Raw genomic sequence first — 72,089 nt, forward strand, 5'->3', positions numbered from 1 at the left:
TAGAGAGGGAATGGTGGAAGTAAAAGGTAAGCATCTCTGTACGCTCAAGAGGAAACTGGACCAGCATCTATCTAGGATGCTTGGGAATCGCAACTTCTGCATCTGATGACTCTTGAAGTCCCTTCCTAACTTACTATTCTATCTTGTAGCTAGAGTAAGGCTATACTCAAGATCCAGTTCAGAAAGGGTCAGCTCTTGCCTTTATAACTTGCTCTGATCACTATAACATTCTGGAGCAGATCCCCTCAGATCCCAATCTTGCCAGGTCCTCATGCAGGGGAAACTCCCACTGGTTTAACATATCGGTAGGACTAGACCCTGCTACTGACCAATGAAGGGGAGGAACACAGAGAGGTTTCGATGATACAGTGCCATGGGACAAACGCTTAGGCAGACATAATTCAAACGGGCTAGCAACGAAGCTGGAGAGGAAGGAGGACCAGCAAGTTTGTGAGAGGTCAGTGGTGGCAGGCAATTACAAATGTCTGAAGAAGAGGACACTGCTGAGAAAGCAATTTAGCTTCTCTGCCATAGAAGCTCGAGGAGAGATCCATCCTCAATGTGCTGGGTAGAAGGTCACGAGAGGTGTTGTGGACAGTTGGCTGGTGTGGACAAATGAAAAAGGAGATGAAAACCCAGCCAGTTTTGCTGTTCCATAGGAATTAAGACCAAGTTAAAAAAAAAAACTTTCATAATCACTATGCTTGCCCTGCAGTTTTGGCACTCAGGCCGAGGAAGCCTACGGCAAATCTACTTGTACTTATTGTGTAATGAGCAAGCGAAGACAATCAAGGAAAGGTGCCTCAGTACCACCCTAATGATTTATTCTTAATGCTTCACTTACAGGCTACAATGCCTGTCTAGGTGCCAAATAAAAAGAACAACAAATGCACTCGCGCCTTTGCTGCAAACATAATTAATCTGTCTGCTTTTCTTGCAGCAGACATCTAATTAAACGAGGCAAGAGCACAGTGACAGAGAGCACTTTTAAAATATGTATTGTGGAAACTTATAAGCAATGCCGTGAAGTTCATCACACTGCTGCAGACAGCTGTAACATTGTGTGCAGCAGCATCAGGCTGTTTTCTTGCTGCCTATTTGCCAAATCCTTGGACTACCCACTGCTCACCCAAAGCCCCCAGTCATTCTGAATGCCCGCTAAGGAAATTAGAGAACCCCAGGTATTCTTGATTGCATCCCACAACTCAGGTATCCTACCCCTACCAGCCCACACCCACTGGCACTACTGGTGAGGTCAAAAGTGAATGTCAATCCACTTTTTCCAGCCAAGAGGCTGGAAATTAAGCGGCCATCACCTTTCCTTCCCCTTTTGATGACCCTTCTGTCTTTTCCTTTCTTATTCTTCCTTTTACAACCTGTTTTCAATTCTATCAGTCATGCTAGGCAGCAACAACATTTCATCAACAACCAACCAACCAAGCGGCTAAAACACAGGCGTGGCACAAGCCAAAATGCCCAGAGGTTCAGACTCAGAATTTCAGGATTTCACCCTAAAAATGAAGTCCCCACACCATCTAAAACTAGGGGCAGTCAATCCATAGTACTGACGCAGTTTAAACGTGGCTCTTGAAAGAGCAGTAGTGAAATTAAGGTAGACAATAATAAATGAATGTGTAAAAAGAAACTATTTTTGGGTTTCCTGAGTTTTTGCTTAGTATTTATTCTAGGAAGTCATTAAATAGCAAATTATTGGAGCTGAGGCACTACATGCTGATCACTCACACTGAAGCATGTATAACTTGAAAGTTTTGTTTCTTATAGCTCTTGGTAGGTCAAGATTTGGATCTGCAGCCACAAGGCCTAGGGAGTTTGATTGTCCCTGCTGTATACACAGTCAAGGATGATCTACCTGTGCCCCTGCCCCCAAGTACTTATCCCTCATCTGTTCCTTTTGCTCTGGAACTCACCACAAAAGGCTCCAGACTTAATCTATTACATTTTCACAGATCTGATCACATAGTTAAAAGATGAAGGAAAACATACTTTGAGGCCATTTGTCCACTAGGGGTTTAAATAGCTAAAGCAGTTGAGTTTACCATCATCTACTGAGTATATTTTCACCATTTTTTCCATCACATTCACTGAAAAAGATGACAATATGGGAAACTCAGGAAAAGTTTTGAAAGGAAAGAAGCTTCCTGGGATACTGTATATATTTCATTAGCACTGCCTTAAAAAAAAGGATTTCTGCAAAAAAAGTAATGGAAGTTTTCTTTGAGCTTTTATCAAAAAAATGTGCAATTTTGGCCCAGCAATTCTGATATATTAAAACACTAGCTTCTAAGCATCCAATATACTGCCATAATTATTTAAAAAAACATAGACATCAAAATGGAAATGAGCTTGCAACATAGTATGGGGGTATAGAAAGCCAATGGATTGTATACTGAGGAATATCAATGAATAGGCATTTAATTAATCTCTTCTGTAGATCTCATGGTTTCATTGAAATTAATGAAAATTTTGCCATGGACTTGAATGGAGCCAGCATTTTACACCCCTCCTTTCCCAAGCTTGGGTTACACCAGAATGATCTACAGGTTTTTGAGAATTCAGAAATGAGCAGCAAAAATGATGCAAGGTGTCGATTTATGGGACAGATTAAAAGAACAATGGCTATACATCTTGCCTGAGAAGCAGTTAACTGGAAGTTAGACTACTTGCCTATAAGGACTGAAGAATGCAATGACAAAAAAAGGAGAAAAACTTTTTAGGGTGATCCAAAGGGTAATAACCAGCAAAAAGAGCAAAAAATCTCAGAAAATAAATATTTAAAAGCAGTATCAGGGAACTGTTCTGAACAGTGACATCTGTCAGACTGTAACAGCCTCTCCAGGGATACAGAGCAAACTTTTTTAGCTGAGTTATTTTAAAATGGACTGGATGATGCGCTAGAGAATATAGAGCACACTGCTGTATTGGGCCTGGACAAAATGACCTCACCAGGGTTTATTTTTCTTCCAACTGAAGGAAGCATTTTGATCAAAGAATATTGATCCCAGGTCACAGGGAGCCGCTCCAATGACTGCAGTAGGCTATGAATCAGGTCCATTCTGGGTAATATGTTTCAGAGCTGAGCTGTTCCCAACATAGAACAAAGTACCAGTGCAGCAAGGAATAAACTCACAGACAGAGAACATAAGTAATCACGTGGGCTTTCCCAGGACTGTTACTGGGATTCCCATGATTACTCACCAACCTGGGACTTTGCTAGACCAGGGCCTCTGTGTTTTAATCAAGGTCTAAGTAGGTGATATGTATGTAAGATTTCCTTGCTATAGCTTGTAGGCCTCTTATGCAGAATACCCAGCTGCTTCTATGTCCCAGTTCCGTGAACCTGTGTGAATTATGACTAATGAGCACTAATGTGACCAGTTGGGGACCAGTATGGTGGGACCACTATGTCAAGGAGGTAAGCTGTTCAGGTGGATGACAATTGGATACTGAACTTCACATAGGTCCTTGGACACTGAATTCATATAGTCAATTAAAAACTGAACATAGCGAACCTTATGGGAATTACTACGTTGATAAAAAGGGGGCGGGGTTTGGGTGATTATGGTCCAGCCAAAGCTCCTGATCTGGAAGAGATAATTATACTGCTATAACTGACCAGGGAATGGAGGGTCCATTATGTGGATGAATGAAAATAGCAAAAGCAAGTTGGTAGTCTGACTTGTCTGAGAGAATAAATTCAAGCCTGCCTTTTCTTTAAGCAATTTTTTCTTGCATTGTAACATAGGACTGTGTTTTAGATTTCATTCTCTCCTTATGAAAGGAATGGAGGAGGGAAGGAATGAAAGGAAAGGGAAGGATGAGACTTTCACACCGATGACAGTGCGAGGATACCTGGTGAGGAAGTAAGGCAGAATTTAAGTACCCAGGCTCATTGTTTTTATTCCTGCCACAGCTGCCCTCCAACCCGGGAGGTGCCCAAACTCCATTTTGTGCACTGTTTTTTATTTTATTTCCTAAGCACTTGACAATTCTGCTTCTGCACACAGGAAGAAGTGCCCCAGCTCTGACAGGTGTCAAGCTACTCAGCCCTATCTCATACCTAAGCCTCATCAGGATTCAGAAATGAGGTGTTTTTTCTGTTCAGGTTCCCTGAGGAGTTCAGTCTAGTCAGTATTCTCTGCCCCCTTGTTTCGGTCTGGTACCGCATGCATGCAACAGGCCAGATAAAAAGCTAAAGCATGCACGTTTCACTTGCTTTATGGACAATTATGCAGCTAAGTTGTGCTGTTTGTGTTCTTTGGCTTAGATGGGTTTGCAAGTGCAAAGACCTGCATGTGAGGATTTAAAATTTGTCCATTAATTATTAAATAGGCAAGCAGAGTGGAATGTTTCTGTCAGATATTGGAAACTATAAAGCAAGCCGTAAGGGATGCCAATGAAAGCCAAGCTGTTATCAGGAAGAAAAAAAAAGGAGAAAAAAAAAAGCCTCCGTTTATTCCTCTGAGACACAATTAAAACCTTAAAGCAAAGTTTCTGAAGAGGCCCACGTTCTTCCTTCTGTTTCATGTACCAAACTGAAAACGAGAGATGAATTTGCAACATACAGGAATCCTTTCATCCCATCTTAGCTATTTGGTTCAAAGTTTAAGAATAATGAACCCTTGGGCTCCAGTCTCCTTTTCTCACCAGAGCAAGCCAAAAACATTTCCATAGACATGATGGGAGTGAGTGCAGTGAAAAACTAGTTTTGGGGAGGAAAAGTCATTTCTTAGGGGTATCTACATCTACAAATTTGGGCTCATCAAGGTTAAGAGGTTGCCGAGGCAGCTGGGGTTTAGGTGGGCACGGGACGGGTTGCTGCCACCTGCCTGGAGGGAATGCCCCTTCTTTCAAAAAAGAGGCAATTCATTTTTGCTGTCAGCTTGGACTTGGCCATTTTCCCCCCTGAATGCAGACACGCAGTGGAACAAAGCTGTGCGAGATAACTTGTGACATTTAAGAATACGCAGATCCTTCAGGTTAGGATATGAAATAAGATATCTGAAAATAAAAAAGCCAGCTTTATAGGGCAGATTCCTTCCTTTCTTCTATCTCTAAATTTAAAAGAAAAGAAAAAAACCAAACTGTAGGACCAAAGCTTGTCAAGATTTGGACAACCCATGAAAAAAAATGGAAAGCGCCTTTCTTCATCTGAAAGGGTTTCTTTTTGTCAAGGGAAATGCACTTTTATTTAATCTGTTTAACCAGATCAACACTCACTGTAGCTAAAGCAATGAAAACACCAAACCTAGGAGCTTAAAGCTGAAAGACTTAAGACAATCTTCCTTTCTCTTTGATAAGACTGATGCATCCTATCTTGGCTTAAAATAATCATCATTATGTTTCTAAACAGTCTAGAACTGGAAAGTTTAAAATTCCCTGGATGGAGATGAAGTTTCCTGTTCATTGTTGGAGCTAATCTTTTTTTGTTAAGGCAAGTTAATGTGATATTGATTCTGTGGGGGGAGAAATAAGCTGTCATATTATGATAGAGGCAAAAGGTGAAAGGTTAGGCTGGAGGGATTAATTCTTTTATTCAATCTCCTAATATTCTTCACAGTTTTCTAACTGCCAAACACCTGAGGCTTTTTCCATAACAGGAAATGTTTCACATTTGACTCCTTTGATCTCCAAGACATGTTCTTTCTGAACACACATGTAACTGGACAGTAATGTTATGCCTTGCCTTGAAGTGTTGCTGTTTAAGTAGTAGCTTTGATTGTATCAGCCAATACTTTGCTTTTGAATAACCTCACTCATACATTATAAATCAAGAATTTGAAAAGCAGAGAAAGACCACTGTGTGCATAATCTTTAACTGTTCAGCTGCTAAAGAGCTTTCCACAGAGAGTTATAAATCCTGTCCCCTTGCTTGTTGTTTGCAAAAAGAAGTTGCCATCACGCTTGGTTTCAGATGAATGCGTCATGGTCAAAACGCACAGCAGATGAATGGCTTTCCATGCATTTCGGAAGAGTCTGTACTTTACCCTCCACCAGCTTTGCACCCTCCTAACAAAAATTAACCTGTTTATTCCAAAGCAGTGCACTTCTCTAATCGGAGCTCACCTTGACAGCCGGTCTGATGAGAGCTCAGACAAGCATTAGATCAAACCACATGTTGTGTGTTGGTTGTTACAGGCAGCAGTGTTTCTCTCAAAGCCCTTCCTAGGGGAGGCAGAAGAAATGAGTTTGTTCGTTCTCTAGTTTTCCGGGTGTTGCACACACAGACAGAAGAGTCTATTATGCAGATTACATGACACCATTTGCACCGGATGCTTCCCTTTTTACCTTTCAAAGCAAAAGGCCTGATATGTCAATCTCCAAACCTGCAGGAGAAAGATGAGTTTTCAGTTTGGGTGCGACTCATCAACAATCTGGAGAAGACGAACACCTTTCTCATGGATTTTCTTAACAGGCTTGAATGACATAAACTGAAAGACAGTATTGCTAACTGTACGCGGGGTTAAGTCAAGACAATTCTGGAACCCCTGAGAGTTGTTAAAGTAAAGGCACGATAGGATCTGATGTGGGATCCCAACGATCATGCTTCCTGCCGAGCCACACGTGCATGGCAAGAGGCATGATCACGGGAACCTATATCAGAACCCATTGTACCATATTGCCAGTACAGAGGGAGCTGTGAAAGGCTTGAAAAGCTCCCATGTGCTCCAGAAGCTGAGCAGTGGTTGTATGTTCAACCAAAGGTGTGACAGGAACCAGCCACACAGTAGTTATTTCACATATTTTGTGTATCCCGGGTACGCCGAGGGTGTGCCCTCCCAGCCAAATGGAGAGGAAGTGGTGACAGGCTAGGGTGCTGAGGGAGGGACATCACTGCCCTACATGCGGATCCCTCCATTTCCCTCTAGAGACAACCCCATGACTATACACTTAACTGTATACAGTTATATTATTGCAAATATAATTAAAACATTTATGTGCCAAAAATAATTGAATACCTGCTGTACAAAATAACTTTCATAATCTCCAACTCAAGAAATGAGTTACCCGACCCAATGAACCCAATAATATTCACCCCAGTAGGTAAAACCCAGTACTTAAAAATATGTACACAATTGACTCAAAGATTTCCTCAAGCTCTCAAGCCCACCAGCATCATGGTTAACAACACTAAAACAATAAGAACAATATTATTTCTAAAATATGAAGCACAACAGAAACTCAGAACCGCAACAACATAGAAGTCTAATTATGAATTCGTTCCCTGAGCCTGGAGAACAGGGGTCCCCTCACTCACTCCCAACAGAGTCTCGGGACCCACCCACTGGGAGGGGTCTTCCACCCAGCTCTAGTGAGGCCACTTTTAACACCTCCCCTCCTTTTTAGGGCCCCAGTGCTCCAATAACTCACCGCCCTTCTGATGGTCTGGCTTGTCCCAGCATAATGCTCCCTGCTGGGGTCTCTTCTCCCATGCCGCCTCTGGACTCCCCTTTTGTGGCCTGGTGCCCCAGCCTGGGCATGCAAGCCTTGCAGTGTCACCTGCTTCAGTCCTCACGGCCCTCTGCAGATTTGCTTGTGCCGCTCTATGCCCCGCTTTGAGCACCAAGGGCTAGCTGCTTCACCCTGTGGGGTTGCTGGGCTCCCAACCGCCCACCTCACACTGGGGTGGCCTTCCCCATTTTCCATGCCCTGCTCAGCAACAGGGCTCTTTCAGCTCACCAGGGCTCTATGCGGGACTCCAGCCTTCTGGCCTCACACTGGGTGGCTAACTCGAGTGGCCTTTCACTCCTCACTGCTCCTGGATCTTGCCCAGGTCCTGTGCACAGTGGTTGCCAGCCACTTGCTGGGGTCTGCAGGCTTGCGTCACCTTGCTGCGCTCCTAGGGTGTTGACTCCGTGTGTCGGACCATGCACTGTAACAAGCCCAAGGGTCTCACACCCTCCCAGGGATGCTCTGTGCAGTGGGTCCCTGTTCTGTGGCGAGTCCCGAGGATCTCACACCCACCCAGGAGATCTTCAGGAGCTCAGGGTTATTCCCTGCTGGGGCAGCTTATCCCCAGCTTTTCTTGCCAGGTATGCTGCTCCTTTTATAGACTTCAGGGGCTCCACCCCACCAGGTTCTCCAGACCAGGCAGGGCACAGTCTCAGACCAGGTCTGGACTACTCCTTACCCCCTCCCTTCAGGGAAAGGGCATGGCCTTGCTTACCCTGGCTTGCTTATGATTCATGGATGGGCTCCACCAACTGGAATGGCAGACTATCAAGCTCAGGACTCATCTGGAGCTCAAAAGGTAAGTTTGCTACATTTGTATAATAGCTTTGTGGCTTATTCCTCATTTTATCACACCATTCATTGACTAAATGCGTGATCATATCACAACTTAAGAGACGATTAACCAGTTAATCACATCTTAAGTGCAATGTCTGTCAGGAGTTTAGATAAACATCCTATGTCCCTACAATTCTATACCTACATCATAGTTGGACCACTCCTTGGGAGGGCAATGGGTTTCAGAGTGATCCATGAGGCAGCTCACTTCTTTTGGGCCAAGTAAAGACATCACACTTTTCCTGGTATAAGTGATCAGAAACCTGTCTATACCCATAACAGAGCAGAAGTTCGGCACATAGACTGATTTAAAAATGGTGGAGCCCAATCTAAGATCCTCCTCCACCAAGGGCAAATGAGCAAAAGTGTGTTCCATTTGCTACTAATCTAAACTATGGGGCTTACAGAAAACTGCATAATTTAGACTGATTCTGCCTCAGGCTTTTTGAATATCTGTACCTAGCCTTGGAGTTACTGTTTCAGGCCCACCCTCCTCAGGTCCCATCATAATCTGTCCCTGTATCAACACAAACACAGTAAATTCTGGGCCCCTAACCTTTCTTTCTGGTAGGCGATAGCTTTGTAAGATTATTGCCTTTTCATTTTCTAAAGAGAATAAGGACGAAATTCCCCATGGCTGTTAGTATAATATCCTCATTTTGGTAGCTCAGGGAATTAATTTATTAAGGAAAATAGCATTATGGAAAAAAAATCCTTTTTACTAAATTGTTCATAAGGTTCTGCTGTTCTTTGCATTTTATCAGCAAGATGTAAGGTTGTACCTTTCTGACCTCATGCCTTTGAGGTAAGGAGGGGGGCACACAGGCATTTTTAATATGTACAGACATGGATGATGATGAGGATGAAACTGGTGTCAAATAAACAGAGGGAGAAAGAGACAGAGCGAGCTAGGCCCTGCTGAGGTAAGCCACTGGAAAGATACTTCTTCAGTACTGCACTCAATTCTGAATTTCCATCATCTAGATTCACTAGATTTACTATAACTTGTGCTATGCAGGTTGTAATAGGGGCTCAAGCCAAAGCCCTGTTACTAGATAGACCCAGGCCCTGGACAGCTGAAGGAACCAGGAACACAGCAGTGAAGATTTAGCACACCAGGGATAGATTAATTAGGATGCTACCATGCTCAAAAGGCAGGACAGGAGGAAGATGACCCTGTCCTCAGGGCACCAAAGGAGAAGAAGGAGCTGCCGGGAGGGGCAGCGCAGAGAGAGAAGAACCCCAGAGATTAAGTGCCGGCTCAGAAGAGACGGGGTGAGTTGGGGAATGCTTACCTGGCAGGGAGTGGATGGCGGGGACCGTCAGGACCTACAGGGGCCAGGGGAGCACCCCAGGGAAGCCCTGAGATTACACAAGCCCCAGAGGGTAAGCAGCAGTGAAGAGATGGAGATTGGGGCAGAGCATGGTTCTCCCTGCTTCTTGAGTTACTAGACAATTAAAGGAGTGGCATCCTCCCTGAAAGGGGATGGAGAGGTTATGCCCATGCCTGTTTGCCCAAAACCTTAGGGACCTGGCAGAGCGGTGGCTCCAGCCCAAGACACAGTCCACAGAAGAAGCGGTGGACCTCACAGTCCTACAGCAGTTCTTGACTGACCTCAGGGGCAACACCTAGGGCTGGGTGAGGCAGCACCAGCTGAAAACTATGGAGGAGGCCCAGCATCTGGTGGAGGATTACATTGCCATGGAGGCAGATGGGGAAGGCCCCAGGAAGGAGCACCCCGGAGGGACCGGAATATGCCCAGGTGGGCCCAACAAAGGAAGGAAAGGAGAGGCACCCAGAGTTATGAACTGTGAGTCCTGGGGCTGGGATGTCAGGGAGATAATGTGCTACTGATGTGGAAAAAAGGGGCATGTATCCAGATTCTGCCCACACAAACTCCAAACTGAGACAATGCTAGACAGTCCACACAATGAAAAAATGGACTGTAGCTTCAGCAAAGGCCAGCTGAAACTTCAGCCAGGGCCAGCATAAAGGCCCAGGGCAACAGAACAAGCCCATGGTTGAAGTCAAGGTAGGTGACACAATCTTCCCCGCAGTTGTTGACATGAGCTGTTCTCAGTCCATGATTTAGGTGGATCTTGTCCCCACACAACTGGGGAGCCCCGAGACCCCAGTGAGCATGGTCTCATGCATGGGACCTTGTATACCTATGAGCGCTGGTGGCTCCAGTTATCAGTGATGGGCCACACAGAGGAAATCATAGTGGGACTAGCGGAGGTTCTCCCCTGCCCCATGCTCCTGGGGGTTGACTGGACAAACCTAAAGGAAGCAGTCACACGGGTTCTAAGGAGGAATGGGAGGGAGTGGCAGAATGACCCAGAAGCAGCGTGCTTTGTGGCCCCCAAAGATGAGGACAGAGGTGACCTTGACATGGAGCAGATCATTGGAGATGGATACTTCTGGGAGGAACAAAAACAGGACCCACTTTTTCACAACATCTGGCAGACCCAGATAGCCAAGCAGGAAGGTGAGGTGATGGATGCTGAGAAAGTAGTCAGACCCCTCATTTCAAGGTAAGAACAGGTATCCTGTACAGTGTGGAGGATAAGGAAGATGGGCATGAGAGACAGCAAGTTCTAGTCCCATGGAAGTATTGGGGCAACCTGCTATGTGTGGCCCATACCTTCCCGACAGGGGGACACTTGGGGAGGCACAAGACAGAAGTCCAGTTGAAGCAGCAGGTCTCCTAGCCTGGCCTCTCTAAACTGCTGGAAAGATATTGCGCTGAATGCCCTGAGTGCCAGAAGACCAGGGGGACAAGACCCGCCAAGCGCCCGCTGGTGCATTTGCCAGCCACGGGGTGATCTTTTGATAGGACTGCATTGGATGTAGCAGGACCATCTTCCAAGGCGGTTCCCCAATGCTTAGTCACCATGCCCACGATAGCTAGCGCCCTCATGAAGTGAATCTCATGGGTCAGAATACCCCAGGAGATCCTCACCAATGAAGGTAAGAACTTGATGTCCAAGATCCTGCAGGGGATATGTAGCAGCTTGAAAATCAAGCGGCTCAGAATGTCTGTCTACCATCCTCAGATGGATGGCCTGGTGGAGTGCTTCAAGAAAACGTTGAAGGGGATGATAAGGGCCTGCATACAGGGCAACCCCAGAGGATGGGATGCAATGATACCCCCTCTCCTCTTCTCAATCAGAGAGGTACCTCAGGCCTACACAGGCTATGCCCCATTCAACCTGGTCTCTGGCCACAGCCCGTGAGGGCTCCTGGACCTGATATGGGAAGTGGGAATAGAGGATGTGGCCTGGCCCCAAGCCGTGGTAGATTTCCATGAAAGACTGAGAAAAGCCCAGGCCATAGGGAAAGAGAAACTGGGATGAAGCCAAGGAAGACAGAAACAGCATTCCATATCACAGAACAAGAGTTGCGGGAAGGGGACAGGCTGTTAGTACTACTATCTGACAGCCCACACAACCTGTTACCTGGGTGGCAGGAACCATTCTAGGTGATGAGGTATATGGGGCCCATCAACTACGAAGTGCTCCAGACAAACCCATTAAGAGAAAGTAAATTTATCATATCAACCTGTTAAGAAAGTGGCACCAGAGGGAGGGAGGGATGATGCAAGCCCCGGTTGAGCTAGGGGAAATAGATGGGCACAGAGAGTTCCAAGGGACAGGAGGACCCCTGGCCAGACCTGAGGTTGATAACCAGCTTGACCCTGAGCAGCAAGAGACACTAGGATAATGGAGTTCCAGTATTTTTCCGTGAGGCCCCAGGAGATGCCTGGGGAGTGGAACACCGTATCCAGACTCCACCTGAACACATTGTGTGTGACCACTGGAGGAGACTACCCAATACCTGTGGCCTGCAGTCAGACAAGAGATTGACCTAATGAAGACCATGGGCATCATCGAGGAGTCCAGAAGCCCCTGGAGGAGTCAAGTGGTAGTGGTCCCGAAGACTGATGGATCCATAAGGCTGTTCATTGATTACCGTAAAGTGAACAAAATTGTGATATTCAACGTCTTCCCGATGCCCCAGGTGGACAACTTGCTGGAGAAGGTCGGTCAAGACAAGTACATCTCGATCCTGGATTTGACCAAGGGCTATTGGCAGATCCTGATGGCTCCAGCTGATAAAAAGAAAATGGTCTTTGGAATACTGTGGGGTCCATTTCAATTCAAGCAGATGGCATTCGGGCCACATGGGGCGGCCACCTTGTTCCAATGCTTGATGGATTGATTGCTAGCAGCTCATCAGGAATATGCTGCCGCATACATCGATGACATCATCATTTTCTCCAGGGACTGGGACACACATTGTGGACACCTGTGAAAAATACTGGAGAAACTCTGGCAAGCCAAATTGACAGTGAACCTGTGGAAATGCACATTAGGTAAGAGGGAGACCCAATACCTAGGGTTCGTGGTGGGGCAAGACAGGATAAGGCCCTGGCAGACAAAGTGGCAGTGGTCAAACGGCACCCCCTGGCCCAGACATTGAAGTAGCTATGGTCCTTCCTGGGCTTCACCAATTACCATAGATGCTTCTTTAGAGACTTCTCAGAGAAAACCGCACCCCTGACGGAACTGACCAAGGGTCACCGGAACCTGATCAAGTGGAACCCCAGGGCCATCCAGGCCTGGAACAGGTGAAGGTGGCCTTATGCCAGCACCCAGTCCTATACACACCAGACTTTGAGAAAACTTTTTCTACAGACAGACACTTTGGGCATCGCCTTGGGAGTGATCCTCTTCCAAGAGGAAGGAGGGGAAGAAAGGCCGATAGCCTTGATCAAAAAGCTTACACCAGCAGAAACCTGATATTTCACAGTTAAAAGGGAGTGTCTAGCCATCCGGTGGCGGGTGGAAGTCTTTTGTTTTTATTTGATAGGGTGAGAGTTTGTACTAATCACAGACCATGCATCCCTCCACTGGCTATGGATGGCCAAATTAGATAATACCAGACTGATGAGGTGGTCCCTTGCTTTGTAATCCTTCTATTTTACAGTGAGATATCAAGTGGGGAAGAAGAGCGGGAATGTCAACTTCCTGTCTTGTGCCGAAGACATGCCAGATGCTGGTGGGAGGGTAATGGAGACAACCCGCCTGGGCAAAGGTCGAGAAGATGGGATGAGCTTGAGTTTCTTAAACAAGGCGGGGAGGTGTGTAACAGGGGCTCTGGCTGAAGCCCCATTACTGGACAGACCTGGGACGCAGACAGCTGGAGGAACTGGGACCACAGCACTGAAGGTTTAGCACACTAGGGATTGATTAGGGTAATTAGGATGCTGCCATGCTCAAAAGGCAGGATGGGAGGACAGGGACCCCACCCTCAGGGCACCGGAGGAAAAGAAGGAGCCGCGGGGAGTGGCAGCGCAGTGAGGGAAGAACCCCAGCGATCAAGCACCGGATCAGAGGAGATGGGGTGAGCTGGGGAACACTTACCCAGTGGGGAGTGGACGGTGGGGACCCACAGGAGTCAGGGGATCACTCCAGGGAAGTCTTGAGATCATGTAAGCCCCAGAGGGTAAGCGGCAGTGAAGAGATGGCAATCAGGGCAGAGCAGTGTCCTCCCTGCTTCTTGAGTTAATTAGACAATTAAGGGAATGGTGTCCTCCCTGCTTCTTAGTTGATTAGATAATTGGAAATGGCAATTAGCAACTGTAGCCAAATTCAATAAAGCTTTGCACCTTGTTAATCAACTCCTGGGTGGCATCTAACCATATTCCATATTTTCCCATCTTCAAAGTCATGGCAGGCGAGACCCTGAGGGGAGAAAGCAAACTCGGCAAACACAAGCCCACAAAGGCAATAAGATTACATCATACTGGTTCCTTCATGTGTACATTGCATGTAAATTAAACCAACTATTTTAATAAAGACAATAACATATTCAGAAATACGTAAATGTGAACATTATTTTTTTCTCTCCCCCATTTAAAATATTTGCTCTCCACAGCAGCTGCAGGGGACAGAGAGAAGAGAATGGAAAGGAGCCAAGAGGAACATCTCAGCATTTGAATTTCTTACTGTAGACAGGTATGTAGAGTGGCTGCACTCCTCAGAGCACAACTGTCCTCTGCCAACACCCCAGGAAGTAAAAACATAATGATACCCTTACTACAGGGATCCTTTTTCTTGGCAGAAGGATTGTTAAAGCAAAGCAGGGCAGGAACAACTTTCGAAGAAGGGGGGCGGGGAGCAGAAAGAGCAGGGTTGCTTTTGGGTATTGTACACATCTGCAGAGAATTCACAAGTAAGTTATCACAGACAATGACCAAAGAGAAATATGAGCATCTGCTTGCAGAACGATGGGGAGACAAAGTGCTCGCTTGCTGTTTTGATGTAGCAGCATCTGCCACGATCTTGTAGAGAACATCCAGGAGCAGTGCAGATCCCATAGGCCCCTCTTTCATTTCCTCTAATTTGGCAATTTTGCCACAAATACTTTCCTTCAAACTATACTTCCCACTGCTCCACCAGCCATTCGTACAGCAGTAAACAGTCTCCCTGCAGTGATGTCATCATTCACACTCAGCAAGCGGATGCAGCAAAGACATGAGGGGGTGTTTTGAGAGAATCAAAAAAGCCAAATGGCAACCTCAGAAATTGCCTGCAAGAAGCTGGATTCCTTGAGGAAATTAGTTTTCTGAAGAAGTGGAGAAATAAGATAGGCCCTGTGTTCCACTTTTATGCAAAAATAATTAAAAAATGCTTCAAATACTGAAGTTTTTCTGGGACTGCAGGTAGAGCAGGGAATGGATTAGAAGAAATTCAGAGGTCAACTCCAGGTCTGTCAATGAATCACCTGGGCTAAGTACAGACAGTCAAAAAGACCAAGGCTGAATTGATTGAGTCTTTGCAGGTTAGTCTAAAATGCAGAGATTAAATTGAATAACAACTGAATACACATTCACTTTTGATTCAGGAAATGCAGTCACGTGCCTGCAGTGGCTCAGGTCAAAAGCTAGGGCAGCTGGGGGGTGAGGTGGGGGGCGCTAAAGCACGGCTGTCTGGCATGTAGCCAGCATGGGCTGTGTATTCATTTCCTTGTGCCCCCAAGATATCTAGAATTTGCAATCCAGACTCACAGAAGCAGGACTCTGCAGGGGTGCTCATTACTTCCTCTTCCTGCTTCCAGGTGTCTCTGGGATTTATAGTCTACAATTATAGCCAACAGTAAGTTTCAGTAAGTTTAGCAGGGCAGGGCAGGGCAGCTCTGTACTTGGAGGAAGTGAAGTTTAAGCCCCCTCCCTGGCTCCAAACCCCAGCCAGGTTTTGCCTGGGCAGGGGAGAAGTCCCTGCCTCCCCCATCCCAACCCTCCCTGCTGAAGCAGGCAGTCCAGCCCAGCCCAGGGCTGGAAAACATGCTGGGATGCTGGGGACTTTGACTAACTGAACTTCTGTTCTGTCACAGGTTTAAACCAGTTTCTGATTACTTAAGCCATTTTATGTGCAACTTCTGTTCCTAGCCCTGATGACCTTACACAAGACTCTTGATGTCTGTATAATACCATTTACCTCTGAGGATACAGGCTCAAATCAAGCCTGAGTTCTGATACATAGGGACCAAGCATTCAAAACCCCTATGGAGGTCAGCTCTGAAAAATCAGAACACTTATATTCACAAGCATGCTGGAGTCTCCCTTGTCTCATAGATATCTGCTATTGATTATTTTATCCACCTCTTCATCTTTAATATACATCTTTGCTATGAGGTCTGTAAAACTCAGGCTGGCAATCAGAGCCAGTCAGGTTGTTAAGCTGGGTCCATCCTTTTCCCTCCACCCCTTTGCTCCAACTAACTTTCTGCCATTTTCCTTCACCCCTACCACTCCTCCCAATTAAAATAATAAACATTAGATCCAACAGTGTACAAAGATGGGACACTTCTTCAACAAGCTTGTTCACTTACATACCACATCATGATTCCCTTCCTTTGTCCAACTTTGTGCTTAAAGACCACAAAAGCTACATCTCTCATGCCTGTCTGTACTTAGGTTTGGACTATGGAGCCCCCAGTTCCAAACTGGATTTTTAGATGGCATCACAGTCTGTGTGTTTACACCACTAACTATTATTTAAGTGCCATGCAGAGGAAACAGATACCTACGTTCAGGCACTAGATGATTTCTCTCTCAGAAATTCTGCCATGCTTTTTTTGCAAAGCATTTTGGTATCCTTGAATAAGAGGCCCAATACAGTGCATCTATACATAGAATAATGTACTTTACAAAGCTACCCCAAAACGCATTTCCTTTATACCTCTTCACAGACCAGGTAGCAAGGATTAAATAGCTTTATTGCTGGAAAAACCATGCTGAAATTTTAGTCTTCTCATTACAAATGTATATTTGCAACATCTTTTGATGGCTATGGAATATGATGATTGCATTTAAATTATATTTTCTCTGCCATTTACTTGTGACACTGTTTACATCTCCTTCACAGGATAAATAAAATATTTTGTCAGGCTGACAGAAGAGGATTCATATTCTATTGGGTTCTATTGGTAAATTGAAACATGAAAATCCATGCATTTATAGATTTTTTTAAAACAGATCTATATTTTATCTTTTTGTGTCAGGTGCAAGACAGATAAATGGTTTCTGAAACTTTTTGCAAGTGTCAATTTTGTTTTCAGAGTTTGAAGGATTTTTGAGCCAGATCCTCAGAGCTCATACCATGGTGAAAAGGAAACAAAATCTGTTCTTTGTGTCTCTTAATTGGAAGATTTGCTGGAAACAATACTGGGGTGTTTAGCGTATCTTGTATTCTGTGGACTCTCAGCTGGCAAAACAGCTTTTAGAGACCTGCTCCCGATGATGTTAATTAGAGCAGCCATACAGCTGCTTTAAGTTAAGGTGCAAATGAGACCAGCCCATTGCTTCCCCAAGGAACAAAATGGTAGACTGGTAGTTGACAGCTTCTTCATCAAGGCTAAGTACAGACAGTCAGAAAGCCCGAGGCTGAATTGATTCAGTCTTTTCAGGTTAGTCTAAGCTGCAAAGATTAAACTGAGAAACAACTGGACACTAGGGCTTTGCAAAATTTCACCAGCTGGTTTGTTTTAACACTATTTAAACTAATTTCAAGGCTGAAACAAGAAAATCAGAATGAAACAAAGGCCATCAAAATAGCTTCGAAACAAAACGAGGCTAGTCAAAATGTTTTGAAAGTTGAAATGTTTTGACCATAGGTTAGGGATGGGAAGTCAGTCCAGCTGGGTTGACTCCCTATCCCCAGAGAAATGTTGAAACAGTGTCAAAACAGTCTTTCCATTTCAATGGAATGGAATGGAACAGCTGTTTCAAATTGAAATGAAATTTGAAACAGAAAGCTGTTCTGTTGACCTGGCAAAACTTACAGTGAAACGGGAACAGTGCTGTTTCGCACAGCCAGTACTGGACATACATTTACCGTTGATTCCGGAAATGTAGCCACATGCCTGCAGTGGCTCAGGCCAGATGCCAGGGGGCGCAAGAGCACAGCTCTCTGGCACTTCCTATTTGTGCTGCCCCAAAGGTCTCTGGGATTTGCAGTCCAGCATCATAGGAGCAGGACTCTGCAGGGTTGCTCATCACTTCCTCTGCCTGCTTCCAGGTGCCTCTGGGATTTGTAGTCCACAGTTGCAGACAGTAGTAACTTTCAGTAAGTTCAGCAGGGCAGGGTAGCTCTGTACCCAGGGGAAGGGGGATTTAAATCCCCTCCCTGGCCCCAGCCAGGGTTTGTCTGGGGGGCAGTCCCTGCTTCTCTCCTCCCCGCCCCTCCCCAAACCCTTCTATGCTGGAGCAGACAGCGCAGCCCAGCCCAGGGCTAGAAAGCATGCTGGGGGACTCTGATTTAACTTGAACCAGGAAGGGGTCTGGGACAGAAGTTTCATAAACCAATTTGATCCAAATCAGTTAAGTCTGATACTACATTCAACTAGATCTATCTTAAACCAGTTTCAGCCATTTTGAAACTGGTTTATGTGGGCTGAGTTTCTGCTCTGTTACAGGTTTAAACCAGTTTCTGATCATTTAAACTGGTTTACGTGTAACTTCTCTCTCTAGCCCAAATCTCAGTTTCATTAGTTAAGATACCTTGTATGTATGAATACCTCCAGAACTTCAAAGACCATCTTTTCTAATGAATTTAAAACATGAACCTATTCTATTTGTAGTCCTTACTTGTATTACACGGGCTCACTGAAATATCACCTGTGAATCTGTGGTTCTCAGGAAAAGACCTGGGCAGATATTACCGAAGCCAGAAACACCCAGAAACAAAAATACAATCTAGAGTCCAGGAATTTGAAATATATCCTCCCTCACATGTATATATGGCAGAGCTACTATTTACTGGAGTTATTTATGGTACCAATTTGTTTTGCCAAATAAAATACTTAAACACTTTGGCCCCTCTGTCCAAACCATTCTTTTGTACAGCAGTCTGGTCGTTACTAGTTAGTAACGGTTATTTCCCAAGTAAGTATAAGATAAGGTAGACACCAGTACAATCCAAATCACTTAAATACAATGCTTGCTTTGATATAGTAATGCATATTCCATACTATTTACTCTATGTGAATCGGAAAGCATACAGGGGACCATTAAGGCCTCTTCTCGACTACTGTGTAACAGACACTAAAAAAATTCCACTCTGTCATTCCTGCATCACGGAGTTCTCTTGTACCTCACTGGGAGCTAAAAAAAAAAGGATCCAATTTTCCCTTAAAAGGGAGAGGGAATCCATCACATGCCTGGATAAACTATTCTAGTTGCCTTTGGTGTTAAACACATTGTCACTCTAGCCTGATCTTCTCCCTCTTCAGCCCAGTATAGTTATGCCATTGTCTGCTAGATTAAGGAACCTTTCACTACCAGAAATCTCCTCCTCTCCATGTAGTACTTGTAGACCATGAAGCATCATCTCTTAACCTACTGCAACTGAAGATATCGTTCTTAAGATGATAGAGAAAACACTGGGCTCTGAGCTGAAGTCTCATCTTGACTCAACCTGGCTTCTAAGTTGTATTTGCAAGTGGTGGAGACAGGAAGCACATAAAATTCACCCCCTTGCAGGGGACCAGCACAAGGTCCATACATCACTTAAATCCCATTTAAGCTCTAAAGATTTGTGTGTGCAAAATTATATCCATTTGCAGGCTTTCACTGTTTCCAAATACCAGGGGGTTATAATTCCTTACCTACAGTAGGTGACATGAAAAGAGTATATTGGTTTTTAAAATGGAAAAATGCAGTAAGTGAATATTTCCTTTCTTTCATCTGATCTGATTTAGAAATTATTTCTACCTTGGCCATGTAACAGAACAGACTAACAGAATTATTTCCAAAGGGAGTTCAAAGCTTGGTTTTAACTGTATGAAGAAATGGGTTAAAATCAATAAGATTCAACTTTAATTGATTTCCTATAGGGAAGTGTCTGCCTTATAATATCTGAAAGCCATTAGTCAATGCCTCTTTGAAGTATTAAATTTATTATGAAAACCCTGAAGATATTCTAGTTTAAATCCATGGAAGCTTATGTGCTTACTGGATTCTAGCTGTATATTAAACATAACACCTTTCATCGAATGGAACAGAACCACATTTTCACACCATTATCATTACTCTGAATCTTACTTTGGTCCTGCCTGTACACACAAAAAGTATCTATAAAATACCCCTTTGTATTATTCCCACTTAGAATAATCTACCAGGTAATAATTAATAGAAACAAGGGGATCTTCTCTAAGTGCTCAGGATTTAGATAATGGCATTTCTTTTTTCTTTCATGTTTAGAGCCCTTTTGTGGATGAGCTGAATATCTAACCTCCATCTGGGGTTTGTATTAGTGCAATGGGCATTTTAGGAACTTGACTCGAAGTCTTAAATGCTTCATTAAGGGGAAGCCCAACATAATGTTTTCTGGACCTCATCAGATGAAGAAGGTATACAAGAGTTCTCTACCTCTCGTATTAAAACACAGTGGTATAATTTGCTACCAACTAAAAGGGGACTTTCTCAGCAACTATTTGTTACCTATTTTCTGCCATAGTAAGAAGAGAGAAACTACTTATTTTATGACCCTTGGCTACATTCATTGATTCAGATGGATTGCAGATTGGCTGAAGGGTCGTACTCAGAGGGTGATGGTGGATGGGTCATATTCAACCTGGGGGGAAGTGGGCAGCGGAGTCCCCCAGGGCTTGGTCCTTGGGCCTGCGCTGTTCAATCTCTTTATCAGCGATTTGGACGACAGGGTGATAAGCAACCTGTTTAAATTTGCTGATGATACCAAAATTTGGGGTGAGGTGAGCATGCTAGTAGGGAGGGAAAGACTGCAGCAAGACCTGGATAGGTTACAGGAGTGGGCTGACATAAACAGAATGCGTTTCAATACTGACAAGTGCAGGGTGCTGCACCTGGGCAGTAGTAACCAGCAGCACACTTACAAGATGGGAAACTCCCTTCTTGAGAGCACAGAGGCAGAAAGGGATCTTGGAGTCATTGTTGACTCCAAGATGAACATGGGCCAACAATACAAGGTCACGGTCGGCAGGGCTAACCGCACCTTGTCGTGCATCCACAGATGCATCTCTAGCAGGGCCAAGGAGGTGATCCTCCCCCTCTATGCGATGCTGGTCAGGCTGCGTCCAGTTCTGTGCGCCCCACTTCAGGAGGGATGTGGACAACATGGAGAGGGTCCAGAGGAGGGCCACCTACATGATCCAGGGACAACAGGGCAGACCCTACAGTGAGAGACTGCGGGACCTGAACCTGTTCAGCCTTCACAAGAGAAGGCTGGGGGCGGGGGGGGGGGGGAACCTGGTGACTGTCTCTAACTCACTAGGGGGGGACCAGAAGGGTTTGGGGGAGACACTGTTTCCCCAGCACCCCCGGCATAACAAGGAATAACGGCCACAAGTTGTTGGAGAGGAGGTCTAGATTAGACATCCGTAAGAACTACTTCACAGGGCAGCTAGGATCTGGAACCAACTTCCAAGGGAAGTGGTGCTGGCTCCTACCCTGGGAGTTTTTATGAAGAGGCTTGATGCCTACCTGGCTGGACTCATTTGAGCCCAGTTTTTCTCCTGCCCAGGCAGGGAGTCGGACTTGAAGATCTACAAGGTCCCTTCCGACCCGACTTCTGTGATTCTGTGATTCGGTTCATTGAGTATAACTAGTCCAGAAACCTACATCAGTCTGAGTTCTTAAAGGGCTTCATTATGACTTGGTGATTAAGTGTAACTACTATGATTGCAACTGAAGGTTGCTGATGTGTGATCTTGGCTCCTTGGGGGAGGCATGTGTGTTACAGCGCAGGGGAGGTTTAATGCAATGTCAAGCTCGAGGAGGATGGGAGGCAGAGGTGAGACCAGGAGAGCTCTCACACCAAGATCACAGTTCAGGCAAAAGGAAGCAAAGGCAGGGCATTAATCTCACTGGAAGGGGTCTGGCCAAAAAAACCAGAAGCAGGATCTAGCAGAAGCACAGCTTTTTTAAGGGGGAGTAAATTATTGGTGTGCCCCCCAAATTTATGGACATTGCCAGACAATAATATCAGAGTTAGGTAAAAATATGGAGAAAGATTGCATGCACATATTTCCCTCAGTATTCCTAGTGAACACCTGGTGTAAAGCAATTTGGCTACAATGAAATCAATAGAGTACTGTTGATTTACACCACCTAAAGACCTGGCCCACTATCTGTAACATCAAGGTTAATACAACTTCATTACTTTACCACATTACCGTAGAGAAAGCAGTTTGGGATGCTCAGACAGAAAGTGCTGCAGGAATATAGGCAGAAGATGCATTGTTAGTGAATAATAGAGCTCTGCTTCGTAAGTCATAACAGGATAAATCCAGAGACATTTGTTTCTAGCATTGATCGAGCGTGCCTCATTCCATTACTAGGGAAAATAATTCATTCCCAAGAAAGAAAATTGCTGCAATATCAATTTCTGGCTGAGGTCATGGTTCTCCATGCCAATTAGATGGCCTTTTCTGTTATGAAAACAAAATAGTGATTTTTCTATTTATCCTTGTAAAAATTAAGCAACATTATGCTTTTCCAATTCTGGATCTTAATGACCATAATTAGTGAAACTGGGAATTATGCTAATACTCTGTATTACGTTGACACCTTTAATCATTCAGGGGGTTTATCATCGTGTCTTACTTAACATTTTTTTCCCCTAAGGGGAAAAAATGTATCATTGAAAGCGGTACGATATCAGAAAAGTTGTGTGATGGGGAGTGAGATTTCAAACATGCAACACACCTAGTCAACCGAAGTATACTCATCCATGTAATATATCCTTCTCTCTCTCTCTTATTCCAGTCCCTCTGTCCCTTGAATATTGCAATGTGGAGCACAAAGCTGGAGTTAGATATGAAGGGTCAGCAATGGGGCTGCGGAGAGACAGTTCCTTGGTGAGTTCAAAGTGTCAGAGGGTTTCTGTTTCAATATCCCTGAAGGCAACTGGAGAGGAGAGTGCTCGAGCATCTGCCAAAGTAGGGGCTACTGAGAGTCAGGATTCTTCCAGCAGGAATTATATGCAAAAGTTAAATTGACTAATGTGATGCTGTTTGATGGGCTGGAACATACAGAAGCCACTTGAAAAACTGCAGAAGCCAAATGTCCACTTCATGATGACTTCTAGCCCCCTCCCTAGGTTTCCCCATCTCTCCTTTGGCGCTGTACTATCAAGTGATTTCCACTAGAGATCCCAGCTCAAACCATGTTCCTAGTTAGAACAATGCTACCACAGGGAATGGAACAGCAATGAGGACAGATATTCGGCCGGTGCAAATCCATGTGGCTCCGTTAAAATCTATGAAGCTACATAGATGGATGTCACTTGAGGATTAGGCAGAAAACGAGCATCTTAAAGGTAAGAACATTCATAAATAGTTATTCCCATTTCAAAGGGTTGTTCAATTTGACCATAACCGTGGTCTTTATAGCTGTTATGAATGAATGCTTTGGGGAAAAGGCTGGTCGGAAGCATGGACGTTGTGTGCTCCCAGAGGCTGGGGGTGCACAGCGAGCTCTTGCAGGTGGTGGCGGCACTGTCAGCGGTGGGAGCGCGATGAAGGAAAATGGGGAGCTGCTGCAGGGAGCCGCAGTGCTGTCGGCAGCAGGAGGTGGGGGGGTGGCGAGCGCTGACCAGTGGTGGGCGGCCGCCCCCAGACACCACTGGCAGCATCGACGGTGGCGAGTGATGATCATGGACCACCCGCAGATGCCGCCGGCAGAGGCCCCCGGCACTGTCGCAGGGTGTGCTCCGCCAAGCTCAGCAGGTGCACGTGCACCCACGTGTACCCCCTCTGCATCACCAGTGTTCAGAAGTAACATTTACACCATGAAGGGGCCAGCAGAAAGCCTATACATTATTTAAGCACCATTTAATCTTCTTTATACTGAGATTTTTCAGTAGGCCTTATAGCGACTCACAGGGGGGAACTGCACGCAAGCAGATTATGCACTGTTTGGGGTTGTGATGCATACTCTCTTGGTTATATAGTTTGTCATCCAGTCAGGAAACAGAAGCAGGATCATGTGATTCAAGTGACCATTCACACAACAAAAAGGAGAGTATCAGTGGACAGTTCACAAACAATTAGCAGTCTAGAAATCAGACAATGTAAACGAGAGGGTCACATAGGGAATACATTTGTTTAAAGCAAGAAGTGTACTCACAAGTGATCAGGTGGCAGGACTAGATTTATCACATCAGTTATGAAGAAAAGCTTGCTCAGTTTTGCTAGGGTGGAGATTTTCTATTGTATTAATTCCCTCTCTTTTTCTCCCTGTATGAACACAAATTTGAAAATAATTGCCGGTTCCCTTTCTTCCCAGGTCTCTTTCTGAGCACAGAAAAACTGAAAAAACAGGAAACACAAAGGCCTGGTCTCATAAGTGGCCTCAGCTTGGGCTGGGAACCAAACATAGTGGGTTAAAGAAAAAGAAGATAAAAGTCAAACTTTTGATGAAACATGTAGTCAAAAAGTTTATATTCAGAAAGTCTTGTCTAGTTCTAATCAAAGTAGAAAGTCACCAACTAAAATTTTAAAACGTTAGTTCAAGTAATATTTAATTACCTTTTGGGGCACTTTTTCCTTTTTTTTTTTTTTTTAGCTCCTTTAAAATTAATTTTAGGTAAATTTAAAAGCAAAACATCTTTTCAAGATGATAAATCAAAACATTTTATTTCAAACATAGTACTTTCCAAAAATGTTCTCTTCTTTTCATTTATTTTTTTAAACTAAAACTATTCACTGGGTTCAACAGAAATCCGTGAACACTTTTGGTTAACCTGAATCTGCACTTGCCTGTGGTGAAACTATGTCAGAAAAATTTCACCCAGCTCTAATTCAAAGGCTTTTTAAATGGCATACAGGAGCTAAACCAAATACATACAGCAACAGCCCCTGAAAAAAAGAAAGAGACTGAAGACAACTTATTTATTTTTAGTAACCCTGTGGCCTAGCAATGCCCAGAGCAACATCGCAGATTTTTTTCAAACAAGCCATGGTGGACGTAAACGAGTATCAGTTTTTTATCCCGAGCGTTTTCAAAAAATGGTATGTTGACTTCAGCACTTTTTTTTGTTGTTAGCCAACCTAGAAGCTCACTGGATGCTTCTAGCCTTCAGCTTTATGTACCTGAACTTAGTAAAGTTTCTTAGGGATTTTTGTCCGTCCTGTACATGGAAGCTGTAATGCGCCACCATGCCCAAGTGGCAAGAGGCGGTGAGGACTTGTACTGTCATCAGAAGGGGACAAGCAAACATGTCACCTCCGCAATTGGTCCACAGCAAACCATAGCCCTCCGTGCTGTATAAGTACTACTGATTCAGACAACGCCATGAAAATGAAGGTGGTGGCTGCAGGAGGAAAAAAAGTGAGAGTGCAGACTACTATGAGGAAAATTGCACACCTCTTATGAGGAGCATTAGCTTTCTCTCTGCTGCATGCCTCGGGAAGAGGGCATATATAAATGTAATGCAAAAAAAGTATTGATTTGGCCATTAGTGTTATAATAGATTCTGTGCTGTCCCAGGAAAGGTTAATGGTCCTGCCGAAAAGACAAACATGCTGTTATATTCAAACCTATTCCTGAACACCATGAAAACACATTTTAAAGGTAATACCCCTAGCCCACAACAGAGCCTGGAGGCGGTTAACTATTAATGTAGCATGGGATGTAATTACTGGAACCAGACTTTGCATTCTGCTGGGGGGCCAAGCTTAGCTGAACGCTGTTCAAATAGCTTATTTGCTGATTGGCCAAAGGCAACATCATAGCACCCTCATTAGTCACCCCCTTTTGTCTTCTGGCATACAGATTAGTCCCCAGTGCTGAGCAGCCTCCTTAAGGCGAGATTTAGCAGCCAAAGTGGATGCGTCCATGCTACTGAAAGGAAGTCGGAAATACACAGCGCCAATGTGATGCAATCCCGCCTTGTGGTCTCTCCCATGGTTCTGCGGAGGTCACGTTTATTTTTGTGGAGGCCTGTGTTCAGGCACAGTATTTGCTACGCACAGTTGTGTAACTTTTGGGGCGGGGGGAAGAGTTGGGTATGAAGACTGCCTGGGCCACCAGTTTATCAGGGGAACCAGAAGAGTGGCCCTCTGGGAGCCCATGCCATAGCAACAAGAGCCAGGGTGCAGGGAGTTTACACTACAGCAACAGTAGCTGTATTGTGTGAGTCTCTAGGGTCAGGTAAAATCTACTCAGCAGCTCTCCCCCACCATAATCTGGCACTTCTGCCTAGGTGTAACCAGCTATGTTGGTGCCCTTGTAAGGGAGCAGGTCACAGGCAGTCTGGCCCAGAGGTTAGGCCACTGATGCAAGGCAGGGACAGGACTCAGGAGTCAAATTACCAGACACAGGGAAATGCACAAGACAAGGTCCATGAGCAGAGCCAAAACAGACAGGAACCAGATCCAAAGGGACATCTAAAGCCAGAAACTTGGAACGGAGTGGAACCAAGGTCAGGAACCAGGAAACGCCAGCCAGCCCAGGAACCGGGAGGCTTCCCAGAGCAGGCCAAGGTCAGAACTGTTGGCTGCTCTGGAGTCTGCTGCCACAGCTGGGACCAAATGGGCAGGCTGCACTCCCAGCAGCCAAGCAGGAAACCAGCCAGTTAATGAACTGGGACAGAGTTTGTCAATTAGAGATGCAAGGCAGGTGTGGCTACCTAGGTAATTAGCTCAGGAAGGGCTGTTTCTTAGGGCCCCCTGACAAGCCTCTGGAAATGGCAGCATTTTCCAATCTCTGTTGTCGGCTGGAAGCACTGCTTGCAAATATTATACTCTGCTCTCCATCATGGTTCCTGTAAACACCTTTCAAAAGCTGCTGTATAAGTCCTTGAGGGGACTTAGCATTTTCTCAAACATTGTACTGGGTCTGGGAGGCAGTAGACAGCAGCGCAAGGAATTCTGATTAAGCAACATTTTACCATCCACTTTCCTGTACTGTAAATAAGGGGCAAGGTGATGGAAAGCCACACTCAGTGCCTATCCACGCCATTACATCAGCTACTCTTCACATCCCTGTCATCATTCAACTCAAGGCCATGACACCAGTCATACAGGACTCACATCCCCCGATGAACCTATCAGTGGAATTCACTTCTTGCTGCTCAGATCCCTCAACATTTTCAGCTTGCAAGCCCTGAAGATGTTTACAAGCTGTCGTTTTCCCTCCTAACCAGCATTCCTCTTTTGATGCAATAAACAAGTAATTGTATAGGCTCTGTGCTGTTTGCTGTGCTTTAAACTTTTTCGCCCCCTGCCTCAGCTTTGCCATTAAGTAAAGTTTACCTGAGAGCTGAGGAGGGAAGGAAGGAAACAGTCCCCAAAAGCAAATCTGAGAGGACAACACGATATTGTTTGCTGAGAGCAGCAATTTGAGTAGATTTGACAGTAGGTGCACTGATTTAGGCTTTAAGGAAAACTGAGCTGGCTGGCAATTAACCATCTCCAGCAAGTACCGCAGACACAACCCTTGAAAATCACATCAGGCAGGGGTGGCACATGACAGATCAGGGAGGAGACAGGCAACACAGCAGCGCAGCAGCAAATAGGGCAGGGAGCAGAAAGCAGACCAGGAGTTTGAGCAGGGATCACAGGGCAAGGAGAGGAAGGCAGAGCAGCAGATTGGGTGGGGAAAGGGGATCGGAGGGGCTTGGGATGGGTTCAGGGTTAGTTGGTGGCATGTCTGCCAAAAGGTTGGCCCCTGCTGGCATAGGGCATTGCTTACATTACATCCCTACTAATGTTAGAGGTGTCCATTGCCAGGCACCCCACACACTCATTGCCCCTCAAACACATCCACCTGGAAATGCTGCCCCGTGGAGATCTCAGACATCACCACGCTGGAAAGCTGCAGCAGGATGGGGGTGCCTCCAAAATAGCTTTGTTGCCTCAGCTTAGCACACGTGAGCGGGGTGGATGGGCAGGATGTGCTCTGGAGGGAGTATCTCCAGCAGTGCTGGGGCTGTGGCCTAAGCATACGTATATCATGTCATGGAGATGTCTCATTATCAGCACAACTTTTCCACCCAACACTGCATATGGCCCAGGGATGTTCATACAGCTGGGAAGGGGGTATGAGAGGGCAAAGCCATCCATTTCAATGAAGCCAGGATTTCACATGGAGGAGTGCCGGTTACAGGGTCAGGGTGTGCATAAAGGCAAGTACTGTAGCACTTTCCGGGGAGAAAACAGTATTTGAAAACCTTTAAAAATGGACACTAATGTATTTATTGAACTTCTGACTTTTAAATGTCCAGGCTTCATTAGCATGTCCTAGGTAAAGGCAGTCAAACCACCGCTTTTAATAGGTTGAATGCCTGTGAATAGCAAACACCCAACTCCTGTGTTTTCACATATTAGGAATTTCTCATCCATCTGTGTTCTTGAGGCTTTCATTCCTGTGCTGCTTAATAATCGCCTGGGTTTTTTTTCAAATCTTTGCGTCCATAATTCTTTAAGAATATTTACTCAATTACTCTGGAATTAGCACATGTCAGTCACAGCTGGAACGTGCTCCTAGCAGCTTTGCACAGATGTGGCTCTGAACAAGGACATTCAGGGATTCTCTGCCTAGAAAGAAAGTAAAGCAAATCTTCTTTTTAATTAGAGATGACCCACAAATGGAAGCTGAATTCTTTTGAAACTAATGGAGTACAGATTTGAATGCCTAGATGAGAAACCACTCCCTTCTTTTTGATCATCTCTGTCATAGATCCTAATAAAACAGAGCTGGTCAAAAAGTTTTCAAAGACTTTTTTTTTGATGCAAAAAGGCTTCTTGATTCAAAGCAAATTTTCATGAGAAGGTTTCCATTTGTACCAATATTTTAATATTCTCCTTGAAAATTGAAAGCCCCAAATCTGTGGAGCTTGGAGGGGGTTATTTTTTTTTAAACTTCTAAAAATGATTAAATGAAACCATTTTCATTATCAATGAAATATTTTTGCCAAAAAACCACAAAGTTTCCCATATGACTCTAAAAAAACACATGTAAAGGATAAGTCTCTTTTCTGATTTAGATAACAGAGCACCTGAGAACAGCTGACCTTGATAGATTTCTTTCCCAAGGGTCCTAATTTATAGAGGAAGGGTGATTACCATGTAAGTCATTGCAGTAGCTTAGGACTTGGGAGGCTGGTCTTTAAGCCCCTGCTCTTTTGTTGGCTTGCTGTGCTACCTGACCATGTCACTTAGTAAGGTCTCTACATATTGCTCCATTAATTGATAGCCAATAAAACTTATTTTCCAAAGGGTAAATCCATAGTGTGGCTTGGGTGTTGCCATGTCTTGCTCTGAAGTGTTCTGTCACCCCATAGTATTCACAAGTCCAAGACAGATGCCCAGCCCTCTCCAGACAATTTATAGGGTGAATTATGGTAGTGTCAGAGTGATGTTGTAGCCATGATGATCCAGAAGTTGTGAGAGGCAAGGATTTCTTAGAGTAATACCTTTTATTGGACTAACTAGGTAGTTGGGATAGAGTTAAACAAGCTTTTGAATGTAAGACGTTCTTCCACAGGTCTCACCATGATGGGTGCCTGTACATGAGCATGGAGCTGATCCAACATGAAGGCCGCATGCGTCCAGAGGGTGGGGAGGAACGGCAAGCTCCTCGAGGTGGTGGTGGTGCTGTTGGCGGCAATCAGCGGGGGGCGGCGGGGGTGGTGGATGGCAAGCGCCTACTGGCAGTTGGCAACCACCCACAGACGCTGCCGGCAGTCTCAGCAGTGGCCAGAGGTGATCGCAGATCATCTGCAGATGCCACCAGCAGTGTCAGCAGCAAGAAAGGGGGGTGGCGAGCAGTGATCGCCCACACGCACTGCCAGCAGTGTTGGTGGCACCTTTTCAAAGGGGGTGCACTGCCACATTCAAGGGGTACACGTGCACCCAGGTGCACTCCCTATATGTCACCAATGTGATCTAACATGCTGTAATTACAGTGCATCAGGGAAGACTCAATTAATTAAGTCTGCTGGACTGTGGCAATTACCATGCTCCAGCAGTCTCTCACATCTCGTGTATCAGCATCCCCGCACTTGAAAATGGTGGTGGGGGTTCTTGAACTAAAGCACAAGATCGGTGGCATGTTAATTAGAGTGGATCTCAGAGCTGCTTGAATTAAAACACTGCCTTCCCACACCCAGAGCACATGTAAAAGTGCCCAATGAGGCAGGCACAGACACATAGTAAAGAACCTAACTCATAGGGTGCGTTGCACCCTCCCATAAATTGGTTCAAAACAAATCAGCAAGCTTTGTAGTACCTGCCTAAGCTCTCCAGATAGAAATGTTGATGACACAGGTAGGGTGTAAACTCCACCTGTCAAAGGGAGTTGCCCTAGTCAGCGGGCTAGAGACTCTAGCGCTCAGTTTCCTCCTCTCTAGCTCAGTGTGCAATGAACGGAAGAGTTGATATGAGACTCACTGGGCACATCTACCCAAGACATTTACTTCAGAGATGACTAATTAGTCCTGCAGTAAAACATCAATGTTTGGAGTACTGCATCCAGTTCTGGGCACTGCACTTCAAGAGGGATGTGGCTAGCACTGAGAGGGTCCAGAGGAGGCCACTCGCATGGTCAAGGGGCAACAGGGCAGGCCCTGCAAGGAGAAGCTAAAGGGCCTGAACCTATTCAGCCCCCACAAGAGAAGGCTGAGAGGGGATCTGGTGGCCATTTACAAACTCACCAGGGGGACCAGTGGGAATTGGGAGAGGCCCTGTTCCCCCCGGGCACCACCCAGGGTTACTAGGAATAATGGTCACAAATTGTTAGCGAGGAGGTTCAGGCCGGACGTCAGGAGACACTGCTTTACAGTTAGGGCTGCCAGGCTCTGGAAGGGGCTCCCAAGGGAGGTGGTACTCTCTCCAACCTTGGGGGTCTTCAAGAGGAGGCTGGACAGATATTTGGCTGGGGTGATATGATGCCGGAATCCATTTCTGCCCGGGGCAGGGGGTCAGAAATGATGATCTGCCTAGGTTCCTTCCAACCCTAAGCACTATGATACTATGATAGTCTACATGTGTGATACTATTAGGCCAAGTAAACCAATTTATTCCACTGCAGGATAGCACTTGAATATAAAAATACTATCCTGGGGCAGAGTACTCACTCTGCAGCAACACATGTGGGGGCTGGTTGGGGCACAAGGATGCTTCAGTGTGGGGGCTGTGTGTCAGATAGCCCGGCACTGGAGCATCCTTATGCCGCAGCCAGCCCCTCTGCAGCATGTTGAGCCAGGTTAGAGCAGCCCTGGGTTGGCAGGGTGACCCCCCCACTGCCAGCTGGGGCTCATCTAACCCAAGAGGGGGAAATCTTTAGCTTCTACCAACATCCCTGCCTAGCCTTACTCCCCCTGTCCTATTAATGCACAGGAATAAACCCTATGTACCAGAGTTTATTTCTGTGCTTTCATTTCACGTGTAGACACATCCACTGAAACCCAACAGGATTTCTCTGAAGGGTAAATTCATAAGATGGCATGCAATAGGGAGCATGACTCCCTTTGAGCCCTGTGTGGATCAACACCTACATATATAAAAATCTGGGTCTTAGTATCTCTGCTTGCATCTTAAAAACAGGAGTAATAGTGCCCTTCTACATCATGGGGCTCTTGGAAAGGTAAATATTTTACAGATTCTGAAAGGCTTAAATACTGCATTAATGGAGCCTGAGATACATAAAACTCCTTTGAACTGCTCCAGTTTGGTACAAGTATGTAGCAATATAAAAAGCCTCCATATTTAGATATCCCAAGGCTGAGCCAAAAGGCATCCTAAAGGCATTTGGATTTTCAGAGGCTAAGTGGGCAGCACTATTCTACTGAAAATCTAATCAAAAGCAGCTAAAACAAAATCCTAATTCCCACCCCCACCCCCCAAACCCTCTGTGTCACCTCCATCCTCAGTCACTATGAACAGCCCTCACTGGGTGTCATCTCCAACACTAATCTCTTACTGGATCCTCATATCCAGGCTACATCTAAATCTTGCCAGTTTTCTTTGCATAACATCTCTTATATATTCCTTTCCTATCCATCCACACAACTAAAACACTTGTTAAATCCCTCACCATCTCCAGTCCCAATTATTGCAAACCCCTTTTTGCCCCTTGACAAATACAATCTTGCCGGTTCATATCAACCCAGAATTAATGTCTGATGGGTTCATTCTTCTGACCCATTGCTTTGGCCATATCTAGCAACTTCTTTCAATGCCCACCAATGGCCTCCCTCTTTTCTCTCTCCAAATTGAAGGTTCTTATCTTTACTTTAAAGGGCTTTCATAGTCTTTTCCCATCCTATCTAATCTATCATCTCTCACTGAATATTAAGATGCCAGCTCCTTCCTCTGACTGACCCACAACACCTGTTTCCATTGTCCTCTCATTACATTTTCAAATGTACACCTTTGTGCTTTCTCTAAGGTAGTCCCTCATGTTTGGGAAGAGCTTCAAGTAGTTGTCTGTATCATTAACATCCTTCAAAATCCTCAGTTTCCATAGTGCCTTCAAGAAAACTTCAGCTTCCAAGAGATCCTTCCATCTATGTATGGAAAGAACCCTTCAATAATTTGTGCTCACCTGAACATCACAGAGTATTATATTTCACCCAGTTAACCTTGTCTTGAACCCAATAATTTGCCTTTGATTATATCGTTGCTTATGCTTGGCTAACATATGTCTTCCAGAAAAGCATCCTGTTTTCCTTGGAAGAGTTTGTTCTAGAGGCTAATCACCCTTACTGGAAAAAAACTTTTTTTTTGGCCTTATTTTCTATTTGAAGTTGTCTGGCATCAGCTTCCTGTCACTGGTTTTTGTTATGCCGTTCTCTGTTGGATTAAAAACCTTGCATTTTCTCTCCATGAATGTACACTCTAATCAAGTCACCTCTCAGTGTCCTTTCTGAAAAGCTACACAAATCATGCTAAGTCTCTTACTGTAAGGCATTTTCCCTATCCCTGCAATTATTAAAGGGCCTTTTTTCCTGCATCTTCTCCATAGTTTCAACTTCATTTTAAAACTGAGGACCAAAACAACATCCTGTATTCCAGTACTGTATGTAGCATTATATGCAGCATTTCAGTATCACATAAAAGGGTAAAAATCACATCCCTGCTCCTTTATATATCCAAGGATTACATTAGCCCTTTTTGTTGCAGCATTACACTGTGAACTCACATTAAGCTGTGTGTCCACCGTGATGTTTAAGTCCTTCTCTCTGAGTCACTGCTTTACAGCCTACAGTCCATCATGCAGCATGCATGATTTCATTCATTGTCCCTAGATTTCTAACTTTCCACGTGGCTTATTAAAACACAATTTGTTTGAATAGGTTCAGGTTACCGAGCAATGCACATCACTCTGCAAGATCTGCCCTCCTCTCTTTATTTACCACTGACAATCCTTGCATCCATTTTTATTAGGAGGGACTTCATATTTACATCCTGGTCATTGCTTAAACTCTTGAATAGTGTTGGACGAAGCACAAATAGAAAATACTTCATCATCTTCATGTGATATAAGCACATCATCTGTCTTCTCTCCAAAAAAAAAAAAAAAGAATAGAAATAGTTAGTGAACATAGTAGAACTGCCCTTTCTACATCGTTATTAATAATGTTGCCATCTTCATCTAATAATAGACCTCATACTATTGCTGCAATTTATTTTGGCCCCACCATACTTTTAAAAAAAACCCAACTTTGACACTTTCCTTAACTTTGCCGCCTTCTGGATTTTTTCTTGTGTGTCTTTTCTTTCTGTATATTTTTTTAAACCTCAAAACTTCTCTTTTATATCAATTCCTTGTTCTTTCTGTTCTTCTATTTAATTTATGAAAAATATAATAATTATAACATATATGATGCAATATGATATTATATGATGTGTACAATATGATATGGTACAATATAATACGTGACGTGATATGACATGATACGATGCAGTGCGATATGATACAATGCAGCTATATACCTTTCTAATGGCTACCTTTATTCACCACTGACCCAAGATAGGCTTTTGCTAAAATTATTAATTTGACAGCACTTATCTTGACTGCATGCTGACTGATAGTGTCTCACTGAGTCCAGGTACTGTCTGCTTTAATTCGTCAGTTGTTTACTTAGATTGTAAACTTTTGAGTCAGGGGTTGCCTATTATGTCTGACTGAACATTATCTAGCAAAGGAATAGTTACTGAATATGTGGAAAATCAGTGTCTGGTCCATGAGTAGGCACTAATGTGCTGCAGCAGCAGCAATTAAAAGCAACATCAAAGTCTAACTTGAGCTGAAATTCCACCCATTTGGCCCAAGTTGGATTTTGATGTTGTTGTTGTTATTACTACTAATAATACTAGTACTTCACGAGTATAATGTAATTACTAGTATTATAATATTATTATTATAATTTGGGCCATGTTTTCATTTATTACCAAGATAACATTTCCCCTTGCTCCAGTTGCACTAGAAGCCATGTTGGTGATGTTCAGGGCACCCTTGGGGAAAACCAGGAGTAATGGTCACAAACTCCTGGAAGACTGTTTCAGGCTCAACATTAGGAAAAACTTCTTCACAGTCAGGGTGCCCAGACTGTGGAATAGGCTCCCTGCAGAGTTGGTGCAATCACCTTCCCTGGAAATCTTCAAGAGGAGACTGGACGGTCACCTTGCTGGGGTCATCTGACTCCCAGTTGTCTTTCCTACCTGGTGCAGGAGGGCTGGGCCTGTTGATCTCCCAAGGTCCCTTCCAGCCTCACAGTCTATGAATCTATGAATGTGTATGCATTTGTCTCCCACTGGCAATGTGAAGGGGGTGCATGCAGGTGCACGTGCACCCCCTGAGATTGGCTGCTGCCACCACTGCTGGCGGTGTCTGCGGGCAGTCACTGCTCGCTCCCCACTTCACTGTCAACCCTCCCAGCAATGTCTGTGGGAGGTCACCATTCGCCACTTGGCGCTTGTCACCGCCCCACTGCTCCCCACCGACACTGGTGCAGCCGCCTGCAGGCAGTCTCCATTCAGCCCGCCCTCGCTGCCAACATCACCATGGCCACCTGCGGGCAGTTCTTGCTGCCACCATGCCTCTGCCGCCACCACCACCTGTGGGCGATTGCTGTGCCTCCCCCCCACCCTAGCCTCAGGAGTCACGAGGTGTTCATGCTGTCTCCCATTCTCTAAATAACACTTCAGAGCATGCCATTGTCAGCAGCTATGACTAATGTAATTATTAAATGCTAAAAAAAGTTGTATTTGTATCATCAAAGCAGATCAAAGTTATTATTTGTCTCAAAGCAAGCCACATAGGTCTAGTAATACGTAAGTTATTGCTTAACATGCAACTGGTGCAAATAGGATTGCAATCAGAGGAAGAGTATTACGTTGGTTTTTTTCATGATGTTCAATTATTTTCAATGTGTTCACTTGTGGCTTTGAGCCCATGAAAGATGGCAGATAGATGCCAACTGCCAGGAGAACACTAGTACGTGGTCATCTGTTGCTACCATGCATTAGATCAGTGGTGCAGAGTGCATACTGATTACTTCATCAAACTCCCTCAAAGGCACACAACCAGCCTAAGAATAAAAATTCTAATAACTAAAACCAAATCAGCAGTGATTCATGGAAGTATTGAGTGACACTGCTACTGTCAACAACACTGACACGCCCCCACCGCATCAGCTGGGAACCTAGAACACTAAAGCAATACAGTTCTTGTCCAGGGAAGCTGCATCTCCATGGGTGCACACGTGCAGGAGCATGCACTTCCCATGAGAAAAATAGCAGTGGCACATATTTGTGCTGCTGCTATTCGTCTCCAGGCACACCCCTACACACGTGCTCCAGTATGCAGCAAAGTGAGCCATGTGGGGTAAGGGAGGCTGGGGTCCTGCAGGCCTCCTGAGGCAGCAGCACTGTCTAGCCAGCTGCTCCAACCCTGGCTGGCAGCCAGAGCATGGATTTAGCCTGCCAGGCTCCCTTTCTGGTAATGCAGACTGCTGCCGCATACACAACACTACTTTTTTCAGCAGCAGGTTTTTTTGACACTGGGATCTCTTGGTGTCAAAAAATCCCTGCCACACTGCAAATTAACAGCACAGTGAATGCTTGTACATGTGCTGCATTTGGTTTGTGGTGCCTCAAACCACCCATGCACGCTCATCAGGACATGTCTCATAAGATCTTCCACAGCTACTCCCATTCAATGCTCTAAATGGGTGTAGTGAATGTGAAATAGGCCAAACTCTTGGCCTTGACTTGACAGGGTTCTATTATTTTTTAGTGGAGCAATGTCCATTTATAGCAGCAGAAAACTTAGCTCGGTCTCTTGTGGTAAGGACAGAGGACTGGGACTCAGAAAATCTGGTGTCTAGTCCTGTGCTCTAGTTCCCATCTGACAGAAGTGTGGTAAACATGTGTTCATTAATACTGGTGCTCAGGTGCAGGAGTAATAAGTGCAATAGAAAAGCTAAGAAATATACAGGTTACTCTCTAGCCCATAAAATCAGGTTAGCACCAGCCATGCAAAACTTCTGATGTGAAGTGCTACTGACTTATACAGACGGACAGCAATGCCAGCTGCAATTTTTGGTAAACTTTATTTTAGCACTTCTGCAGCATACTTTAGTTTTGATCTTTGTCCTCAGCCTTAATGGGAACTGTGCACATGACTAAAGGCAGGATACAGCTTTGACAGCACTGAGGTAAATGGAAATGACATTACTGATAACCCGTAAATTTACTATTCCTGAAAAATTAACAAAAATGTGGTGACAGCCCCAAAGTGATGAGAAAAGAGGTTTCAGCTCTAATGAGCAAGTGAATGTCAACTTATATATTTCTATTAGGAGAAAGGTAAAAAGGACAAATGAGGTTCAAGATTTGTTGTGCGGGGGTGTTGTTCGTCCTTTGTGGGCGAAGACAACAGCATCCAGCAGCTGATTTGCTATGAGAATTTATGAATATAAAAGCATCATCACCTGCAACCCTGATCCCCAACCCAAAATCAGCACACATTTCCCCTGTAATATGTGCCCCAACTCCATTAGGCAGCAAACTCAATCCTGAGTCATCCCTCTCCCAAAATTGAGTGTCACTGGGTCAGTCATGGTTTTTAATATTACTGCAGTTTCTTGAACTAGGTTTCTAATATATCCATCTACAGTGAAATAATCTATACCAGATACCAGGCTGACATCCTTCAAGCCCCAAACACAAATTGCTAGATATGCCTTTTTTTGCAGTTCTTGCTGGGCCCAGCAACTGGAGCATTGATTAAACTCTAATCCAGTCCCTGTAGTAACTGGTGTTGCCCATTGTCAGGTATTGCAGTCCATTGTAGACCTGTAGGGCGCTGCCTGCTGCTCAGCTAGGGTGTTATTGGTTCTAACTGACGATCTACACGCCCACATTTCTCCTGCCACGACTTGATGTTAACGGAGTTGGTTCATGTACCTGCAGGCGTAGTCCAATTAGTAGTCTCACCAATGTCCCGCGGGGTCCCGCGTTCCTGAGGGTTCTGCCACCCCTACACCCTCGCCTGTTCCACCGGGGTCTGGCCAGCCAGCTGGTCTGGCCATGTGTCCTCTGTTCCTCTCAAACAACCAACAAAAGACCAAAAAGAAAACAAGAAAACAGAGAAGGCTCTCCTGGCCTGTGTCACTGCTCCTGCTGTTTGCAGCTATGATCTAAACCAAAATTGACCTTCGTGTGGTCAGTCCCTCTTCGATGGCTCTCTCTCTCTCTCTCTGAGAGCCTCTTGTGGAGATCTCCACGATTTCTTTTAGCACCTCGAGTCCATCTTATTGGCTTCTGCCACTTTTACATGCTTTACAGTACCATGAAAGTCAATAGTGCCCCTCTATTAGAGTTATTAGGGTACCATTCTCCCTGCTGTAAACAAATAGTTCTAGGCCGGCAGGGCCAGTAGACTTGGCTCTAAAACCCAGCTGGGTTTTTTTCTGTCTGTAAAAGTCTCCTACCAGCACTCCATGTTACTTTCAGAGTTCCCTGCAGTGTGTGCCGGCTTGATCCTACTCCTCTTTCCGGTTCTTTGCTCCTCTAGCTTTCCTGTCCCGGGCTCTTTTTTATACCAGCGCAGGAATTCTCTGCCCCTCCCTTCCCAACACACCTGGGTAAGGGAGATTTCTGCCAGGCTCTTTGGGGCTGCGGACCTTTGATTAGCCCGGGAGCTTTGGAGCCTGGTGGCTCCTTTTCTCTCTCACACCCATAGAGGGGGGACACATGAACTAACTTGTGCTAAATAAGAACTGCCTTGGCACATGACAGTTGGCTTATATGAGACTTGTGGCTGCTTTGGTATACTAGACTCAAATCATTCTTGGTACAAACTGAATGCACCACTTCTCTTGGAAGTTGGTTCAATATCCTAGCCACCCTGACAGTGAAGTAGCGCCTCCTGATGTCCAGCCTGAACCTACCCTCTAATAACTTATGGCCATTATTCCTTGTTACTCCAGGAGGCACTCGGGGGAACAAGGTCTCTCCCATTCCTGGCTGGTCCCCTCTAGTAAGTTTATAGATGGCCACCAGATCCCCTCTCAGCCTTCTCTTGTGGAGGCTGAACAGGTTCAGGCCCTGTAGCCTCTCCTCGTAGGGCCTGCCCTGCTGCCCCCTGACCATGTGAGTGACCTCCTCTGGACCCTCTTCATGTTGTCCATATCCTTCCTAAAGTGCAGCGCCCAGAACTGGACGTAGTAGTCCAGATGTGGCCTGACCAGTGCCGCATAGAGGAGGAGGATCACCTCCTTAGACCTGCTCAAGATGCATCTGTGGATGCACGACAAGGTACGGGTAGCCCTATTGACTGTGTCCTCATATTGTCGGCTCATGTTCATCTTGGGGTCAATAATGACTCCAAGATCTCTTTCTGCTTTCATGCTTTCGAGAAGGGAGTTCCCCAGCCTATAGGTATGCTGCTGGTTCCTATTGCCCAAGTGCAGCACCCTGCATTTGTCAGTATTGAATCCCATCCTATTCTCATTTGCCCACCCCTGTAACCTGTCCAGGTCCTGCTGTAATTTGTCCTTCCCTTCTAGCGTGCCCACCTCACCCCAGATCTTGGTGTCATCTGCAAAGTGGTGCTGGCTCCTACCTTGGGGGTATTTAAGAGAAGGATTGACATTTACCTACCTGGGGTCATTTGAACCCAATTTTCTTTCCTGCCCAGGGCAGGGGGTCAGACTAGAAGATCTACAAGGTCCCTTCTGACCCTACATCTATGAATCTATGAATGGGGCTAATTGAAGCTTACACCAAAGCTATTTAGACTTATTATTTAGACTTATTTATCCCAATCAGGCAAACCTTTGAAGGACATATGTATTCAAAATACGCCTAGTGATCAGGAGTTCCTCTCTCAGTTAGCTCCAAGGATACACTAAAAATGAGCCATTACACTGAATCAGTTTTGTATTAACATTTTTCCACATACAAAACAGAGATTTATCCTGGTTCTTTACTTGCAAACAAGTAGGAGAGAGTTTAAATAATGTGCTCTTCCTATTGTCTGACTCAAAGGAAAGGAGCAAACTGAACAGTTAAGCAATACCTAGAGCTCAATTAAGAATGCTCTCTTCCACAAAACAAAATCATAACTTAGGTTACATTTCCAAAAAGAACTGCCTGTTATTCAGCTTCCAAATAAAAGAGCAATTGAATATTCTTCCCTAGCAACTCTGATGGAATACTTAATTTGTGACAAGAAATGAGCTGCTTAGAACTAGGAGGTGCAATCATCCAAGGCCTAACACTGCAAAATATGATGCTGTATCATGGAAGAGTGGCATTCACTCCCGAAGTAGTCCACCCTCCCCTGTGACCTCTTTTTCTGGAGATTTATGAGGAATCTCTTCCTTCCTTGCAGAAGCAATGGTATTAGAAAGCAGAAGTCCAGACCTTGATCAGTTTGTGTAAGGGAATAAGTGATTTGCTGGTCTCAGTGACAAAGGACTAGGTTTAGAGGGTGCCTCCTACACCACAGTGGCAGAGAGCTGTCTTGCCACCAAAGCCACCACTCTTCAGCATCTCAGAAAACCAGGTCTTGAGCACCATGCAAAGGGCTCTCTCACGTTGTCCTCCCCATCTCATTTCTAAGGTTGACATGTGTAGAGCAGGAATGGGTAAGTGGGATTATTGGTGTGTAGGGTGATTGAGATCTCTGCTGCTGCTGCAGTGTAGACATACCAACAGACTCACAGGAGACCCCTCCTAGTCTTACATAGGCCAGCTCTTCACTATCTAGATAGAGCAATCTGCAGATTCAGGATGGAACCCCTGCTCATTCCTCAGGGAATTCCCACCTTCATAACAGGAGATGTTGATAGCAATAGGAAATCACTGCCCTTCTAAATCTTTTATTTCTCCCCAGAATAGGAAATAGTCTGGCCCAAAGTTATTCTGGCCCAAAGTGCATAAAATCTGGTGAGAAATGTTATGAGTATAAACGACTCATTTAGGGATTGCAGCTTCCCAGTTAGACCTTCCTAGGTTCCAACTGCTGGGAGCTGTAAGAAGGGAGTACCAGGGATGCCTTGATTTTGATATGGTCTACTTAAATACTCTTTCCCTTAGCATCTACACCATGCCACTCTGCAAGAAAGAATACTTCTTCTCTTGTATACTTCATTTCCTCCTCTGCACATCATTGATGTGGCAGAGCCGTACAACTACTTTACCACTGATGCTTGCCAGGTCCTCATCCTGGGTGTGTTGGTGTGCTGCACACCTGAAGAAGTAGTCAGCAGTCTGTGATGCTTTACTACACTCACATCTTGGACTGTCCTTTAAGCCAGTTTTATAGACTGTGGCATTAAAGTGTCCAGCTCCAGAGTGAATCCTGTTTAGTTTAATCCATAAATTGCAGGGGAGCTCATCCTTGGTGAATAGGATGTTGGATTGTTTATGAAGCACTTGAGATGGGGGGCGGGACAGGACACAGGCTTTCATGTGGTGTCCCCTGTTAGTAGCTATAAGCGAACCAAGGTACTTTCAATTTACTTATCTACCATCATAAACCTACTGTCATGATGCAACCTGGCCTTCTTCAAAGAAAGGATTCTGGGCTATAAGGACCTGTGGTGTGGCACAGTCTGTTCACATGACTATCCTTACATATTTGTTTTTGCTTAATGTTTTCTCAGCGGTTCAAAATTCAGTACAACATTTCAAAACAAGTGTAGCCATCACCATTGAAGCCATTACAAGAAATTTTTTAGGTGAGTGAAAGTGGAAATATCCCAGTAACCAGATTCTAGTCTCTGGAAATAACAGTGAAGCGGTTCCAGTTCAGCACCTATGTTACATAATACAAGGGCCTTGTTACAAATTAATTTTAGATGGCTCCTGGAGCTCTTAAACCCCTGGATTGTCCACACATTACACCTGAAACTACTTTTAAGTACACTTTAGGTGGCTTAGTTATGCTACTCCAGAGTAGGTTGCTCTCTGATCCGTGTTACCCAGCTTTATTCCATTAATGTGTGGCCACGCTCCACATGTGAGCTGCTCAAGTTGCAATCTTCCAGCATCCCAGGATGCAATGTTCTGTCCCATACCCTCCTGTTCTGTGTAGACAACCTTTTCACCCCTGAACTCTATTGCCCAGAAGACAGTTTTGGCACCAAACCAACACCCCCTCCCACCCCCAGGGGTGTGATACCATGTAAACAGCTTACAGAGCACGTGGCAGCTAGCCAGGTCACAGGGCATGGACAGATCTGGGAGTGGGGTCTAGGGGGCACGGGGAACAAGTTACGGAGCCAGATCTGGTCTCCATGAGCTGGGGCTTCCATTCCCAGGGCAGGACAGTAGCTCCCCCAAATGTGTCTTCTCTCACTGTTCCCACCTCACAGGCCCCCCTCCCCCCGCAGAGTACAACCAGCATCCATTACACCCCAATCCCAAATCCCAATTTACTGAAATATGAGACCTTCTTTAATCTACTTCCTCTTTATTTCTTCTTATATTTTTTTTTTTTACTTTTCACATTATCCTTCAGTGGCTGGCTGCATTTCACCACCCTTCCCTCACCCCCATTTCCTTTCCACCACCTATTTCATTACCCACTGCTATCCCATTAACTCTCTGCCTCTCAGTTTCATATCCCCACCTCCCCACAACCCATCTCTCACATGCCCCCCACCTAGAGCAGGGATAAAAGCCTGTCCTGGATCCCCAGCCCTCTAGTGGCAGGTCACATCTGTGCAGGTGGGGGACGGTGGGGGAAGGTTTTTAGCCTTAGGGTGCGAGTGCTCCAAACCTGACCTACCGCTAATGCCAATCAACATTTGAGCAGCTCAAGTGCAACACGTAAGAAATCCCTAGGACAGACAGACTCAAATTAATTCATTGCAGCCCAAATTTTTTTCCAATATTAGAAAACCTTCGTGAGTAAACTGGAAGAAAAATATTATGGGTTCTTTATTTACTCTGTCCTATTTTGTAGCTTTTCTTTTTCTTTCTTTCATCATCTATTTATCTATAATTATATATTACATAAACAAAAGTACTAACAGAGATGAAAAGGATGCCCAGAAATCCAGCCCAGGGAAAAAAGGTACAACGGTGTTCCTAGCCCCACCCACGCACCAAGTCTCAAAACAAAGACAAAGCAAGGCACCACATGTAGATGTGTAGGTCTTTCTAATACAATCCTGCCTTTTTTGCTTTTGTTTTCCCAACAGCATGGAAATAGTACCAATGCTGACATTTACAATGTCATAATTAAGCTTCAGTGTTAATATTTCATTGATATGATTGGGGCCATTCACACATTTCTGAGCTATTTTTTCAAGCTGTCTACAGATTCACACTGTTCACAGCCAGAAAGGCTAATGATTATTTTATTTTTTTAATGAGCACTTGGACTCTGTAGCATAAGATAACATTTTTATAAAAACGCATGAGCTCACCATGGCGCTGCATCTTGCTCCAAGGCTATGCCCATCTCTGGAAGTCGGGGTGCTTCACTAGCTGAGTGTAAAGGAGCCAAAGCCTGAAAATGTGGTTTCCAATAATACCTAACAAGCTCAAAAGTTTGGCAAGGGAGCTGTCTGAACAGTTGGATGCTAACCTACACTGGTCTAAACTGGGGTTAATATTTTACTAAGTAGGAAGAAAATACAAGGAAGCCCAGCACAGCTGGATACATGGGTATCATCAGCCTTACAGTACTATATGCTTAATATCTGGGACTGTCATGGGCGGTAAAAGAGTTCCTGTACTTGTGAGCCCCCAACTGCCATGACTATTTCTGTTACCTCCTACATCTCTGTAATAGAGTACAGTTTGCTGTGAGTGCAGATTTGAACTACTCCTGTCATGAGTGTTTATTACTATGTAATATGGGTGAAAAATACTATGGACATATAAGCATCTTTCCTAAACTCAACACGTTACCTGTCTGACTCCTGCCCAAGTTATGTGCGAGAGCCCATTCGTGTCTCTGTGGCAGTGGTGCTTAAGCTTTTGGTCCCATGTGACACATGAGTGGTGTGGGACTAACACAGGCCAGATAAACCCCGATGCACCAGGATCAGGCCCTGTGCTGCCCCTGCCTGGCCTGGATACCAAGTTGGTTGTAAAATGATGAAATTATGGTTAATCTGTAGGATATGTTCTCATGGACAGAAGGGTTCGTGCATAGACATGGCCTGAGTTTTATTTCACCAGATCGCCAGGTGAGCTGGTATTAATACAGTTCCATGGGCAGTGCCCCTGCTCCCATGGACAGCAGAGTGAATTACAGTCCAGTGCCACATCTCTGAGGCTAGGACAAGTTCACTTTAATTTGTAATGAATTGTACTTCTAAGACCTCTAGAAGTCACCAGGATATACTTGTTATCAGCAATCGGGGCTTTTGTTTTTCTCTATCCTCAGAATAAAAAGCTAACAAACTCACAGTGCTGCTACAGAGCTAGAGAGCAGCAGCATCTATCCCCAAGCCTACTGGGCCCATGGGCAGATGCACTGTAGCATTGCTTTAATATTTGTGTGGTATTCACCAAGACAGCAAAGGGGTGTGCTATCATAGCTTATTCCTTATCGAGACGTTCAGGCTACATCGGGTCACACTAAGTTCACTATAATTACAGTGCAATCAGGCTCCATTTTACTTTCCGAGTGTGTAATTAATGTTAACTCTTATAATTGGAAGATTGGAAACTAACTAACTTGATTATAACTGTTTTATACCTTATCCCTTGGGGTGTGGGGGTATGAGAAACATTTGTATCTGTTTGGCTGTATTTATCACACTTTATTTACACGGTAGGTTTTCCTATAGTGAACTTTCAGGTGACATGAATTAGCTGCAGTTACAAATATTAAAAGTGTAACTGCTGTGCAATTAGAGGGATGCCTATGTAACAATATAGTATGTAACTAGAGTATTTGCTGTAAAACAAATAATGGTTCTATTGTATTAGATGCTGTGTGGATATGTAAAAAGGCATCATTATAGCCCCAAAGAGCTTACCATCTATTTTTAGATGTGAAGCAACATATAAAGGTAGAAAAAGAGTAGGAGGGAGGAAGGTGCCATGATACTGTATTTTCTTGCATAGCACATACTGCCAAATAAGATAGACATCTTGTTTTGGGAACGCAGAACGAAGAAAAAAAGGATTTTTCCAGAGTTGTGGCTGAAAGCTGACTGCACAGAGGACACTGATGGCTGACTTCTTCAGGAAAAAAATCTGAAGCTCTAACCCTCCTGCCGCGGGTGCCAAATTGGCTACTTAGCCAAAAGCTACTACCACTTTGATAGCTGTTGTGACAGGGTTAAAACTGGATTCCATCCCTGAAGAAGCCAGCTGGAGAGACCCAGAGGCTTTAGCCGCCATTACAGCATCTCTGTGCTCCTATTCAAGTGCAGAAAGCACTTTCTCTGTTTCAGACATGCACCCCAATTTTAGAGGACTAATTTTTGTGGGGAAGGTGCATATGGAATGTGAGCAAATATGGTAAAAGTACTAAGATATTGGCCATTAGGGCTGTGCAAGGCCTTGGTCCCTGTGTTGATTCAGTGGAGATTTGGCCTGATTAGGTAGCCAAATCTCTGAATCCGAATTGAATCAGAGGATCCTTTAGTCTCTCCAGATTGAATTGGAACACTCTGAACTGATTCAGAGAGATTTGGAAAGATTTGGAGATTCGGACATACAGACAGCTTTGATTGTTTTTTCTACATACCTCTAGGTAGCAGGGGCTCATGAATGCTGTGATGCTGGGGCGCATAGAGCGCCCCGCAGGAGGGCAGCGGGTGCCCCAGCATGCTCAGCAGCAGGCCCAGAAGTGGACCAGAAGAACTTCTGTGTCCCCCTGCCTCAGTGACTGGCGCCTCCTGGGTCTGGGGGGGCACCGGGGGTCCCACGCCGGCTGATCACTGAGCCGAGGAGGTGCGGGGGTGGGTCCCAGCATGCTCCCTGGCAGACCTGGAAGTGGACTGGAAGTATTTCCAGTCCACTTCTGTGTTCACCACCAAGCACATGGAGGCTCCCCTGCCTGCACTCCTGTGGGATGCTCCATGTGCCTCCACATTGCAGTGATCACAAGCCATGCCTGCTACCACAAGGTATGTAGAAAAATGTTTTAAAGCTGTGTCTATGTCCGAATCGCTGATTCTCTGAATCAGCATCGAATCTTCAGGTTTGGATTCAGCCAAATCAAATCAGGGACAGTGATCTGAATCAATGAATTGAATCACTGTCCCTAATTTGGGCCAAATCCGAATCGAATAGGGCCTGCTTTGCACACCCTTACTGGCCATTTATGTGCAAAAAACCTGATGGTTCTGAAACATTCAAATGTTTTCTATTTAAACTATTAGGCTAAAGAATCCTATCAAACCACAGCCTCCTGGCATTTCTTAAACTGTGTATTTAATCAAGACATCACAATAAAGGAAAACCCTGCGGCAAACATCAATAATCTACAGCGCAAATACTTATTTTTGGAAGTATATAATATGTTGAAATTGAAGAAATGGCTAGAAAAGAAGAGCATAACTGTGGAACTTTTGATTGATGGTCCTGTCGGCTTCTCTGGGAAGGGAGTGCATGGGATGGTAAAGTTCAGGGCTGTGCATCACTTTCAGGATTAGTTCATTCCTAAACAAATTATTCACTTTTATAGATAAGGATGCATTTTTGTTGGCTTAATAGCAAACCCAGGTTGTATTTTTCCCTTTGATTCACTACACCCATAAGACTATTCATGGAAAACAAAATAATTAGGCAAATAAACTGTTCTAATCCAATCATACAGACATTATACAGAAAAATGTTACAAGCACAGCTGATCTTGTTTGTGTTCTCAGAATATTTTCCATCAACATTGGCACACGCAGAACAAGATCTCAAGTACTTGGAAAAGAGAATTATGCTATATAAATGGCACCTTTTACGGCAGAAATATAAACTAGCAAATAATACATAAATAACTATCATCATAGATTATGGAACCAAACACTTTCTGGATCACAGTTCTGCTGAAGTCAAGGAGGAATATTGTCCACAGATTCAGAAAGCATCTTGGCACCCATCTTGCTGGGGTCATCTGATCCCAGCAGCTTTTCCTGCCCAAGCGCAGGGGGGCTGGGCCCAATGATCTGTAAGGTTCCTTCTATCCCCTAACATCGATGAAACTATGAAAGTAATTAAGTTGTCGATGATGGCTTATGGCATTAAATGAGGTTTGCAGACATATTTGATTTTCTTGGTATGTCCCTAAATCAGCATGTTTCACTCCTTTATACTGATGATCAGAAATCAGAAGCCAGTTTAGAGCTTGATTCAATTCTCACTGACATCCCATTGGATGAGGGCCAGAAGGCACACCTTTTCAGCCTCACTCCCCCCTAAAAGCCAGTATCAGCTGAGGTGGACAGCAGAGAAAACAGAAGACAACCTTATTTCCACTGTGGCAGGATCCTTGGGTGAAGTCATGGCTCCACAAAAGTCCAAGGGAGTTTTGCCATGCCTTCGGTGATGCTAGGATTCCATCACCCAGAGATGGACACCGCCGTCCAGTATCAGGACGTACCACAGGTAGGGGCAGGCATCTAATTAAATCATGTGAACGGAATTACCCATTTGCTAAATCCCACTGACTGTAACAGTAAAAGCACCATATGGGCCAATTAAGAAGCGCCTTCTGTTTGTACAGGAACAACCTACCCTGAGCTGTTTACACTTAATTAAAGGGCATGTGTGGATGAAATGAGGGGCATGTGTGCACGACACTTGAAAGTGGGTTAAATGCTTTAATGGTGTTGGTGTTTGCACGCATCGGTGGCAGACTGTGCATTAATTCCAGGCGCCGTAGCACATTCGGCAGCATAATACACCTTAAATGACTTTGGGGCACAGCAAACTGAGGCATTTTAGTTTGTTGCCCTGCAGTCATGGAGTGAAGCACCAGGCTCCACGCGGGTCAGGGACTCTGCAGGCAGCCCATGCAGGAAGCCTGGCAACAACCCGAGGAAGAAGGCTACCTCAAAGGAAGAAAAAAAAAGCAATGAGCCTGTTCTTCCCTCCCCACCCTGGAGCCTGCCTACATGAGCTGCACAGGGGCCCAGTCCTTCCCTCCATGGCTGCAGTGCCCCCTGGGACTGCCCAAGCTGGGTGCCTGTGGATGGGTGCCACCTTGGGTGGGGGAACCGCTGCCATGGAGGGAAGCACCAGCCTCCTCCCCTAGCTCCTGCAGATCTCCAGCAGATCACCCTCCCCTCCCTGCTGCTGGAGAGACAGGTAAAAAACGGGTGTATACGACACGGGGGTTTACTTCCCCTAAATTGAAGCAGTGTTTTTAAAAACCCAGTGCTTCGATGTAGGGCCCCCATTTCATCCGCACATGCCCAAAGCTTCTTTCAGAAACTTTTCCCTCTAATAGCAGCCTTGAAAGTGGCTGGATCTAGTTAGAGGCTGCTTATACCACAGCATGGAGAAAAGTTGAGCTGGGCTAGGTAGATTACCTGTCTGCCATATGTTGGGTGATTTCCAGATTGCTGGTGTGCCCACCATAGGTAGCTTGGACTACAGTACAAACACCAAAGAGCTGAAACTCCTAGTAAAGTAGTGTGTGGACAGACAGACAAACTAGATTTCATAGACTTCATAGACATTAAGGCTGGAAGGGACCTTGAAGATCATCAAGTCCTTCCCCCTGCCCCAAGGGCAGGAAGTCAGCTAAGGTCAAAGGATCCCAGCAAGATAAGCATCCAATAATTTCTCGAATGAGTCCAGAGTCGGTGCCTGCACCACTTCTGGAGGGAGTCTATTCCAGGCCTTGGGGACTCAGACAGTAAAGAAGTTTTTCCTTATGTCCACCCTGAAGTGGTCACGGAGGAGTTTATGACCGTTGCTCTTTGTTATCCCTTGGAGCACTCTGGTGGACAGACATTCCCCCAGATCCTGATGTACACCCCTGACATACTTATAGACAGCCTGGTGGTCACCCCTGAGCCTGTGCTTTTCCAGGCTGAGGAGTCCCATGGCTCTCCGCCTCTCATCATAAGGCCTATTCTCTTGCCCTCTGATCATGCGCGTGGCTCTCCTCTGGACTCTCTCAAGCTTCTCTACATCCTTCTTGAATTGTGGAGCCCAAAACTGGATGTAGTTCTCCAGCTGTGGCCTCACCAAGGCTGAGTACAGTGGGAGGATGACATCCTGGGATTTATGAACATCTATAGATGCAAGCCAGAGTTTTGTTTGCTTTACCAGCTGCGACATTGCATTGGTGGCTCATGTTCATCTTGTGGTCAATCATGACCCCCAAGTCTCTTTCAGCCATGGTGCTAGTGAGTATAGCACAGCCAAGCCTATAAACGTGCTGTGGGTTTTTTTCCCAGTGCAGAAGTCCTTGACTTTAGGAAAGCTGACTTTGACAGGCTCAGGAGGCTCATTGTCGAGGCCCTAAGGGACCATGACTCGATGGCAAGAGGAGTCCAAGAAGAGTGGTTGCTCTTCAAGGGACTGATCCTGACAGCACAAGGGCTGTCCATCCCATCTCAAAGGAAGGGTAGCAAAAGGGCACAGCAACCCCCTTGGCTCAGCATGGGGTGAAGGGCCTGGCAGTAGGAGTCTCTCTCCTGCTCACCATCCTTGATGGCACACAGTCTCTGGACTGTGGCCTGGAGCTCCTCTACCTGGCGCCCCAGGGACTCCAAAGTGGAGCAAACCTCACGAGGGGAGGTAGCCATGCTCCCAGTCCCATGAGCCTGGAAACGTGCCAGGGAGCCCCCGCAGTCGAGAGCCAGAGGCTCCATCTGCGTGGAGCCTGGAACCAGGGGTTCCGCCTAGGGAGAGACCTCTGAGGTGCCGGGGGGGGAAGGCTGCAGACTCCGCGGGGACCCTCCGAGTGTGGCACGTGCCCATCTGCATCGTGCTGCTGGGAGTCCAGCTACTGATGGGACAACCTACCCTAGGGGCTCACTGGCAGGGCCTTGGGCCCTCCCACTCACCCTCCTAAACTATGGTGAGGGTAGGGATGTACTGCCCAACAATAACTGCCCAAGTGTAGGCTCTTTCCTAGCAGTAAGTAATAGCTAAGCTGTGGTAGTTAACTCATCAGTGAAACACAGCTAAGCTACCTTGGTTAACTTTCATTTTTGTTCAGGCACATGAACAGAGCTACCAAGAGCAGCCAACACACAGCAAGTCCCTTCTCCCTTTTCATTCACTCTAACTCATTCATTTGTCCATATCATTAGCCTCCATTCACTTCCAAAGTGCACCGTACCCTCTCTTTCACTAATTCACTGAAGCACTGGCAAGCCAAATGGTTTCCAATTCAACTGATATTTTGGGACATTTAAATAGAATAACTAATTCTGGGGTCATCTACAGCAAGATAAGTCAGCTGGGGGAGGATTTGTAGATATCTTATCAAACAAGATGAAAGTAGCATTAACTAATAACCTTCTCTGAAATACCATCAATTTGAGTTTTGTAAGTGGAAAGACGCAAGAAATTTAAATGGCATTTTAATCTATTAGTTTTATACAGAGTAAAAAACAAGTTAATTACTGCATTTGTCATTAAAATTATCTCTATAACCCGATCTCATAAATTCAGGGTCCCTAAATAAAAAAACCTAGAATACTCTATGTTTTATCTCTTTTAGAGTGTGTCATGATCCACCAAAGAAAAATTCTAAAGCTGCTCCAATGGAGGATTTTTATGATTTATAGCATAATCTCCTTTCTTCCGATTTTTGTGATACAGAAAGTGATAGTTTAATAATACACTTATCTAGACAAAGAATAAAAACAAAAACACATCTGATATAAAAGAAGAGTCTATTGCAAGCAAGCATTGTGCATGATCTGGATGGTAGGAGAAAATCTATTTGCAGTTGAATGAAATTCATTTGAAGCGAGATGTTTTCTTACTGGTTTTATCATCTCTTTATTTCAGCTCTGAAGCGTCTAAAATTTACTTGTGCAAAGCTACTTCTTTCATCTTAAGACAAATGTTCTAATCACTTTAAATCTGCTCTGGGTTGACAAGAAAATTTTCAAAAAAGGGTGTTTCTGCCATCCCTCTATACCTGCAATTTTGGTTTCTAATAAAATACTCAGGTAAATTTGAAAAATGCCACAGAAGGGAGACACTGCCCAGGACAGCTACAGCACATTTTCCTTTCATGAGACAGAAGCGGGGTATCCAGATTCTTTCATATAAAAAAAGATACCTTTGGATGATTATTAGGGCTGTGCAAAACTCCAGGTGCTGATTCAATTGGGAGGAGATTCAGCCCGACTCGGCAGCCCAATCACCACATCCGAATTGAATCAGGAGATTAATTATAAGGTCTGAATTGATTTGAAGCTCTCTGAATCAATTCAGAAAAGATTCAGAGAGCTTCGGAGATTCGGGCAGTCCCCACTTACTACTGCAAGGAGCTGGACCCGGGCTCCATGCTGATAAGTAGGGGGTGGGAGTGCGGGGGCTGGAGGAGAGGACCATGGGGGGGACCCCTGCCAAGCCCCATCCCCTGCGTGTTCCCCCAGCTCCCCTGAGTGTCCTCCGCCCACTGTCCCAGCACCACCCTGCACGGCTGCCCTGCCCAGCCCCAGCTCCCAGCTCATTAAAAAAAGCCCCTACTCACTGGCTGCTGCCCGTTGGGGGAGGCATCCTCACTGTCCCCCACAGCTTTTCAGGCATGAAGCAGTGAGGGCAGTGGGAATCCCCACACCACCCACACACACACCCACACACACACGCACACCTGGCAGCAGCCAGTGAGTGGGGGCTTTTAAGATCCGGGAGCTGGGGCCGGGAGAGTGGGCAGGGGATGAAAAATCAAAGGGGGAGAGGAGAGGAGAATTTATTAAGGGATAAACTGGACTTTTGGGCAGGGTCTTGTATAAGGAGTGGTTCACAGCTTCCAGAAAGAGCAGAGGGAGGTAGCTGTGACTTGGTCACAATTCTTTCCTTGCCTTAATTTGAATATGTGTATTGGGGGAAGGGAGTGGAACAGAGAAAGTAGCAACTAGATGCTGGATGGCCTATGGAGTGTGCGGAGACTAAGGGGGCAAACACTTTCAATTCGCACCTACAATCAATTAGGTACCATATTTATCTGAATCCAAGATGACCCTGAATTTAAGGTGACCCCCAGTAACTAAATTCTATGCATGAAAAATGTATAAATTTGTTATGATTTCCCATATATATGATCTAATTATTGGAGGGTTGTCTTAAATTTGTTCTCCCCACTGCTGCAGCAGGGAAAAATGTGGCAAGGAGGAAGATAATAGGGCTGTGCGAGGCTTTGGACCGTGCTTTGGATCGGTGTCAGAAGCAGCATGTCCAGATCAAAGTGCTGGCTTTGTTAGGCTTTCCGAAACGCTTCGGAAAAATCTTTGGAGCCGCCTTGGAGATCCAGCCATAGGGTATAATGGGGAATCAAAGAAATATCTATAACTTTGCTGTTTTTTGTCTGATTTGAATGAAACCTGCAGGGTTGGTAGCCTCTGCTGAGACTGTGAAGCCTGCCATGTTTCAAGAAGATTGGGTTCGGGAGGGAACTGCACCCCAAGTTCTTGAAAGCAAAACTCATTTCACATGTATGTATTACGCCACAGGGGGGTGAAAATTGCAGGGGTGGTGTGATCCCAGAAGTGGACCAGAAATGCTTCTGGTCCACTTCCAGGTCTGGTGCTGAGTGCGCTGGGCAGCCCCCCGTGCTCCGGTGGGACGCTCCATGAGCCTCAGCATCGCAGCCTTCCCGAGCTGCCTGCTACCTAGAGGTATGCAGAAAAAACATTTAAAGCTGTGTCTGTATCTGAATCTTTAAGAATCTCTCCAAATCAATTTGGACTGTTCTGATTCAATTCAGAGAGATTAAAGGGTCCTCTGATTTGATTTGGATTTGGAGGTCAGCCACTGAATCAGGCCGAATATCTACCTAATTGAATCAAGGACCGAAGCATCACACAGCTGTAGTAATAATTCCTATGGCCCCATCTATACATTTAGTATCTTGCTATTATTAATAATAGGCAGGAGCCAGCCACTAGGCAACACAAAAGTCCTTGACTTCAGAAAAGCCGACTTTGACAAGCTCAAGAGGCTAGTCGGTCAGGCCCTCAGGGACCATGACCCCAGGGAGATGGGAGTTCAAGAAGAGTGGTTGCTTCTCAAGGAAGCGATCCTCAATGCACAAGCTAAATCTATTCCAACACAGAGGAAAGGCAGCAAGAAGGCACAGCAGCCCCCCTGGCTCTCCAGAGACCTAGCGGACCTACTGTGGCTAAAAAGGAAAGCCTACAATGGATGGAGGACGGGATTCACCTCCAAGGAGGATTACTCCGCGCTGGTCCGGTCCTGCAGGGACCAAACCAGGAAAGCCAAGGCTGCAACTGAACTCCAACTAGCTTCAGGCATCAAGGACAACAAAAAGTCCTTTTTCAGGTATGTGGGGAGCCAGAGGAAAAGCAAGGGCAATGTTGGACCCCTGCTAAACCAGATGGGGCAACTGACAACTGACGCCCAGGAAAAAGCCAACCTCTTAAATAGGTACTTTGCGTCAGTCTTTCATCAGTCACACGGGATGCCCATGCCTGCTATGGGACAGGGAAATCTGGGTGAGGGGGATCCCCTACCCTCCATCAATGCTGACCTCGTGAAGGAACACCTTGAGAAGCTGGATACCTTCAAGTCAGCTGGCCCTGACAACCTGCACCCCAGGGTACTCAAGGAGCTGGCGAGCGTCATAGCCCAGCCCCTGGCACGGGTCTTTGAAAACTCCTGGCGCTCTGGTGTAGTGCCCGAAGACTGGAAGAAGGCCAATGTGGTGCCAATCTTCAAGAAAGGGAGGAGAGTGGATCCGGCTAACTACAGGCCCATTAGCCTGACTTCTATCCTGGGGAAGATCTTAGAAAAGTTTATTAAGGAGGCCATCCTTGAGGGACTGGCCCAGGCTAACATCCTGAGGGACAGCCAGCATGGGTTTGTTGCGGGTAGGTCTTGTTTGACCAATCTCATTTCCTTCTATGACCAGGTGACCTATCACCTGGACAAGGGAGAAGAGATTGATGTCATATATCTTGACTTCAAAAAAGCTTTTGATCTGGTATCCCATGATCACCTCTTGGCCAAACTGCCCAGTTGTGGCCTTGGCTCCAACACCATCCGCTGGCTGGGAAATTGGCTTCGTGGTCGGACCCAGAGGGTTGTGATTGATGGCAGTCAATCATCATGGTGCCCTGTGACCAGTGGGGTCCCTCAAGGCTCTGTCCTGGGACCCATACTGTTCAACATCTCATTAATGATGTGGACATTGGAGTTAGGAGTGGACTGGCCAAGTTCGCCGATGACACCAAACTTTGGGGCAAAGCATCCAAGCCAGAAGATAGGCGGGTGATCCAGGCTGACCTGGACAAGCTCAGCAAATGGGCAGACGAGAACCTCATGGTGTTTAACACCGAAAAATGCAAGGTTCTCCACCTTGGGAGGAAAAACCTGCAGCATCCTTATAGGCTCGGCAGTGCTACGTTGGTTAGCACTACAGAAGAAAAAGACTTGGGGGTCATCATTGACCACAAGATGAACATGAGCCTGCAATGCGATGCTGCGGCTAGTAAAGCGACCAAAATGCTGGCGTGCATCCATAGATGCTTCTCGAGCAAATCCCGGGACGTCATTCTCCCCTTGTACTCGGCCTTGGTGAGGCCGCAGCTGGAGTACTGCGTCCAGTTTTGGGCTCCACAATTCAAAAAGGATGTGGAGAAGCTTGAGAGAGTCCAGAGGAGAGCCACGCGCATGATCAGAGGGCAGGAAAACAGATCTTACGATGACAGGCTGAGAGCCACGGGACTCTTTAGCCTGGAAAATCGCAGGCTCAGGGGTGATCTGATGGCCACCAATAAGTTTATCAGGGGTGACCACCAGGATCTGGGGGAACGTCTGTTCACCAGAGCGCCCCAAGGGATGACGAGGTTGAACGGTCACAAACTCCTGCAAGACCGTTTCAGGCTGGACATAAGGAAGAATTTCTTTACTGTCCGAGCCCCCAAGGTCTGGAACAGTCTGCCAGCGGAGGTGGTTCAAGCACCTACATTGAACACCTTCAAGAGCAAATTGGATGCTTATCTTGCTGGGATCCTATGACCCCAGCTGACTTCCTGCCCTTTGGGCAGGGGGCTGGACTCGATGATCTCCCGAGGTCCCTTCCAGCCCTAATGTCTATGAAATCTATGAAATCTATGGAACTTTTCAGAGGGGTGGAAAGCATTCCCGCTTTGTTCCAGGTCTTCTCCTGCTCTTGACCCCACCAAGCTCCATTCTAGTGGCAGCACCAAAGCAAAACACCATAGACCTGAAGGAAAGGCACCTTTCCTTGGAACACTCTGCAGGAGGAGGAAGGATTGTACTCCTGGGTACAATCAGGACTCCACATCAGTGGCAATTCCTTGCTATGCACAGGAACTGGCACTGACTTTTCTGACAGCACACAAATTTGCTGAAGCTGCTAAGTTCCACAGAATGCCTTGGTTTGGAGAAACTTCAACCACACTGGGGCAAACCACACTAGTGGAAATCTCCGCCATTTCCTGCTAGTTCAACTGGCCAACTGTGGAGGCTACCATGTTGCCAGGGGCTATAGTTGTATGGTAGTTTCACGGTCCACACTATATTGTGGGGTTGGTACAGAGCCTACTCTAGGGGTGCGCAGGGCCCACTCTAGGGGTGCGCAGGGCCCAGGGAATATCAGCCTGTGTGGGGAGGGGGGTGGTAACAAGTGGCCAGAGCATGGGAGTGGGGGTGGGGGAGGGGTTGATGAGCGGCTGGAGCACAAAGCCAGCCGGCCACACGAAGTGGTGGTGCCCTTGGCATGTGCCAATAGCGCTGTCCGTGAGGCCTGTACAGCACTGTCTGCAGGGCCCACCAAAGCATGGGGCCCGGGGTGATTTCCCTGATTCACCCCCTTCCTTCCCAAGGGACAGCTCTGGGCAGGGATCGTAGGGTTTCCAGGCTTCCTAGTATGGAGCTGAGTGTATGAAAGTCCTGGAACTAGTACTAGGTCTTGCAGCTCCAGGCAGGCCAGCCATGTGGCCTGTCAGCCGAGAATACCAGGTCATCTGTAACTCTGGGGCATCCTTGACATGGAGTCTGTCCTTGGATTGGGGACCACTTTCCTGGTTGGACTGGGTGCTGACAGCTCCAAGAATCAGTCAACCTGTGGAGCCAGCTTGTCTCAGAGCCTGCGAGTCTGAGTGAGGCAATCGGCTTGGAAGGGCTGTCAACCCTAGAAGACCTGGGGGCTGCTGACTGAAACAGACACGACACTCCTCACTATCGCAGCTGCTTTTGAATCTCGGTGTAAGAAAGCTAAGAACTAGTGATCTACTGTATCCTCCTGGACAAGTTCCTGGTGAGGCACAGATGTACAATCCAGATTTAAATGGCTAATGTATAAACCACAACTCAAGATCACTCCTGCTTATCACTGACCACAAGCTGTGGCCTCTACTTGTTCTCAGAAACTGAGAGAAGGCTGTTTGCCTTGGTTGTGGATGGACAGAGGTGCTAATTCAAGCAGATTATAATTGTTTGCCACCATCTGAACTCATTAATCTAAACTAGTTCAGCCTGTTCGTAAGATACACACTTACATCTTGCATATAGTGGCTTATTTCTTCTGCTTAATAGGAGCTGATGCCTTACATAGAGAAAGGGCTTTTTTGTGAATCGTGCAGAACGTTCAAGACACAATTTGCCTGTAAGAAATTCTGGAGTTAATGTGACCTGACAACACAAAGTTTTGTTCTTCCTGACTAGTTCCCAAAGATTTACAAATATGAACGCTACAATTTATAACTAGTGCTGTTACAATAGTGTTGGAAAAATAAAAGCACTGTTTTATGCAGGAAACTCAAATGTATATATTATCAAAGTAAGATCTTTTTATGCTAGAAAAACTTTGGTAATTCATGCAACACTTTCCAGACCCAAGGCACTATTTCAATGACACAGAAAGTAGTTACATAAGCAGTTAGTTTCCCAGTAAAGCTCCGTGTGGGAGTTTGGGCTATGTGTGTGAGTGACTGAGTGAGTGATTGTGTGTGAGAAGGAGATGGGCTTGCTGCATTATGCATTCATGTGATAGTAGGCATATAGGCCAAAATTTCCACCCTTGCGTGCCTACATATGACATGGAAGGTCTACATTTAGGTACCGCATCTCTTTTTTGCCAAGGATGCCAAGCACCCATCGCTCCAATTACAGTAAAAATATAGCCCCCTGCTTTTATATGTTTATGACTTTGGATGATAAAATAAGAGAACTTTGGGCTATGAACTTCTACCCCAAACTCACATGAAACAGCTGTTCTCCTCTCTGGGACCTCCAACTTTCCACTATAACGCACTTTACTTAGATGCTGAGCATTTACGCATTTATCCAAATGCAGCATAAACGGGTATAATTAATTATGGGAACAGCAAGGGCTAAGCTTTTTGCACCTCATTAAGACTTTTTACCTTGCTTCTCAGAGGGCCTTATGCTGTTAGTAACACGCCTGAAACTGACAGGACTCAGTCAGTGCAAAGCTGCTTTAGAAGCGTTTCACCAATCATGCATTAAACAAGGCACAATTACATTACAGTGGGCATGTCTATATGTTCATTAATGCACTGTAATTATGGTGTATTAAGTTGGTATCTGTAAGAACAGATACTAACTTAACGCGCTGGAATCAGTGCTACTGCGCATTAGTGCAGATGAATGCTTTTTAGGTAACACTTAATGCCCACTGGACTAAAGATACTGTGCATTAGTGCAGATGAACACCTTTTAGGTGATGCTTAATGCCCATTGGGCTAATCTACTGCACGTTAGCATGATTTTTGCCAGCTGCGCTAATGCACAGTAGAATTAGTCCAATGGGCTTTAAGCATCTTATGCAGATGCGCCCAGTGGGACCGAAGAGATTTTAAGTGGTTTACATATTCACCAACATGCAGATACAATGCTTGTTACAATGTAATTGGGGCCAACGAAACTGCACCTAAGCAGGATTGGCAATTTTGCAAGATGTTCACTTAGTCATATTTCAAGTGTATCTGCTCTACCATAAAGGAGAAGGAAAATTTGGATTTAGTCATTCACTTGCTTCTAACAGAAATGGTGACACAGAGAGGAGGTGAGTGTCAGATGCTCCCACTAATCTCAGAAGAAATCACTGGAACCGTACAGGATCAGACCTTATTTGCAGTCCACTACTCCTTCCAAGTGGGGCAGGGAAGCAGAGTGGTTAAGGTGCCTTGCTCTCGCTCCAAAGGCATCAAGCTCTCCTGGGGACTTATGCAAAAGGCTGTCCACACTCAAGCCAACTGGAAAAGGGTACTTGGTCTTTTGAGCTACAGAGCAAAATGGCTTCACATAATGCTATCACATCACTTTCTTCTGTGCCATTGGGTATAGAGAATGGTGTGCCTTAAACACACTCCTCCAGTGGGCCACTAGGCTTGAGAGACCCCTTCACCTTTAGGCTTCTTTTCAGCAGTGCCCTGAACTGTTAGGATGGAGACAGAAGTTACGTTTTTAGTGTGACTGGCCCCCTGAAAGTGCTCTACAGCCATGCTGTGACACATGTAAGGTTGCAGAGCGCTTTTAACGTGGCCAATTGCACAAAAAAATTGACCCTCTTCAAATGAGGTATCAGATGAAGGTGTTCTGCTGCAGAGCATCTTAGGGAACATGTGTTCCCTAGGGTTAATTTTTCTTCCATTTGGGGCTGGGATGATGCAGCTTAACCCCGCTCCCAGGGTAGTTAGCAGGGGGGGAGGGAGGAGAAGGGAGGGGGAAGCCAGTAGCAGGGAGCTGCCCACTGGGCTTTGCCTGACCTGAGCTGGAGGGGTGGGGGGAGGTGTGGATCAGAACCCTCTGCCCTGCCTTGTGGGATAGACCAGCTCACCCTAGTACCCCATCTGGGGAGATGGGGGTGATGCCACAAGGTGGGGGGACCCAATCCACCCCTACCCCCAGCTCAAACTGGGCAAAGCCCAACAGGCAGCTCACCATTGCTGGCTTCCCCACCCTCCTCCCCCCTCCCTCCCTGACAGGCCCAGAGCTGGGAGAGGGTGACATAGCTAGGGAGAGGTGCAGCTCCTCAGCTTGCTGCTCACTAGTAGTGAGGCTCAAGTCCTTCCCCTCTCCCCCTGCCTCAATACAACAAGCAAATATCTGTTGGCTCATGGGGTACTTTAACTCATGGTGCTTTATGTAAAGCGACATGAGTTAGAGCGGAGGCCTGAATGTCTACCAGTGCCCTCAGAGAAACCTGAATGTCTGTCTTGTCAGATAGAACAATCCCCCGCTTTAGACAGAAGCGTAAGCAGCCCTAACAGCAACAGCCAAAACCTGGTAAGTCTACATTTACTTCTATGGCCAGATTTTCCAAAGCGCTATGTGACTCCCAGCCGCACTCCTAAGTATGCAGCCAGATTTTCAGAGATGCTGGCATTTAAGTGGCAGTAGGTGAAGAGCAGAGCTCAGAACCTTAAAACAGGCCACTGTTTGAAGCCAAACATTGGGCCCCTGGGGCTGAATATGTTGGCCAACCTATCCTCCCTCTAAAATCACCTCTTCAACTAAATGACTGAAGGTGCTCTGAAGTTTTCCACTTCCCTGCGGTTTGCAATTAGTGTTCCAGCCACAGCTTTGATTGCACCTCTTTGCCCATGCAACCAGCTAATTGCTTGCTAATATGTATGCCACGCTGCATGAAATCATAAGGGACTTGATTTTTATGAAAATTGTCATAATTATATCAACAAACTCTGAACTCACATCTCCCCTCCCAGCAGACAGTTTCTCAAGAAACAGTATACATCCTATCTTCTACATGCATGACACCCCAGCTGTATCTCTGTACAGCTCTGTCATGTTCTGTCAGGTTCAAAGGACTCACAGCCCTGTTACTTTCAGGGATATCACTGCTATCCTGCCTCCTACCTCCTGTCTCCTTCCTACATGTGACCAGCATTTGATGTTTCCTCATTTCTTTTGATTCTGTGGCATCCTTATAAATACCTGCCTGTTTGGTATCTTCTCTCTGGTTCTGGACTGTGAGGATGGCAAATCATGACAGTAATTAAGCATATGCCTACATCTCCATCTAAACATGCACTTAACTGCTGTCCTGAGGAGCAGTGCTTCCAGACTTGTTACCCTTAAGGGTGAGATCCCTTAAGGCAGGCATGTCAAACTCATCCCATGCCCTGGGATGGATCCGCACCGTGCAACTCCTCATGGGCTGCACCTGGACCCGATAATGGTGGAGCAAGTGGCAGAGATGGCAGGGCCAGTGGCAGAGGTGGTGGGGCCAATGACTGGCAAGTGACCTTGGGTGAAGTGGCTGCAAGGCAAATAGCAGTGGGTCAAGCAGCAGCAGCAGAGCTGTGTCAGAACAGCCCTCACTCAACCCTCCTGCAACCAAGGGCAGGGCCAATGGGGCCCTGTTGCCCTGGACTCTGCAGCAGGTCCTGCTTCTTGCTGGCTCCACCCCTAAATTCCCCAGCCTGCCAAGAGCCTTGTGAGCTGAGGAAATCAGTCATATACTTGACACCCCTGTCTTAAAGCACTGGACCTTCTAACTTGGCTCCAGCGAAGTTCTTACACGCTTGCTTAAGTGCTTCTTGGGGTCAAAGCTAGGTTACTCAGCACCTCACAGGATTAACCCAGACTTTGGATGGGCAGAAAAATAGAATGAGCCCTAAGGGCTCCTATAGACATATAGGGACATCAGAGCAGACTCATTTGAGTCTGCCGGAGGACAGAAGTTAATGCACTCCAGCAGACTCTAGCATCATGTGTATCATTCTCCCTGAGCTGAAAAAATGGCAGCATGACACTTTGAACTAAAGCTTGTTCGATGAGCTTTGGTTCAAAGTGCCCCACCACCAGCATTTCCTCTGAGCTGCATGGCGTGCACGACCATGCAGGTGTGCTCATGCTACACTGCCAGGCATGCCTGCGCAGCTATACACACTGCGCAACTTAGAGGGAATGCTGCCTACCGACATTTTTCAGTGTGGGGGATGCTGATACACATGATGCTCAGCCACTTTTAATTAGCGCAGCTTGCTAATTAAAATGCCTCCCTCCCTCTCCACACACCTCCTAGAGCACATACAAAAATATCCTAAGAGATGACTCTCACTGATTTCTTCCTCACTCCTTAGTGCTATTCTCCAATGAAAGCTTCAGTGAGAAACAATGACCCTGTTTGTCTGACACGTCTGGTCTGCTTAGTGCCAAACCTCTGAAAGAGTGTGCCTACAAAGTAGGTCCATGCAAGGATCTTTGCATTACAGGAGGACCAGCCCCTGGTGTAGAGGCCGTGTAGAAGCTCCCTTCCTGTGACTGATATAGGATGTGTGATTAGGGAAGAAGATGATTGACAAGGACTTCCATGTGTCCTGGAAATCCACCTGCTGGAACAGCCAGTGGCATTCAAAACCAGACAGACACCTGGGCAAACATCGCCCATGCCACAAATACTTTAGCCATTGTGCAGTTCCTTTATCTGAAATACTCAAAAATTGCTATACGCTAATGAGCCACTAATTTGAATGCCGCGCTTCAAGAGGGACACAGAGAATCTGGAGAGGGTTCAGAGGAGGGCCACTTGCATGATTAGTGGCCTCCGTGAAAGACCCTACAAGGGGAGGTTGAGGGATCTGGATCTCTTCAGCCTTCACAAGAAATGTCTTAGGGGAGGCCTGTAAGTTTATCAAGGGAGGACAACAGGGAATTGGAGATGTGCTATTTACAAGAGCGCCCCAGGGAGTAACTAGGAATAATGGGTGCAAACTAGTGGAGAGTAGATTCAAGTTGGACATTAGAAAGAATTTTTTTACAGTTAGGGGTGCCAGAATCTGGAATGGGCTTCCAAGAGAGGTGGTACTATCACCTAACTTGGAGGTCTTCAAGAGGAGGCTTGATAGACACCTGGCTGGGGTCATCTGACCTCAGTCCTGCTTCTTGCCAGGGTGCCAGGGGCAGGGGGTTGAACATGGTGATCCTTTGTGGTCCCTTCCGACTCTACAATCTATGAATCTATGAGCTAAGCTCCACAACACCTCAGACTAGGCAACATTATTAATGTCTTATGATGGGGAAACTGAAACAGAGATTAAATAATTTGCATATGATCACATGACAAATCTGCAAAATAAACTAGGATTAGAAATGCCCTGATTTCATCTCTCCTAAGCCTTTACAACTCAACCACATTTCTCCTCTTTATAACTCTAATATGGGGTACCAATCATTTTCCGAAATGGATGAATGAAACTATCTTTATCTATTTTCTTATAACAATACCTGATTACATCTTTACAACCCTCCCTGCTAATATTGCCGTCACAGCCTCATCCTCTTAGCAAGCGGCACTTAGAGTACCAGACAATCTGTTATTCCCCCCTAAGAATTGCCCTCCCTCAAACATCAGGAGCACTGATGGGTTGCAGCATTTTTGCCAAGTGTCTTTGCAATGCTACCATGAAGATGAAGATGGAGAGCTCTCTATGAGCAGGTGTCAAAACAATTCCATCAGCCCATGGCACTGGATAAGTTAATTATTGTTTCTTAATTTCAAGAGACAAAACTTCAATTGTAATCACAAGAATGTCCATCATGGAGACAAATTTGGTTTGTGATTAGCAGTTGTCCTGAAAAAAACCTAAAGTTTAACAGAAAGACAAAGATTTTTGTTTAAAGTAACCTAAGAATAAAATGAATGTGAGTCCATGTAGGCCGGACTATTCCATACCTCCCATACTGCTGCAGGCCCAGCAGCAAAGTTAGGCACTTCTTGTTACCCAGCAGACCTGGGATTAATTTGACACATGCCTGCACTAGCCAGCCAGAATCCAGTTAATTCTCCTTTAAAAACTTCTACCACCAAGAAGCCACTTACTTTACTTCTACTTTGTAATGGCAGGGAGTTGTTTCTGCTCAGCTGTTTTCTGACTGATGCAAAAAAGATAAGGTCAAACTGCTTGACTCCTGCCCTGCTCCAGGACATCAGTGGAGGGTCTATCCTGCCCCGAGTCCCAAATTCCCACAGTGGGATGAAAGTTGCTCTGTGCAGCTCCCAATGCAAAGCTGTGCTGACACAGGGTAGGTTAGCCAGTGTTGGTTGTAGGCATTAGCAATGTTGTCCACTGCTGCAAGCGAACCCTGCCATCAGATGCTGGCTAGGCAGGAAAACAGATTTGCCTGCGTTTTAGAAGTGGCTGGTAATTTTAGGTGTTCAGCTTGAAACCAGTTAAGGGAGCTGGGCTTTCAGAAAGGGCTGGGTGTGAATATTCATGTGAATAAGGCCCATCAAGGTGCTTGGAATTAGACATTTGGAAACAGGGGTGTCTTCAAATACTACCTGTAAGTGCTTGTGCATTTCTGAGAGCACAGCCGTTGGCACACTCCTTCAGAAAACCTGCTCTGGTTTCCGGATAGATGTTCTGCTCATGGTAGAAGAGAATCCTTCAGTCCAAAGTGAATATTAATCCAATGGTTAGCATCACCATGAGCCTGCAAGGCTCTCTTGGAGTGAAGGAGAGTTTTCTACAATCATCCTCGTAAACTGTGATTGAAGAACTCTGGGTTCGATACTCAGTTTGCCACCGATTTCCAATGTAATTCTGGGCAAGTCATTTAATCTCCCTGTACTTTCCTTCTGTTTTCTGTAAAGTGGAATTATTAGACCTCTCCATCTCAGAGGGACCTTCTAAGGATAAATTACAATGACCCTGGGAAACAAATACAACTCAGCGTCACCCTGAAGTGAGCTCAACAGGCGTTCAACCCTCTCTGTAGATTTCCAAGCAAAAAACCAAAAATCCCATCCTTAACATCCAGTTATGAGCACATATCTGAGACCCGAGCATTCAAAATCCTTACAAGAGTGTTGTAGTTAACATGCTTAGGCTGATTAACTGCAGCAAAGGAAACAAGGATTCCTTGATTAAACTCTATGCAAGAGAAGAAAGGGAATTTGTAAGAAGATGAGAGTATGCAGTTGTATGAGCAAATTACTGACAAAAGTCCTAGGTGAGGAGAATCAAGGAACAGCTTGCAAGTGAGAGGTACAAGCACAGCGAGGAAGCCACTCAGATACCACCATATTTGTGACAGAAAAGAGTTTGGATGCCACTTGCTGTGCTTGGTCCATGCCTGCAATGTTAACAGTCAGGGCCAGGAAACCTCTGCCGTGCATAGGAATTTTATTGAACCCAGTCACTTTTGAACAACACTGCAGACAAGTATGTGCCAGCGGATGGCTTCCTCTGTATTACCTACACGTCTATACCTCCGTGTTATAACACTCCTATAGCATCACAAGAGGGGAACAAAGAGCATATGGCAAAGGACTCCAGACAAGAAGCCTTGGCTTGCACACACTTGTTCTATGTAACGTCATAATCTCGGCCCGTAGCCGTTTCTCTGCACAAAGAGAGGGTCTTACATTAGCGGTAGTTAGCACTGCAGACATCTTAAGTCTCTAGCACCCCTATCTATGATCAGTTTTGCAGCAATCACATGCTAGACTAATTGTTCAGAATCAAGCAAGTAGTAAGAGCACTATAATAGCATCTAGAGGCCTCTACTGAGGTTGTTAGAGGCATAAGAGGAGGAAGTTCTTGACTCAAAACAGAGTATTGGCCCAATCCAGAGTAGTGGAAATTAAGTGGTGTCTGCATTTTATAGATGGAAAACCAAGACAAAGATTCAGAGAGTTATTCAGGACTTGTGCCAGAGCCAGGAACTGAACCTGATACCAAGACAAGATACCTTTCTGAAAAAAATGAGCTGTCAGGCAAACAGAAGGGATAGCCTTGATGATGGAGGAGGTTTGCTGGCCTGCCTCGTGCCGAAAGTTAGCCTAGATGATCACAGGGACCCCTTCTGGCCTTCAAATCTTCAAAGGGGCCCTGCTTCCTCTCTGGAAACTCTCTCACTGGCTTGGTCACGCATAGCTGTGAAAATGCCTCAGCGGTGGGTGCCTTCCTATTTCTCTCAGGGTCTCATTTCAGAGTACACAAAAATCAAAGAGCCAGGACAACCAGGCTGTGTGCCTCCTCCTTACACCCCTGCTTTTCTCTCTTCATTACTAAAGCGTAATCCAGTCCAGTTTAGGGCAAAGGGATCATTAAATCTCCACTGGCTACTGTTGAGACCAGGCATATTTCATGTAAATCCTCACACAGCTGTTGTCTTCCCCACTCTCCCACCAGAATTATAAAGAGTATCTGCTGAGCAACAGCAGCCAGTGATCCAAGGAGCAGTTTCCTAGGAGGAAATTGGTTAGTAACCTCAGCACATCATAAACAGCTGTAGCCTTAGGTGTATATCCCGGGGGACCCGAACATGTGAAACAAATAGAAGAGATGGCAGAAGACCACAAACAGCCCTGAATCTGGGCTGAGCCCTGCTTCCACTAAAGTAAATGGCAAACCCCTACTGAGTGAATCTGGAAAGGACTGGGCTTGAGAGCACACTCCAACAAATGAAGGATCAGCTGGTAGATGAGAGCCCTGCTTCTGAGAGGTACCGAGAACCCACAGCCCCTCCAGACAGGAACAGAGCAGGGGCTGATGCCTCAGTAGAAAACTATTGAAAATCCAGATTCACTGGCCATTTAGATTTTCCTAGGGTCAATTTGCCCCATGGTCAGATCAATATGGACTGGGGGAGGGGGCCGGAGTTTGCGTTTTTGCTTAGCAGGGGTGGGTGGGAAGGAGCGTGACCCTCTCCATGGGATGTCTTGTGTATGTATTGAGAACCTTTTACAGAAGCAGGACATTGGCTGCTGTAGTCTCCTTGCCTTACCTGTGGCAGGTTAGGGCATTCTGTCTTGTGTCAGGGTTAACGGTAGTTTTATGAAGAGATTAGATTATGGTTGTATGGAATGGTTTGGATAGGAATGATCCTACTTAAGAAAGGGAGGTATTTTTGGATAGGGATCATGGAATGATAGAAAGGTAGGGTTGGAAGGGACCTCAGGAGGTCATTGAGTCCAACCCCCTGCTCAAAGCAGGACCAGCCCCAACTAAATCATCCCGCTCAAGGCTGGAGCTTAAAAAACCTCCAAGGTTGGAGATTCCACCACCTCTCTGGGTAACCTGTTCCAGTGCTTTATTACCTTTCTAGTGAGAAAGTTCATCTTAATATTTAACCTAAACTTCCCTTGCTGCAACTTGAGCCCATTGCTCCTTGTTCTGTCATCTGCCGCCACTGAGAACAGTCCAGCTCCAGCCTCTTTGGAAGCACCTTGCAGGTAGAAGGCTGCTATTCAGTCTATCTCAGTCTTCCCTTCTCCTGACTAAATGAGCCCAGTTCCTTCAGCCTCTCCTCAGAAGTCAGGTAGCCCAGCCCCTCACCATTTTCATTGCCCTCCACTGGTCTCCAAATTGTTCACATCCTTTCTGTAGTGAGAGGCTCAAAACTGAACACAATACTCCAGATGTGGTCTCATCAGTGCTGAATAGAGGGGAATAATGACTTCCCTTGATCCACTGGCAATGCTCCTACCAATGCAGCCCAGGATGCCATTAGCCTTCTTGGCAACAAGGCCACACTTCTGGCTCATATTGAGCTTACTGTCCACTGTAATGCCCAGGCCCTTTCCTGCAGAGCTGCTGCTTAGCCAGTCAGCCCCCAGCCTGTACTCGTGCATAGGATTGTTTGTCCTAAGTGCAGGACTTTGCACTTCTCCTTGCTGAACCACCTGAGATTTCATTCAAATCCTCCAATTTGTTTAAGTCCCTCTGAATCCCAGCCCTACCCTCCAGCATATCAACTACTCCCCACAACGCGGTGTCACCTGCAAACTTGCTGAGGGTGCACGCCATCCCATCTTTGAGGTCTTGATGAAGACATTGAACAAAACTGGCCCCAGGACCGATCCCTGGGGCACTCCACTTGATGCTGGCTGCCAACTAGACATGGAGCCATTGATTACCACCCCTTGAGCTCAATGAGCCAACCAGTTTTCTATCCACCTTACAGTCTACTTATCTAACCCGTACTTCCTTAGCTGGTTCCAAAGCACAACCCCAGGGAGAAGAAATGCAAAACTGCTGCTGCTCATTTATCCTATGGGTAAACAAGTAGAGAATGGCCAGGCGCCTTTCCCAAGCCCTTACCTCACACACACAGTCTTATTAGGGGAAAGCTGGTTCACAGCCCCTAGACCAAAGGGTCAGATCACAACAACTGACTGAGACAAACTAATTCTCAGCTGGTATTTTTCCCTGCATAGCAGTCATTGCCCTGATCCATTCCACATTAAGTGGCAAGCATTTTGTATCAGCTCAGTAGACTGGAATAGATTTCCATTAAATGAGAACTACCCACTCTATTAACTCCAATGAAAGGGATACTCAAGGGAAAAGCCAAAACAGAATGTAGCCATACATGTGCTTTTAAAATAGTGCAATCCCTTCTCGAAAGGGAAGAGCAGATTAAGTCAGTTTTTCATTTAAAATTGCAAACAGAATGAAAGTTCCAAGGAGATAACTCTGGATGCAAGTAAGAAAAGCTTGATTCCTCTCAAATACATGGGTAACGGACCTACATAAGTACGCAGGTACACAGTTTTGTGAAAAGTGGTCAGATATCTGCCTAGGAAATATTTGATACAAGATATTTTGGTGACAGCATTATTTGTACTGCTGTAGCAAATAGAGACCTCAGCCAAACTTAAGCCTCCATTAGGCTCTGGGCTTTATAATTAGGTAGGGAGTGATAGGCCCTTCCCCAAAGTATTTATAACCTAATCAGGCAAAAAAGACCAGAGGAAGGTATTAGCCCCATATACAGAGGGAGACCACAGCAGAGAAAAATTGGTTGACTTTTCCCAGGATTGTAGCATAGACTCATACACCCGAGTCACAATCTTTACTACAGGACCATCCAGCTTCTCCAGAGAAAAGCATCCCTTCCCCATATTAAAAAGGCTGTTGTCAATCTCTGTTGAACAGCCTTCCGAGTGATTGCCGTGAGTTTCTCAAAACCGCACGCCTACATACTTATGTAGGTCCATAATCTTCATATTTGAGTTTGGTAACACTCATGGATGTGTACACATGTTGGTGTATATGAGAAGAAGGCATAGGCTGCAATGACAGGAAGCAAAATGGTAAACTTTTTGCTAAGCATAATACAAAATGCACAGCCTCCATTTCTCATAAGAGGTGAATGTGCCCCAGAAGCATGATGAGAAAGACAAGGATCGTGGGTTACCTTTACACATCAGTCACAGCAATGACCACAGCTCGTGTAAGGTGCAAACAGAAGTCATCCTCCTGCCGCCACAAAAATGTTGTAAGCAAATAGATATCCTGGCTTTTTGTCATGCTCCAAGTGCCCAGAAATGTTGTAGCAGCCAAAGGTAGTCACAGGGTGTGATGCCTTATAGGGGTCCCCCTGTTCCAGATGCACATCACAGGAATCCCCCGCCGGGGATTCTTGCAGTACACGGATCTCACTGCCATGCCCCCTGTCACAGAGGCTCCCCCACCTGCAGACATGTGCCTCGAATTGGGATGCAGCACTTGGGGCCTTTGTCCCATAGGATCAGGCCCCTGAGTCCCTGGGAGCAGTAGGGGCCTGCCCTTGTGGGACAACAGCTCCAGACAATGTCTATACATGCCAATGGAGTAGACCAGCTCTTCCGGGGCACAGCCCAGCACAGCGGATCCTGCTTCAGACATGAAATCTGTTTATTCCTGTAGATGTGCCCAAGCTTGTTTTGAGCAAGCCCGCTGAAGTGCTTCTAGCGCAGGGCAATGTTGCACAGAGCCCAGTACGGCACGACTGCCTGAGACTTCACCCAGCTCCCTGGGTGGGTTTTGCAGATTGCAAAGTGCTCTGGCAACATTGCCAACAGCATGAGAGATAGGTATCTTAAAGCTATGTAATAGCTATGTTGGCTGTGACTGAAGTGCAGGTGCACCTGTTGTTAACAAAGGGCTGACTGGAGCCTCAGTGCTGTTGCTTTCTCTCTCTCTCTCTTTTTTTTTTTTTAATTAAAATCTGTGGGAAGAATAAAATTGCAGCTTTTGGAGCTTCCTCTAACAGAGAAGTCTTGACTCAGAATATAAATTCAAGCCTTTAAAAATTATATGTGCTGTAAGCCAATCAAGCTGGCCTGAAAAAGGAGAATGAGATACAGGCTCTGCTGTCTTCTCATCTCGTTTCTGGGCTAATCCCGTAAAGCGGTCATGTGCTGGCTGCTTGCCTTTCTAGCACAATCATCTGTCCTGACTTTTATACATGGAGTTGCATAACAGCAACCTTATTAGTATTCAGGGTACGTTTTTGCTCTTTTTTTATTCTTCTTTTCTTAATAAAAGAATGAACTTTGGGTTTATTAGAGGATTGACAGACCTCGAGACAAAAGCGCCCCCCTTTTTGTTATGAAACATGCCGAATATGGAAACAGCAGTGTAAGATTCCTGATAGTAATCCACCACTTGTGCCTCAGCTCTACCGTAGAAACTGATGTACATTGGGAAATACCAATTATTTGAATGCTATGCCCTTAGGCATACCTGTTCTCCTTTTCAAGTCAAAGGTCCATACAAGGCTGACAAGTCAAGGAATGGGTGTGATTAAGGCACACCCATGTTAATGGCCAACAAATTTCATGGGGATGATGTGGCCAGCAACACATTTGACTCTACGTCCCAAATGACCAAGCACAAATGGGTGAACTGGGGGTAGCCTTTAGCCTGGATCCAAAGCACAGACTGAATCCACATTAACAACTGCCACAACACTGCTTTCCCCTCCCCTTTCCTGCTACTACCAATTAGTTAATTGGTTTAAACTTAAAGCAGATCAATAGGGACTGAAAGTTGCTACCAGTGCCAGGTGACTAGCTTTTTATTGGGTGTTCATACTAACAGGTATTAGTATTTGGATAGCCCACAAGCTCCAAGGGCTATCACATATTTGCTAGCTGCATAGCTGCATAGTTGTTACTGTGTAGTCATTTAGTACTTGCATACCCAAGCACTAAATTACTATAATGCTGACTGCTCGTTACTCTTGTGCAGTAGCTCATTACTACTGTGCAGTAACATTGTGTCTTGGTTCATGCCTCGTGACATTGCTATGCAGTAGTAACGAGCTACCGCACAGTATTAACAAGAACTGTGCGGTCAGTGTCTTGTGTAGATGCGGCCACTTGGTAGAAAGGGGCAAAAGCCTACAACAGGGATCCCTTGGCATTGTTGTAATAAAATTAAATGCTAATATCCAGATACAAGTACCTGAACCTGATTTGGCAGATCATCTGCCTTCAGCCATGGGTAACTGGGGGCACCAGATTGCTGCCGGGGGGGAGGGGGAGGGGGCGGGGGTTCGCTGAAGTGGCTGATCGCTGAAATCAGCACAAAAAGACATGCACTTCCACCGGCACTTCCAGGTTTGTGGCTGGTGCTTCCAGGGGATCCACAGCCAATCTCAGGGGGTGCACGTGTACCCACGTGCACCCCCTATATGTTGCCAATGCCTTCAGTCAATCTGGAGGGCGAAAATGCTGCGGGAAGGCTGGAACCTTTGTTCATGGATGGAAAAGCTAGGTTGGCTCACGGAAACAGCAGGGAGAGCTGCTACCCTCCATCCTTCTCTCAAGGCTTCTGGCCTCTGGGCATGTAGTGCTGGGAAAGGCACAGAGAGAGCTGAAGGAACACACAGTAGTTCAAAGCTTGTTTCTCTTTCCTCACTCATCGATTTGGGAAGAACAGCTCCAGTGTCCTGAGTGATACTTTAGGCTATAGCTTTTTAGATGAATAGTTCTGATAATCTATATCCACTTTGCCTAGAGCTGGCCATCACTGCTGCACAGCTATCAGTATGCTCAGTTTAGTTCCTAAGTTCACCCTCCCAGCTGCCACACATAGACCACCCTTCAGTAGCACAGTTACTGCAGAAGAGCCAAATTTCCATTCATTCCAAACACCAAATTGCTCTTTCAGCCCTTTACTATCTATTAGGTGTTCCCACTAACTCATGATGAATGATCATTGGTCAGTATGGGAAAGCATGTCCTGTTGTTAGCCATGGATAATCACAGCATTTCAGTTTCCAGTGCTGTGAACCTGACACTTAGCTCAACAGCTGAGATAAAATCATCACTAAGTTTTCTTATAGCTGATGATTTAAAACGACTGCAGGCTGGATTAGATGAGGGGGTTGGACTAGATGACTTCCTCAGTCCCTTCCAACCCTAATTTTTGTATGATTCTATGATTAACCTACAACAATTTTTTTGAGGAAAACAGAACACTTAATCAGATAAAATATGACATTCTCAAGTGCCTAAAAATGTATTGAGGACTGTTATTTTCTTTTCCCTTACTTGTTTAATAGTTTGAGATTAAACCTGCTCATCTGTATCTGTTTCACGATTTTTTAAAATTAAATTTATATTGTTAAAATGGATGTGATTCCAGATGTCATAACAAATAATGAAAGCTGGAGTTCTCAAAGATAGGCACTTCTTGTTTAATGAGAGAGTCTGTGTTTATCAGTAGAATGTATGCCCCTGAGCCATGGTTTTAACATAAGCAGATCCATTTTTTTAATTTATATTCAAGTGTGAAAAAATCTGAATGCAAATATTTTGGGCAACTCCATGAAGGAGATGAAAGTCACTGAGATCAGAGCCTGGCACCTGGTCAGTATTCCCTTTTGACAGCATTTCTGTATTCACTCAGATATCCATGCATCTAAAAGATAATCACTTTCATACTCTCATTCCAGTCCTTTACAAAGTAGTCAAGAGTGATCAAAGGCAGGACAGGAAAGCACGTGTTTCAACTGAAAGGATCTCCCCCATATGAACAGTACTATTCCAGAGCCTTTGTACACACCACATTTTTTGCCATTTCTTGCATTGCAACTGCATGACTGTTTGCACAAGTGGGATTTCTGGACACTCTAAAAGTCCTTCTGGTGCATTAAACTAAAATTCCTCTTATGTAGTTTAGTTTGGCTCGCCAGGAATTAAAGCGTCATGTCCCTGGATTCATTGCATGCAAACACAAAGGCACTCAAAGAGGTGTAATGAGCCTCTTTGTCCACCAGATGACTGACTTTTTTTGTAGTTCAGACCTTTGAATTTCTTTCACTTTCAAACTGCTTCTGCATTTTTTTTCTTTTTCTTTTTTCTTTTTTGCAGTTTGCCATCTCCCTGCAGCATGGGCATGAACATGGGGCACAAGGTGGGGGGGCCCCAGGCTGGAGGGGCAGTGGTGGACCATCCTGCTCTCCTGCGGCACCAGCTGACAACTGGGCTTAATTCATTTGAAAATCTAGTGCGTAAAAACACTGATGTGACTCTCCAAAGCTTAATTCGTTTGAAAGCCTAGTGCGTGCAAACACTGACACAACACTCCAAAATAAACAAGTTTAAATTTTATAAACCTATTTAATTTAATGAGGATTAAAACCTATGGTGTGTACAGGTGCCTGTGACAGGGGCAAACTCCCAGGCCTGATCTCAGTATTGGCCTGCCACCTGTCTATGGGCTAACCACTTGCCTCATTAGCTTGCCACACCTTCTTGTTAATGGATCCTCATGTTAATTAGGCAGGAGGCTGCCCTTTGAGTGCTCTGATGCACAAGGGCAATAAGTACTTGTTCTGAACTCCACTTAATGTGTCCCATGTCTCTATCTCCAGCTTAAGGTGGGGCCAAATTCAGCACATAGTTCATCCTCTTGGG

The sequence above is a fragment of the Crocodylus siamensis genome, chromosome 2, assembly GCF_052110815.1.
Source record: "Crocodylus siamensis isolate JL-2025a chromosome 2, ASM5211081v1, whole genome shotgun sequence".
Taxonomy (NCBI): Eukaryota; Metazoa; Chordata; order Crocodylia; family Crocodylidae; genus Crocodylus; species Crocodylus siamensis.